The sequence below is a fragment of the Vicia villosa genome, linkage group LG1 (assembly GCF_029867415.1).
Source record: "Vicia villosa cultivar HV-30 ecotype Madison, WI linkage group LG1, Vvil1.0, whole genome shotgun sequence".
Taxonomy (NCBI): domain Eukaryota; kingdom Viridiplantae; phylum Streptophyta; class Magnoliopsida; order Fabales; family Fabaceae; genus Vicia; species Vicia villosa.
In genome coordinates, this window is record NC_081180.1 from 22,598,604 (window position 1) to 22,670,692 (window position 72,089).

Below are 72,089 nucleotides of genomic sequence, written 5' to 3' on the forward strand. Positions count from 1 at the left end.
CCGTAAGATGTTAGTCCTAAATTTGAATTTTGAAAGCTAGACATCTTTTCAACTTTTATTTGGTTGTGGTTCTAAGGTTGGGCTTGTTGTGGTGTGTTCGAATTTCAATATCCGTAAATTGTTAATCCGGAGCTTAAAATCCAAATATATTTTTTTACTTGTATTTGGTGTGTGGTTTGATGCGTCTGGATTCTAAAATCCATAATTTGAGAGTATTTATGAAATTTCGTCAAGGTGAGTAAGTAAATCATGAGGTGCGATGAACACTGTTCATTTTTTTTCTTTTATATATACAATAGTGCTCCCAAGATAATTGGGCCGATGCTATGGCCCAATAGCCCAATAATGCAAAGCAAAATTGTTTATCCATTGGGGCATTAGCAACCAATTAGAAGACATAAAAGCAAGTCAACAACAACTCAAAAGCTCCCTCCTCTCTACGGCATCCAGCATTTCAAATTTCAATCACAAATTTATAGAGCTGTTGAGGACCGTTTCAAAAAAAAGTTGATAACCAACAAAACAAGTTTTATAGTAATAATAAAAAAAAACACAAATCCTTTTTCAAGTCTTTACACATAAAACCAAATCAAATAAATAATAATCTTTAAAGATTTTATAAATGGAACGGCACGAAATTGAACCCAGCAAACATGCCCTGTTCTCTGAATTAATCAACTAATCACACACGGCATAAATAAATAAATAAATCATAACACGTTCTAAAATTACAGCTTCTTTTAAGCTGGATGACCCTTTCCATTTCTTAAACGCGTTTAAGCATTATTATTCATTTACCTTTCAGAAAAAATAAATCATTTCCAATCTCACTTTAATTAAAAATAAACAAATCAAATACAAAATTTATTAAATAAATAAATAAATAAATACTATATATATTTAGTTTATCTCTTATTTTTCAAATTTCGAATTTCAAGCAAACGAATCCCAAACAGACACAACAACGATGATCTCGCAACTACGGAGTCACTACTGTTTTTTCAGCATCGTCGTTTTAGCAACAATCCTACTTGCAACGACGTCGTTTACCGATGCTCAAACCTGCAACGGCATACTCGTTTCGTACTCCGCCGGAACCGGAGTACGCCTCCCACCGAACGTCACCGATCCTAAGAAACAACCGTACCGATTCGAATCGACGTTGACTGTGCTCAACAGCGGTCTCGATGAGCTCAAGTCATGGAAGGTCTTCGTCGGATTTCGGCACGACGAGTTTTTGGTTTCTGCTTCCGGCGCCGTCCTCGCTGACGGCACCACTCTCCCTGCCGCCGTCGGGAATGGTACTGTCTTCGCTGGATATCCAATGACCGATCTCAAGACTGCTGTTGAAACTGCTGGGGATTTGACTCAGATGGAGGCGCGGATCGATCTTATCGGTACCGTGTTTGGAGTGGCGCCGCCTAGTGTTCCTTTGCCGTCCTCCATCAACCTCGCCAATGATGGTTTCATCTGCGGTAAAGCCACCGGTCAAGGTAGTTTCCTTTTTTCTTGAAATTATTTATCTAGGTTAAATTTTGGATTACAATTTTTATGATCTAAGATTTGATTTTAGTTCTGACACTTGCGACTACGTTTAATTTTTTCACTTTTTTCACTTTTTAAAATTATTATCGGTGTCGCCATGTCAGTGTCGGGACCTTATTGAGGTCTCCATGTTTCATAGGTTATAAGTGCTTAATTGAGGTTTTTATCTTTTGTTAGGGAAGAATGGGACTAATGTGTGTTGTACAAGAGATCCAAAGTTCAAAACAAACATTACTACAGATGAGAAGTTTCTGCCTCGTCAAGATGGTGATCTTACTATTATGTATGATGTGATAAGATCTTATGATTCGAATTATTGGGCCGAGGTTACTATTTCGAACCATAATCCTCTTGGAAGGCTTGATAATTGGAATTTGAATTGGGATTGGATGAATGATGAGTTTATTTTTACGATGAAAGGTGCTTATCCGTCTGTTGTGGATGCTTCTGATTGTATTTTCGGTAAGCAGGGTACATTTTACAAGGATCTTGATTTTGCGACTGTTTTGAATTGTCAGAGGAGGCCTACGATTATTGATCTTCCTCCTACTAAGTTCAATGATACCGATCTTGGGAAGATTCCGTCTTGTTGTCGGAATGGTACCATATTGCCGCAGTCTATGGATCCTAGCAAGTCGATTTCGAGATTCCAAATGCAAGTGTATAAGATGCCGCCGGTGCTTAACCGATCAGAGCTTTCTCCGCCGCAGAACTGGAAGATTAGTGGTTCGCTTAATCCTGACTATAAATGCGGTCCTCCGATTCGTGTTAGCCCTACTGCGAATCCAGATCCGACAGGGTTGCCGTTGAACAAAACTGTAATGGCGAGTTGGCAGGTTGTGTGTAACATAACAACAGCCAAGGGGACGTCAAATAAATGCTGTGTCTCGTTTTCAGCTTATTACAATGAATCAGTTATTCCATGCAAAACGTGTGCATGTGGATGCGCCAAAAATGTGGGAAATACTTGTAGTACGACTGCACCTGCTATGTGGCTTCCGTCGGACGCACTACTTGTTCCTTTCGACAACCGAACTGCCAAGGCTAAGGCATGGGCGAGTCTGAAACATCTACCAGTGCCAGATCCAATGCCTTGCAGTGATAACTGTGGTGTGAGCATAAACTGGCATTTACTTACAGATTACAATAAAGGATGGAGTGCAAGGGTCACACTTTTCAATTGGGGTGATACTAATTTTGCAGACTGGTTTGCTGCTGTGCAAATGGACAAAGCTACTGCCGGTTTTGAGAAAATGTATTCGTTTAATGCAAGCGCCATAGAAATAAACGGCAGGAATAATACGATAATAATGCAAGGTTTGGAGGGGTTGAACTATCTTGTCGGAGAAACAGACGGAGCTGACCCTCGGAGAGATCCTAGGGTACCTGGCAAACAACAGTCAGTAATGTCGTTCACAAAGAAAACTACTCCTGGAATTAGCGTCGTTCACGGTGATGGGTTTCCCACGAAAGTGTTCTTCAATGGGGAGGAATGTTCTCTTCCTTCTGTGTTTCCAACCAGTAGTGCTTCCAGGAAGGAATTCTCCTTCGCTACTTTGATGCTTCTACCATTGTTGTTAGCCGTTTTTATGTGGTAATAGCGGTTTTGTTAAGTTTGATTTTGGTGATTCTGGGTTCGCCGTTGTCCTGGACAGGATTTGATTCACAGATTGAACAAGTCACAGAAACAAAATGAGTAATCTTAGTGCACTGAGTTGTGCCGTAACATCCATTCGTCTAGTTTTGGATTCTGTTGCAATCCTTATTCAACTTATATGATTCTTTCAAAAGTTGTTATGGTACAGAAGATTGTAGAACTGTGTTAGATGATAGAAATATATTACTTTGTCTATTGAAATTTTTGCATGGGTTTTTAATTCTCATTGTAATTTTTTTTTTCACTCTCATTTTTTTTATTAAAACTTTCTATTGCATCCTTTTATTCCAGAGTACAAATTTCACTTCAATGGAGATGGATCTTTGAAATTTCAGTTTGTTTTAAGATTGTAAAAAAAGTACTTATGGCGATTTCAGTAACTTCATTGCAAAAGCAATTGTGGAAGTAGATAGTAGTTCTAGTTCCAAGGATTTAAGTATTAATTTACTTAATTAGAATGAAAAATTTGCAAGAAAATACATAGTACAGAATAATTTTTTCTTCAAATTTTTTTATATGTTTTGCTTACAATTAAAAAATTAAGGCTCAAAGGTTTGCAACAACTCCAAACATTTATTTATTACAAGTTGGCCAACGAATGATTTTTTCTTGAAAATTATGAAATGCTAAAAATGTTTTGTTTAGTAGTAATATCCAAAAGCATACCCAATTGTCTATTGAGGAGTGCTAGCAACACTCTCTTTTCAACACTCTCTCTAACACTCACTTTATTATTGGTTAAAACATGTGTGGGTCCCTCACTTTGGAAATGGATCCCACATAAAGTGGTAGGACCCACACATGTTTCAACCAATAAGAAAGTGAGTGTTAGAGAGAGTGTTGAAAAGAGAGTGTTGCTAGCATTTCTCATTGTCTATTTTATATAAATAGCTATGTTAACCACAAAAAGCTAACTAAAGTGTCACTATTTAGTTCTCTTTTTGTCTTCTAGAAAGTGACACTATTTCATTCCTAACTGTTTGATTCCTTTTCATCAATAGGATTGTTCTTAATATTATGTTCAAATAGCATTTTTTTTCCATACAAATAATAGCATTTGCATCACAGCAGCATTTATAAAAATCTTTCATAGCACAAGCAGCTATAACATAAAATCCCAAATAAGTACTAAATCATGTTCATGTACAAAGAATCCATAACATAATCAAAGAGCAGAATGGTCACAGCTGAAACATTATAGCACAAAACTACCGACCGACACAAACATAAACATCCGGAAAAGAATAGTCAGAACAAATGTCTTGAAACGACCGAATAAAAATATTTACACACTTACGACAGTCATTTACTTTGAAGAACATAAAATTTAAAGAGGAACAAAAGGAATTTTTTTTCATGATTTGTTATTGAAGTTAGAAGTACTCCTATGAGTTTGCAATTCTTCCCTAACCCAAACATACCTCTTCAAGAACACCCTAAAATTAGAACATTGCTAGAAATGTTGCTATCAATAGCAGCAGTCAAAAATTGCACATGCCTTGTGCATTTTATGCAGTCGAGTTTTGTAGTCGATTCATCTTGATCGATAAAGAACGTCAAGACTAAAACCAATATAGTACACTACTCCCAGAAGTTTGAATATTTGACATCAACGAAATTCTTTTGTCTAGATAATTTAGACTCGGTTTGAAAATAGCTAAGTGCAGAATGATAACATGCATATGTAACAGCAACTATTTACACTTGCAATTGCAATCTGAAAGAACAGGCTTGAGAGTCACTTCTAGACAGGAATGTTGTCCAGAGAATATCCGTCGAAGTCAAACTCATTCTCGCCTTGTACAATGCCTTCCTGCTGAAGCAAACAAACAAAATATTGATTTGTTTATAGTGGAAATGTACAACAATACTATGAATGTTTCGGATCAAACGAAAGAAGGATGACCAACCTGTTTCAGAAGTACACTCATAAGATCCTCCTGTCCGTAATGATCGGGGAAGAGATTAGTCTGGGAGCTCGCGTCTGGAACCATTTCAGACTTAATAACCCTTGTTGAATTTTCAACAAGGGGATTGAAGTTTTGAACGCCATTTTGGAAATTACCTTGTTCCGAGCTTTCTCCTAGAGAAAAAGGAGATTTTCCAATCAAAGAGTTATCTCTGTTATGTCCATTTTGTGGCGTAGAAGAATAACCCTGACCCTGACGGACCAAAACTGATGGCGAGACATCGATGTTACCATGTAAAGGATTTGCATGCTGCGAGGAATCATATGTTAGACCAGGGTTTGTCATTCCCCAGTCCCGAGGCTTCTGATGGTTCAGTTCGTTAAAAATATCATAACTTGGAAATCCAGCTGATCCTTTGATACCCGAATTAACTTCGGGCTGAAATGTGCCTTTGGTTGTGATACTAGATATACCTGGAGTGCTTCCGAGAGGAAAACTAGTAACAGACATTTCAGTGCTTTGATTCATGGGAGAATTAAAAAACATAGAGCTCTGTGGAACAGAATTAAATGAAGGCCCTCTGCTGCTACTAGCTATGCCGTTTCTCCCTAAAAGACCGTCGGAAATTCCATTTGATACAGTAGACTGCCCCAAGAGGTTCGGTAGTCTGGGAATACGGGGACTGATATTTTCACTTAGCATCTGACCTCTAGGTTGGGATTGTTGTGGCATCTGCATCAATAAAGGATTTCCCTGTGGTGACGTGCCAGGGACTCGCATATTCAAGTTGCCAAGGGATTGAGCTGCAGACTGGTGCAAATTGGCAAGCTGCTTTGGCTCCATGTTAGTTGGAACTCCGTGAAGAAGATTTGTCGGTTTATTATTGCTCAAAAGTTGTTGCTGCCCTTCTCCAAATCTCAACCTCGGGTTTTCGAAACTGAAAAGGTTTCTTTGATCCATAAGAGGCATAGGTAAGCCTGATTTCACAGCTGACCTACCGAGTCCCGCAGCTTGAAGAGTCGCTAAACTTTGTGCTGGAAGCTGGCCCGCAGCTGCAAGAGTTTGCAGATCAAGACCATTCATCGATGAAATCGTCCCGAATGACGCCTCTTGCGGGCTGAGAAATGAGTTGTTCTGGTGCTGAGAAACTCCACTCAATCTTCGAAGATACAATCGATATTTCTGTAACAACAAAATAAAAAAATAAATGTTATCTCCATTCACTAATAATCATAGTATAAGTGTGTATGACCACAAGAAGACGTAGGGATATAAAATTTAACTTGAAACGTTTCTGAAGTACATGGTGGATAACAGTATGATACCTGCAGGTGGCTAGCGACATTTTCTCGGGTGAGCCCGGGAACATTCATCAATTCCAGAATTTTTTTAGGAACAGCCTCTGCATACATATATCAAATTTGAATCAGGTAAGACTCAAAAACACCACAATACTTCGAAGCTAAGATGTTCAAGCGGATATTGAGTGCAAAATACTAGTGTAGAAAAAAAAAATTATTGATTATAAACACTGGATAGTAAACCAAGATGACAATGGTATGGTTCGTGATTGAACATAAAATTAAAGGTACGACAGAAAATGAATGCATTCAGGATGAAGTTGTAATAAAAATGATTCGCAGAAATCGGTGAAATTATCAACTAGTATAGTTTTAAAACCGGTTAGCAGAAATCGACAGTATACGAAATTTAGATGTAGAATCCGAAGGATTATCCATCAAAAGTATTGAGAGGTATTGCCGAGTCTTAATCTGCAAAGATGGAAAATAATTTTTTTCTTAGAAGGAATGCAGGTGAAGGATACATACTGTCAATTCCTAGTTGATCGACAGCAGCCACAAACTGTTGATGAAGCTCGACAGACCAAACAACCCGAGGCTTCTTTAGTGTGGAGGAGTCATCTCTATCATCACCGTCCTCTTCATCATCCCTTCTCTTTCTCGAGCTTCTCCAATTACTTTCATTAGCAGAAGACGAATAATCAGCATCATCAGACGCCTTTGGATGCCGATCTCCTTCATCAGCACTACCCGACTGTTCTGAATCTTTCCAGTCATGCTTTTTCTTCCGAACCACATGTTGCCATATGTTCTTCAAAGCCTCCATACGAACCGGTTTAATCAGGTAATCACAAGCACCGTGTGTTACACCCTTCATAACAACATTTTTACCATCATCCGCAGACATCACTGTAATAATCATCATAAAAAACATTTTTGTCTCAAATCTCAATAACAATGCAGTCTACTAACAGATCTAAGTTGCGAAAAATAAACCGAAATACTCACTAATAACCGGAAGATCCATTTCCAATCCAATGTGTTCCAAGAGCTTAAATCCATCCATATCCGGCATATGGACATCACTGATAACAATGTCAAATCCATTCTTGTTCTCCCTGAGTAGTGAAAGTGCAGCTTCCGCTCGATTGCACTGCGTAACTGAAATGAACTCAACAAAATTATTACTCAAAATTCATAATCAATTAAATCAATTGAATCAAATGAATAATAACAATTAAGTTATGAGTCAAAAACAAATCTGAAAACCAGTACTTCAAAATCAAAACCAGGTTCAAAAAAAGGGGAAAAAAACCAAAAAAAAAACTAGCTTCTCCAGCTACAAGCTATTGATACAGTTCATGATATGAGTAAACAATTTCAAATCCATTAAATTGGAAGAGAAAAAAAAAAGTCTTGAAAATTCATGATTAGTGCTACTGTTCCATAAATCAGATTTTGTTTGATCAAAAAAAGTTCTACAGAAAAATCGATTCTTTGTATTTTGATTAAGGGTTTTTCAATTGAAGATAAAGTTGAATTTTTTTCACGGGGTTTTCAAATAATCAACTAATTAATCATTGAAAAAAAATGAAAATTCAGTTAAAATATCATTCAAATTCAATACCTTCATAATAACACGACCTCAGCATCTTCTCGAGGATTTTCAGACACGTGGGATCATCATCCACAACGAGAACTCGCAAACCCGCCGGGAACTGATCGGAACCTTCACCGGATTTCATAGAAACAGTTGTAGTAGTAACCGTAGAAATGGATCCTTTACCGTTAGTAAGATTCATACTAAGAGATCCAAAACAACAAACAAAACATGAAACACAAAAGAGAACACAAACGTTGGTGTTGGTTCACATAGTTAATTTCATTTCAATTTCAATTTTCAACTTTGAATTTGAAGGTAGAGTGAAAGTGAAACAAAAGTAACTGAAGTTCGCAACTCAAGAGAACGCAAGAATCGGAGAAGAAAGAAAGAAAGAGAAACTGAATTTTTGTGTCTGAAATTTTTTACATAAAATAATAAATATTGTTCTCCGACCTCAATGTTATGTCCCTCCTCGCTTTGTCACTGTTTCATGCTGAATTAATTTATTGACTATTTAATTAATTATTTATTGCTCGTCAAAAAAAGAAAATTTATTTAATTAATAATAATTAAAATTTTACTAATTAGTCTGATTCAGCAAGATTTTTTTTAATATAATATTTGTATTTTTTTTATAAATTCAAAAAAAATGTTATTTTTAAATATTTCCAAAAAAATCATTAAAATAACAAAAATAAAAAATATATCATTGGATAAAATCAAATTCATAGAATTTAACAAATTTAATATTATTTTGAATTACATCAGTTCAACTGTTAACTGTATATATGAAGTAAATTTGAAATCGTGGATTTGAATGGTGACTCAGTAGATCTGATATTTTTGTACAACTATCAATTGAGTTGATTTAACGGATTATGTATTTTAAGTTATTAATGTATATTAATGTAGTATGTTTGTGAAGCTTTGGATGTAATTATAATGTTTTATTAGAGTAATGATTGTTGAGTCATGTGTACTTTATTTTTTATTTTTGAAGGAGTGGTGTGTGGTTGTTAATTTGATAAATAGTTTAAGTTGGGAGTTCTGAAATGAAAGAGTGGATCCAGCTCATTCATTGGAGGAAGGGACCCCTCTTCTATCCTCATCTTAAATCTACGTCCCGACACAACTCAAATGTATATGAAAATGTTCATATTATAATATATCTTTAAAAAATGTCGAATTTGTAAAAAATATAAAGTAAGAAATAAATTGAATAAATACTATTTTTGTTTTAATATTCAAATAATACAGTGATGGTAAAATTAACAACAACAAAGAATTTGTAAAAAAAATATAAAGTAAGAAATAAATTGAATAAATACTATTTTTTGTTTTAATATTCAAATAATACAGTGATTGTAAAATTAACATTTGAGTGGTCTAGTGGTGTTTGCCGCTGGATTTGGTAGGGAGAACCACGATTCGATCTTCCGCAACTGCGATCGGGAGGGGGATGAAACCAATTGATGCCAGAACTCGCCCCCGAACCGGACTAAACCAAAAAAATTAACAACAACAAATAGGGATGTCGTGTAAATAGGGATGTCGCGTAAATATTACCATTGGAGTCTTCGCCCCGCCTAAAATAACATAATGTCCTTAATTTATGTATAGCTTTAAATTATTATGTAGGTTTATTTTTCATTTCATATAATTAAATTTATACACAAATTTAAAATATATATGTATTGTTAGTAAAAGAGTAGAATCTAAATGATTGTTTCAATTTTTATTATAGATTAAATATTGTTAAAACAATATATTTATCATAAAGGAATAATTTCTAAATTTTTTGTGGTTAGTTTTTGAAATTTTTAATATTAATTTGATTTAAAGTCATAAATTAAAAAAAATCATGTTTATGGATCTCCGCATAAACCTTGGAGATCCGTGGGGACCCACGGGGACGGAGATGGGGAAGAAAATCCCCGTAGCGCAGATGGAAATAAATTCGAGGGCGGAGATTGTGATGGGATGTATCCCCACCCCCGCCCCGCCCCATGGACATCCCTAACAACAAAACTTAGGTATAATTTTTTAGGTGTGGTTCTTACTATTTTCCAATAAAAATAAGATAAATATACTTGAATATCATTTAGTGACTGAAAATCGAAAAAATTTACATACGTGTCAGAAGAAATTATACATTTATCATATTTTCATTAAAAAATATGTGTAACTGTTAAGTTTGGTTTGGATTATTTTGTCAAACTGATTTATTTGAAATGTTAAAATGGAATATATATATATATATATATATATATATATATATATATATATATATATATATATATATATATATATATATATATATATATATATATATATATATATATATATATATATATATATATATATATATATATATATATATATATATATATATATACTTTGTCAAATAATATATTATAAATTAAATAATATTAGTTTCTTATTTTTAGATGAAGTGATAATGCTATTTTTATTTACAAAATTTTAAAATAATATATCATAAATTAAATTTTTTTTAAATAATATATCATAAATTAAATAATATTAATTTCTTATTTTTAGACGAAGTGATAATGATTACATACATTCATAAAAAGTTCATTCAAAATTCAAATTCATAATATGTTAGACCAAGTGATAATAATGTTTATTTTTTAAAATTTTTAGAAGAAGTTATAATTATAATAAAAAATGTTTTATAATAAAAATAATATAATATAAAAACAACTATTAATAATGTTTTGAAGATTGGGAGATAAAAAAGTTAAACTAAATAATTAAATATTATTAAAGTATAAAATAATAAATGAAAAAATTAATGTTATATTTAATATTAATATTAAAAATATAATAATTAAAGTTTATAAATACAATTGAATTTAATTGATTTAAAAAATAAAAAATTAAACATATCAAAGTGGCTTTCACCCAATACTATCCAAAAACAATTGTAAAAAACTTTCTTCTCCTTTTTGTTATTTTGGATTTTTAAACCAGATTATGTTTTGAATTAAGGTCTGTTTAGTAAAAATAGTGGTTGACTGATAAACTAGCTTATAGCTTATAGCTTATAGTTGATAAGCTAGCTTATAGCTTATAGTTGATAGCTGATCATTGATAGCTTATAGCTGATGGCTGATAACTGATAGCTTATAATTTATGGCTGATGGTTGAGACTGATAACTGATAAGCTAATTGAAGTGTTCGGTAAAATTAACGGTTCAAGAAACTTATAAATGTAAAATGACATAAAAAATATTTAATACATAATAATTTAATTTAAAATTAAAATAAATTATAAAAGATAAAAATGAGTTTATGCTAAAATAATAAGAATAAAAAAGGAAGAAAAAATGACAAGTTATAACTTATAAGCTAAAACGCTATCTGAAATAGCGTTTGAAAAATAAGTATAAACTAGTAAAATAAATTATAAGCTACGGATGAAAAAACCGTTACCAATCAAATCTAATTTATCATATGAGCTTATATCATTTATTTACATCATAAATAAAAAGAAATTATACCATGAAAGTTGAATCTAGACAAACAACCCACACTCATTTATATCAACTAATTATTAACAATTACTTCATCCACCCATCAACACCCTAGTTAAGATAATGGTATGATTGAATTAAAAACTAATAATAGCATTATATTCATTTAAACATTAAATCAAATAAAATATTTTTTATCTTATAAATAAACATAATTGAATACATTCCTTCTAAATGATTAACGAATTGGTAAATAATTTATTAATGAATGTCATTGAAGTACTAGTTCTTAAATTCATTTTAATTTTAAGATCTTTGTCGTTTTTTATCCTATTGATATCTTCCTAGGTGTAAATTGGCATGGAAATGGGATCGGGTGGGAAAGAGTTTTACTTTTCTCATATTTAAATTCAAATTTAATATTCGTTTCAAATTTAAATCGAACTAATAAACTTAAAACTCGTTTCAAAGGTATTATATTTTCATCTCTACGTTAGAATTAATTTTTTAAAAGTCTTCAAATTCATAATTTGTCTTAGACTCTAACAAATAAATATTATAAAAATAGATTAAAATGATTTTTAAAGATTTTAAAGAAATATTTCAAATAATAAAATAAAAACTAAAACAAAAATATAGTAAACAAACAATTAATATTTTTAATTAAGAAAACATTTCATATCATCAAGATTCAAGCTTTGTTTGGATTGATGGAACCGGATGGAGTGGAATGAGATGAAATAAAATGATATTTCATTGTTTGGATAATTTAAAAACGGATGGAGCGGAGCGGAATGGAGTGGTATGGATTCCATTCCATTCCATCACTTTCCACTATTTTTCTTCCCCTCCGATTTGGGCGGAATGAATAACTTACCTTGTTCCGTCCTAAAATTTCCAAACAATATAATGATATTTTTGCTCCGCTCCACTCTGCTCCATCTCACTCCGCTTCATTAATTAATTTTATGATATCCAAACATAACCTCAAGGTATTAATGTCCTCATTATTGGGCTCACCTCATCTTTTAAAATTTAAAAATTCAAACTCCATCAAAAATGAATTTTTCCGTCTAATTTTAAGTGAGTTTCGATGCATATTTGCTTGTATGCGTATATATATATATATATATATATATATATATATATATATATATATATATATATATATATATATATATATATATATATATATATATATATATATATATATATATATATATATATATATATATATATATATATATATATATATATATATATATAAAGGTAAAAAGTTTGGTGTAAAAAAGATAAATTAAATTTAGTTCATATGCGTTGTAAAATATTTAAATGCATGCATGTATAGAAAATAGGGACACTATCAATATATAAAAATTAATCTCATAAATTGATTTTACAATAAATAAAAAAAGTTAAATACATTTTTTTTACTGAATACTTTTTTTTTTGTGTAAACAAGAATTAGATATATGAGAGAACTAAGGGTTCTACAACCTTGATACACAAGAATAGAACAAGTCCGACAAAAAAACAATATTACAAACCAATTACAATTACGAAATAAAAGACAAAGGATCTTTGCTAAAATCGTAAAAATTACAATTGGGATATGCAATGTCGCCCAAGACCACCTCCATATCAAAATTTTGATAGATATTGATAATATAAAATAAATATAAAATCTTAATTTTTCATTTATTTTAATATTGATCTAAAAATGTGAATATTGATTAAAAAATAAAATAATTAAAATAATTTAAAAGAAACTTATTATATTAAAATTGATTCGATGGAGAGGTACAATGAAATTAATGTATTATCTCTTTCACATTTTGAATATCATTCTTATTGGCAAACTATGCGTCTTTTTTTATATTTTTAATAAAAGTTTATATATTAAAAAAAATGATACAAATGGAATCAAAAGGAGAATTAAGTTAGTCTCATCAAAAGGAAGAACATTTAAAGAAAGATATAATAATTTATTCTTTGTAACATCATTCATAATTTCAATATGGATGAAGTCAAAAAAATATGGTAGAACTTGTGTTGAAAGTTATATTTGCAGAAAATAAATAAATAAGCATCACATGAGTTGTCAGATAGATCCAAACACCTAAGCCTCCTATGTTTAAGTCTCAAGGGGATGAAACAAGGGTTGGAGAATGCTTTGACGACTATGATGCAATCCGTTTCAATCCAAAATTTGTGTCAACCACGATTTATAGTTCTCTCAATAGAATTTAAAATAGGAGAGAACTCGGCAAAAACATGGGACCTGTTATACCCCAAAATTTGCCCACATATTTTTCAAGAAAACTCCAATCTGAAAATTAAGAGTCTCATATAATCATGGATTTTTATTTCAACAAATATCCTGACATATGAAACACTTAGTTTTTAGAATTTTTTTTATACAGTAATTTGGCTTGCAGCTGAATTTATTCTTACGCAAACGCCAAATACTGTTTATTACTTCACACATGCTATTTATTTATTTACAGATAAATAGTACTGACACAATTGGTACAGAGTTAAATCTTTTTGCAGGCGCAGAATCAGGAAACTCAGACTGTACTGGTAACAAGTAGATTATTATTATCTTTTGTTTCCCACTAATTTTTGTACTATATTCCATTATTTTCAAAAATCTTTTCAAATCTCTTTTTCAAAAATCAAATCTCTCTTTTTTCCAACACTATCTCCACTTTCTTTCAAATCTTACTTCCACTCAAATTTTCCTGTTGTACGGAATCACATCATTCCCCAACGTCTCTTTCCTTCTTTCCATTCTATAAATACCTCTCATTTTCTTCCATAAAATCTCACATCAAATTCTAACTCATCTTTCAAATTCCTACCTCATATCTATTTTCTCTTCCTCCCTGACGAGAATGGCAAAATGGATAGAGACACTATTTCTTACAGTCATCACCATTGCTACGGTGATCATGACTTTCTTCTGCCTGCATAGTCCTGAAGAGTGTGGACCTGCAATGGTTGCACTCCCAATCATCTACATGTTATTGTTCATAGCATGGGTCATTAACCGTCATTCTTAAAATTTGCAGTATTTCTTATTTCTTAAATGTACCGTTTATTCGTCGTACTGTTCAATATAGTATGTGATATTTGTACTGTCAGTATTAAATGTTGTACTATTTGTCATAATATTGCTTAATTACTAAGATAATATTTTGTGTGTTTTCTGCCAGTCAAATATTCCTATTTCTGTGCATTAAATGATTTTCAGGGTTATTATCGGTAATTTTGCCCGCATACCGTAAATATTAGTTATTTATTATGTCTATGTTTTTAACAAGTCATGTAAATAAACTTTCATTTTTCACATAAAACAAAAAAAAAACAAAAACAACAAAAAAGAAAAATAACTTTGACTGTTGATTCTTCACTTTAACTGCTGCTTCAGTACCTGAACAGTCAGTTAACAGCCAAACTGCTGGCAGTACAATTCTCAGTGTTTTGTACCATCAATCAAATCAATCTTTCACAATTCAAAATTCCAAGATTTTTGTGCTAGAAGTCTTCTGAATATCACGCGATTAGCAGAGACTCAACACTGCATAAAAATCAGGTACGCTTAACTGTCTCCTATACAAACAGTCCCTAATCAGGGTTTTTCTTGTTTTTACAGGAGCAACAAGTTTTTGAGAGCTCAAATGGATTTCATACACATCCATATATCTCAAAGTACCATCATACAAATTTTCAAACTTCAATTCACTCAGACACACCGTCAGCAGCTCAAACAGTCAACAGACGACCCGTTTGACCAAAAAAAGTCAACAGACAGTCAAAAATGAAATTTTTTGTCAAAGTCCATATTTTGTCAAAGGATTCATCATTTGATCATTGGATGATCATAATTCATCAAGGAAAGATCAAAAATCAACAAAACCCTAAGATTCAAAATTAGGGTTTTTGCCTGAAAAGTCAACTCAACTTTGACTGATCATAACTCTCTCATCCTTCATCCAAAAAATTCAAACCAAAGCTTGTTTGGAAGGAAATTCAATTATCTTTCAAATGCCATTGATCCCATGGTCATTGGATTCACCATTTGAAAAATATGATCAAAGACATTACAGGTCATTTTCAAAGTCAACAAAAAGACACTTTTTTCAAAAGGACACACAAGGAGCTTCAAAAATCATTTTGACATGAGACCAAAGGCATTGGTTAGAGGACTCTTTGAGGTTTCCAAAAAGTGCAAGATCTCCTTCATATGACAAAAATTGAAGGATTTACACCTTGTTGAAGTTGGCTAAATTTTGAGAAAATACATGAAATCAACATTGCTCAAAAATGTATTTTTTCCAAATGGGGCCAAGTTTTCAGCATTCAAACATCATTTCCATGATGTTATGGGCCTCCCACGACCAAGACTAAGCCCATACCCTTTTTTTATCCATTTTTGCATGATTTTATCTTATTTTAAGATTAAAATTAAAAGGAAATGCATGGATAATGGTTAGCTTACAAATCAAGCATGACTCACCTCAAAGAATCTTCATCTTTCTGCAGAGAATTGAAGGGCAAGGCAGGTGCATTGAAGGCAAGATGACTTGGTCAAGAATTCAAGCTTTTTTAATATTAAAAAAACCAAAGTTTCAACAAAGGCAACTAAAGACACTTCTTAGCTTCAATTGTAAGCACTCAATGCTTATAAATAAGCTATCATAGTTCAGTAACAAAAAAGGGGCGAGTTCAGAAGCACACATAAGCTCATAACACTTGTAATCACTTGAAAAAAATTCAAAGAAAACTCAAATTCGAATTTGTAATTTCAGTCCATTTCAATACAAACTAAGCATTCATACACCTTCCTTGAACATCACTGAAACTATCTCAATCAATTACAAGCCTTGAAGCTCACTGAATCGAGCTACACAGGTCCAAATTTGTTCAAACTAAAATCAATTCGTATCTGGTTATTCACACATGCTTAACAAGATGTAGACATACTATTGAGTTTGGTTTGAGGTGTAGATCATTTCTGGAAACTTAATTGAAGTTTGGACACGTACAAACGAAATCACCATTTTAGGGTTCATAGCTTCAAAATTAGGGCTTTCCAAATTAGGCAAAATTAGAGGTTCTAAATAGCACCATTAGATTCGTATGGACAAAACGAGTTGAATGGTACCATCGCGCTAAATGTATGTGTGCGTTTGACCCTATTCGCTATTTTGCAGGTTTAGTAAGTAACCAATTACAGCGCTTTTGGTAAGAAAGCGCTATTAAAAGTCTTGTCTGAAGGTTGAAGACGAAGACGTGTCCCCCCCCTATTGGTTCTGACGCGCGCGCTTTTTTGAATATAACCCTTTGTTTCAGTGTTTTGCAGGCGTGTCATAAGTGATGTTCCCTCACCATCTGGACCATCTGATCTCATTTATGACTCATCCAACGCTCCAGATCACGCGTGCACATCATACTCCCTCATAAATTTCCACACAGGATCAGTATCCTTTTATTTTCTATTTTATTTTAATTTCTTTACAAAATTAATTAAAAATAGTTTTAAAAATCCAAAAAATACACAAAAAATATTTTTAGACTTCTAAAATAATATATTATTTTCTGAAATAAAAATATTTTATTTTCCTTCAAAATTTCAATATTTTGCATAATTAATTAGTATATATTCATATACTTGCTTTTTAATTATTCTAACCAACCAAAAAATCATAAAAAAAAATTGTTCTTTATATAAAATATTGTTTATATATTATAAACTAATTTTGTACATATTTTGAATAATTTTCTTTTTAAGTTTTAATTATTTGTATAATTATTTGCATAATTATGTTTTAATTAACTTAAATCAATTTCAAAAATTCCAAAAAAATTAGTTTTGTTTTAAAATTAATTGACAAATATTTTGTACGTATTTTAAACTTAATTTCTAGGTTTAAATCTATTTTCATCTTTTTCTTCATTTTAATTTAATTAATCACGCATTAATTATAATTAAAATCAATCATAAAAAATCCAAAAACATGCCTTTTATTTTTCTTGCAATTTAAATTCCTAGATAAATGTATAGGATGTCAAATTCATGTAAATAGGCTAGTTTACATTTCCTGCACAATCGATGTAATAGCGTAGATTTACTTTCCGCACTTTACATTTCCGCACTTTAATTTCCAGCAAATATAAACTGCGTGTATGTCAAAGATAAAATTGAACCGTTAGATCACTAACTTCAAAGATAAATATCTGAATACAAACACAATCACACTTGCACCTCTTAAGATAATCCCTTCTCATTCTTTTCAAAATCAAAGTCAAAATTCTACTGTTTTGAGTACAAAATCGAACCTTGCGTTTATATCCGGTGAAAGGATAGATTTTTAAAGGAAATAGGATAAAGACCTTACAACTCAGGGTAGACCTCCTAGTTTGCTTGCTCAAATCAAAACAAACAAAAATTCTCATACACTGTTGTTTTTCAAAACAAAACTTTCCAAAAAAGACAATACTTTGTATACATCCAAACACGGATTATTACAAAGTTAACGTTCTTTTCAAAACATCTTTCGAAAGATAAACAAGCATTTTGTATACATCCACACACGGATCATTACAAAATTCAATTTACAAAAGTATTTGAAACCACATATGAGCAATTTCAGAGCAATTGAAAAGTGATCGAAAAACAAGTGAGCTAAGCAAACTTAAGAGCCCATGGATAACCATGGATACAAAGGGTGCTAACACCTTCCCTTTGTAACCTACCCCCTTACCCAGAATTTCTTAAAGGTCTTTTTTCTGTTTCTTTTATAAACCTTTCCTTAATTGGATAAAATAAAAGGTCGGTGGCGACTCTGTGAATTTTCCAAAATGCGAAAGCATTAAGCGATAAAAAAGAGTCAGTTCACGTATCTCTACAGAACAGAGGTATGGCCCGGGATTAAAAAAATCGGAGGTCCACAGGACCCAATCAAAATATTATTAACAAAAGCTAAAAGAAAGACTCCTTTGCAATTCCTAAAGATACTTCCACATCCAACGACATTAGAAATTACGTTGAAAGCCTCATCGCAGTTGACTGTAGAGAAGCCAGACATTGAGATTGCAGTTGTGTTTGAAGTATTATTGCATGCCAATTTGACTTGAGCCAAAATCTTGTTGATAGAATTATTGCAGTTATGTTCCTGGTTATTGTGCTTTAAATTGTTTATGGATGTCCAAATCTGAATGGTTATGAAGATGACAACTACCTTCACAACCAAAGATGGTTGGTTAAAATTGCCGCCATTGCAAATACTAAGTCACTGGTGCATGGAAACATGAATCAACTGGATACTAGTCTTTCATATGAGCCAATTGCAGAGAAATCTAGCAGAGCTACACTAAAAGAATAGATGATTTGTGATTTCTTCTACAAAGTTGTAGAGGCAACAACTATAAGCCACATTAATGCCTATATATTTAGGCATAACATCAGTAGTAGTTTTTTCATGTATTATTCTCCAAACAACGGATGACTTACTAGGAGGAATGTCTCTACACCAAACAATAACAGTCTAATCCAGATTTGGAAACTTCTTAACCTTGAAATCGTAATAGTCCTTAAGGGAAAGCACTCCAGAATCATTGTGGTTCTATATGAGAAGGTCCCTGTGAGTATTTGAGGTTGCATGGGCATGAGGGATCAAAGAGGAAGGGAAAGGAAACCATTCACTCCAAAATTGAGGGAAGTCACAATGATCGTCTTTGATGAAGTCAGAAATATCTGATTTCAAATTAATACCTTTTAGAAGAAGAAACTCCATGGTAGTACAATGAATTAAGGGGTGGCCAAACCATCAGTCTGTCCAAAATTTGATGATCTTCCCTGAACCAAGACCAATATAAGCTTTTGCTAAGGTTGAAAATTTCAGTTTAGATACCAATCTAAAGTGTAGAAAAAATGTGATATTTTACTATGCCCATGGTTTTAAAGTTTTTTTAGGAGGATAACCCAACACTCCATTATATTTATCAGGTCCCACCCTAACTTGAGATTATTTGCTTCATTCAGCCTCATCATGGATCTTAATCCCAAGCCACCACTCTTAAAAGGTTGGCAAGTCTTCTTCCAACCCACCATGAACAACTTTCTTTTGGAAAATATCCCCAAACCAAATTAAGTTCTTATAAGCCTTTTCTATTCTTCTAAGCAGAGAAACATGCCAATAATATATGTTAATAATATAATAAATCAATATTTGAATGGTAGACTTGACTAGGGTTAATCTCCATGTCATATAGAGTAATGAACCTTTCCATGCTGAGAGTTTGTTAAGGATTTTATCAGTGATGGAGAGAAGATAAGAGGGTTTTACTCTCCCTTTAAAAATAGGGACTCCATGGTAGTTAAAAGGGATAGTCCCTTTGATGAAACAAGTAGAAGCTAGGATTCTATTAAGGTGACTAATGGAGATAGAACCAGAATAGATGAAAGATTTAGCAAGATTAAGCTTCTAACCTGAGGCTATAGTGTAATCATAAAAAGTCCTCTTTAAGGAATGAATTTTCGACATCTTACCAAAGTATAATATGAGAATGTCATATGCTAAGAAGATATGAGATGTGACATAATTATTGTCGGAGGACTTTATGAGGCCTAGGCCACCTTCAGAGGCCAAATTCAAAATGCTTCTACTTAGCATAACTTCTGCCAAACAGAATAAAATGGAAGACAATGGGTATCCTTATCTTACCCCTCTTTTACATTTGAAAACACCATGATAAACTCTGTTAAAAATAATAGAGGCAAGCAGAGGAAAGCAAAGTACTAATCTAATCACAAAATTGATGAGAAAACTCAAAATTAGGCAATACCTTGAGCAAGAAATTCCAACTTATTGTGTCAAATGCTTTAGAGATATCCACCTTAAAATTCACATTATCATACTTGCAATTTTTGTCCAAAACATTGATTGCTTCTGAACCTAAGCAGGTGCAATCTCTAATGTTTCAATCAACATATTTCCCTAATTTGAATGTCATCCTACTTAAAACAAATACTCTTTATCTTTAATACATAAGAATTGAGATTTTGCTTTTCTATTAAGGGTTAAGGTTTGTAAACCCATATAAGAAAATTTTCAATTTTTGGGCTCATGTGGAGTAAAAGGATCACTTTTTCTCACCTGGTAGTTTTTATTTGACCAAAGGTATCACTAAACATAGAAACAGGGCCTTTAGCAATTCCATGACTTCAAACATATATAAATTGAAATAGAGATGCATGAAAAACCAAATTAAAAAAAATGTTGATGGTGGGAGTCAAACCCATGATCAAACGCCACTTTTCACCACAGTTAAGATTTCAACCGTGGTTAAAAGTGACGCCTTCCTACGTTTCACCATATTTGTTATTAATGACCATAGTGAAAAGTCTTTTAAGAAAATAAAAAAATGCAAGCTCCTAAATATCATTTATTACTTCGATTATATACAAGGTAATAACAAGTTATGAAAGATATATTCTGTAGTTGTGTATATTGTTAAAAAAATGATCTTATTTTCATGTTTATATTCAAGAATAACCGCTAAGTTAAAATTTTGAAAGAAGTATATGCAAAATATTATTCTACTCATAAAATTAGAATTGGTTTCACATAACTAGACTTTAAATTTGAATGTGTCAAAGTATTTCACTTCATTTTATAAAATCGATTTGATTAATACAAAATAACCATAAAATAAAAAATTGATAAGAAAAACTTCACCAAGGTTGCCTCTGCTGAGATTCTAATACTCCTTGTATGTTTTTTCATCTGTTTAAGAAGTTTAAATGATGTCAGTTCCAAGAAGCTGACTTGATAGAGAATTGGCAAAATTTGATTGATCGATGCTCATTGCACGAGAAATGTGACCCATATTACAAGTCACTTGCAAAATTATGTTTCACCAATTTTCTAATGAGCTCACTTTGGTGAAATATGTCTTGCTTAAAAATTTCAGTACAAAATGTTAGCATTAACATCAAAATACAAAAAATAATTGAAAGTAGTAAATTACAATAGAGGAAAGAGAGATAAGCTTTGGCTTGCACTCCTATAGAACTTGTTTAATATCATTAGCTTGACGTCTCTTTTAATAATCACTTTGGCATACCTAATGTCATACCACCCTTTCCTTTAATTCTCTGGCCATTTGATTTTCTTGCATTTTTTTCAAAGAGGTTGTAGGGTACTTATTCATGTTGGTATTTGATTGTTAGGACATTATCATTAACACCTATTACCGCCCTTGCATGTTAGATGAAAGGCATGTCTAGTATTAGTGATAGCACTTTTTCTTATTCCATCTCTATTACTATGAGATCTTATTTGAACATGAGTGTATCCACCTGAATATGAACTACATCTATTTTTTTTATAAAGTTTTTTGAATGATCCATTAGAAAATTGAAAGACTACCTCTGTTTGCAGAAGTAACAAAGTTGAAGGATTTATTACTGCTACTACTGGCACAAAATTCGACTTGATCGTAAATCAAGCAAGGATTTTTTTCAAATTTTACATCAATCTAAGTTTCAAGCAACGTCACTCATCCTAATTCTTTAATTTTTTTTATTTGGACATAATAGTATGCATCATTAGGGTTCCCCTCATGCTTCTTTGTCTTCTTTATGTCCATCATTCTTACCATTTTTCAATCTCACCGCCATTCATGAAGTCAACATCTTCCTTTAATTTATTCATCTTATCTCCACATACTTCATCATTATCTTCACTGTTGTCCCTCATGCTTATGATAACTGCACAACTTCATTGGACTATTATAGGTATTTTCACTAAAAATGTATGTCTATTTACCAACCATCTATTTTTTAAGTTGTCCCATTTGTAATCCCAAATTTTTTTGTCATTAGTATTATTTTGGTACGCTGTGGATGCTTGCAAAAATTTATTCAAGGTTTCCTAAAGTTTTGAAGTTATGACATGCTAAATATGTTGGTATGGATGGTACAAGGACTGTCTCTAAAAATTTGAGTAGTTTACCATTTGGAAGTTGTTGTTGTACATATTTTGGTATTGCCATTGTATTTGTCCATACTAATTATTGACATTTTTGAGCTCCTACTCTAATGGGAAATAATAATTTTGATGATTACTAAGACATAATCCATAATATGTTACTTGTTTTTTAATTATCTTCTTGAATACTTTTGATTTGTTGAGTAAGGCAGACATTTTTCTGTTATAGTACCTCCATATTTTTGGTGAGAAGCTTTTTTTGAGTTAGAATTGTATCTTGTGGTTATAGCTTAAACATCCCTCCTTTATTTGTGCGATGTTTTTATAACAATCCTCTTTTTTATTATCCTGGGTCATAGATTCAATGATTCTAACAACATTTGCAGCATTATTAGACATGATTGATATGCATGTTGTTGCATCAAGAAGGAGTTTGTTTTGTTGTTGCATAATGTTCTTGAAAATATAAATTTATATAATTTCATCAAATTCATTATTTGAGTGGGCACTTCCCCCATCATATAACTGAACAGGTACCATGCTTCATAGAGGTTTTCAGCTGCTTTTATATGAGAACATTCGAATGGTGGTTTGACATCATTGACCTTACTATGTGGATATAATCTAGAGATGGATTTATCCTTTAATGTATTTTAATTTTTCATTACTATTGCTGGTTAGTTCAAATACCAATTTTTGATCTTTCATATCAATTGGTATGGGAATAGTCTATTGATACAAAAGTACATGCAATTCCATAAAATTTACCAAGTGACTAATTGAATCCTCGTGATTCATTTCAGTGAATGGATTTTGGTAGAGGAACTTTAATACACCCATGGTTGGAACATATAACTTATTAGAAGTTGGATGCATTCAATCCATTGAACTTAAAAACAATGCACCCAATGGATATACAACATAATTTGGATAATGACAAAGAATTATCGTTCTCCAAGAATAACAGCGACGATGATGAATCAGATTTGTCAAAATCTGAATTTATTATAAACAATGTATTTTAATATTACGTATAAACAACGTAATTTAATTTTTTTAAAAAATTATTTTCCTTCTGTTTTTAACAGAAACTGAGAGGTATGTGGTGTTGGGATGGGACCTATTTTATTGTATTATTTACCTTGGTTTTGAGTCATAACTGAGGGAAAATATAAGCGTGTTTATTGATTTTCTTCACTATCCTTAAAAAAATCTCTGTTGTCCATTAAATGAGTATCAACGCTCAAGAAGCTGTCATTAGTGATTTGCGTGAAACCTAAAAGACATCCGTTATAAAAGTAATCTGAATATCAAAAATTGATAATGAAACATTTGTCATGAAAACTTTGAAACTTAAAGAAGTTTGGAAAAATTCTCTATGATATATTGTAAGATCAAAAAATCATTTGAGTTCAAGGTTTGTGTTCTTATTTATGTACTTTTTTTATATAAAAAACAAATGCAAGCAATATTCAACATTTGATCTTTCCCAAGATTCAGTGATTCGAAGATCTAACATCTGATCTTCACTCACAGTGATGACGATGAATCAAATTCAAATTTTGTTATATATTTTTACTTTAATATTTTGTGTATACAATGTAATACTCTTTGTACACAATGTAGTTTGTAAATAAATTAATTTATTAATGTTATGTGTAAACAATGTAATTTATATTTTTTTAAATTTCTTTCCTCTCGGTTATGATCATAAACCGAGAGGTATCTGACGCTAGTTTTGAAAATATAAAAAAGCTATTGTGGAGATCGAACTGACGACCATTTCAACTATCTCCTCATTTATTCTAAAATCGAGGGGTTAAGTGGCAAGTTATCATGACGTCTTTCATTATATCGCCTATGTAACTGAGGTTAAATCAACTTCGCGTTCGAGGTTAATGTGTTTTTTTGTAGTGTTGTCTATGCATTTTGATGTGAGTCAGTCTTCTTTGGATGTTGTGGTTCATTAGTGATGGTACAAGTGGATTCGCCTGTTTAACAGAATCATTAGATGTTGTTTAATTAGAAACATCTGAGGTACACAACTCTCTTAATTTTATTATGAGTATGAAAAGCTTTTTATTTATGGATTTACTTAGATTTTTCCTATTCATTTTATCAATTTTAGCATCAAAGAGAATTTCATCGCCAGGAGTTTTACCTTACAACGATGCGAGTCATCAATAATGGCGCCCTTTGATTTATGACTTGTTACAGTATAAAAGTATTTATTATGATTATTGTATCCACGAAGATTTGTTGTATATTTCAATCGTTTAGCAATCTATATAGTTATAATTAAAGTTTGTGAAATGATTTTTTTTTAGGAAGGTAATATAAAAGTATATAAAAACTCACAATTCCAAAGCATGCTTGGGATCATATTTCATCCGTTAATAATCTAAAGTAGCTCTTGAATGGTTATACAATGTAAGGTTTTCTTAGTATAACTCCACCTATCACTTGACCTAAGTTTTCATTCCCGACAAAGGATGTGGGATCTATTGTATCTATCAACTTCTGTTTCCTCCTTTATATAATTAATCTACTTTTAATATAATAAAGTACAATATATATGAAATCCTATAATTATCCTTATAATCACCAATTTGAGGGTGATAATCGGGGACATAACGGTAATTGCATCTCCTTTATTATTTTAATTAATAAATAAATATTATAATTATTTAGTAACAATAATTACACCCCTTAACCAATTAAATTACACAAATCCTAATTATTACTAATTGTTACATTGGAACACGCTTTGTAACCAAATTCACACGGTTTTGTTTTTCCATGCATCTAAAAATACACCAGTTTTAACTTTTTACGTGCTGCACACAAAATTTACATCACTGCATTCTCTTTCCTTCCTCATGGGTACTTCTTTTATTTATTTTTCTTTAATTTTTAATTAAATGGTGAAATGTCATTTCTTACTTGATTTGAAAAATTCAATATAAAAATAATTAAGATTATTTTTATTAATTATTATTGTTAATTAAGAGTCGTTAGTTTTAATTATTAAGATTTAGTTTTTTTAATAAATAAAGTGAAAGGTTTAAATTTTCCCACTTTATTTTTCTAAACTCTTAACTTTTCATTTTTCTACATTACTCTTACTTTATTTTTTTTGAAAAAGAAAAAAAATATATGAGAAATAGAAAGTGGAAAAGTTTAATTACAGAGCATTCTATTGAGATAGAGATATATTTTGTTTATTTTTTATTTTTATTAAATATTTTGTTATATTATATGAGTATAGAATGAGTATTATCTTCTAAATATTGCTTTAAAAATTTAGGGTGTTATTATATATATTAATTTTTAATATATAAGACCATCAAATTATCTACTATCTATATAAGAAAATCAATAGCCGATTTAAGGTCATTTTTCATACCCTAATTATCTCATTAATCTCTAAACAATTCTTAGGGTGTGTTTGGTTCGGGGTAGATGGAGGGGAGGGGAGGGAATATTTATAATTAAATGTGTTTGGTTCAAATTTTATGAGGGAAGGGGAGGGGAGGGGAGGGGAGGGGAGCAAAATCCCTCCAAAACACACTTTTTGCGTCCCCCAAATCGGGGGTTTTGGAGGGGAGGGGAGGGAATCTGAACATTGATATTTTAAAACATATTATAATTACTATAATATCCTCCGTTTTATTTTAATATTTCAAAATTATTCATTTTCTTTTGTATTATTACTCTCTTTTGTGTGATTTTTCTCGATTGCTTCTATCAACTTATTATAATTATTCTCCATCTTCAAATTATTTTAAATTTTTTGTCCTTAATATAAATCATAATCATTGTACTTTTTTTTATTTTTTTATAACACTTTTATGTTTATTTATATTTTTTTTCTAATTTTGTTATGTATCCTATCATATTTTCTTTTATATCAAATTTTAAATCTTTCATTTTAATTTATTTATTTTATTAAAACATTCAAACGATTTATATTTAATAATAAATTATTTTATGTATTTGATGTGTTAAATAATTCATTACGATTTAAAAGTTGTTATTAACATATAGTTCAATTTATTTTTGAACATTTTATTCGAATTGAGTGAACTCAATTTTTTAACATTATGTAATAAATTATAACTTTTTAGTCACTATTAGAAATTTTACTAACAAAAAAATATGTATAAATTTTTCACATTTGATAATAAGGATAAAAATGTAAATTATTAATAAAATCTCTCCCCTCCCCTCCTGAACCAAACATATTTTTAACTAAATCTCTCTCTTCCCCTCCCCTCCCCTTGTTTGAACCAAACACCTATCTGATTAAAAAAATCCCCTCCCCTCCCTCCCCTCCATTAAAATCCCTCCCCTTCCCTCCTCCACATTTGAACCATACAGACCCTTAGGGTCTATATCAATAATGACATTAATCCACAGAATCTTTTTACGGCTATATAATTAACATTCTTAATTATTTGTTTTTTTTTTCAAAAATTACAATTCTCTTTTGGTATTGAATGAGAATATGAAAAAAAGACGATAATTGAATGAGAATATGAAAATATTAATTGAATGATAATAAAGAAAAATATTTATTCAATGATAATAAGAAATCGGAAGGCAATAATTTTTTATAAATGAATATTTTACATGAACAATAACAATAGGTGAATACACAAAAATCACAAGATCATTTTGGTCCTATAAAAATGGATTTAATAAATTAAGTATGATTTTTTATAAATTTATCTTAAAAAAATATCATAAATTAAAAGAAAATAATTATATTTAATATTATGACTTAATACAAGAAAAAAAATACTTAACTCCTTCTAATAAGAATTTCTGATGATTAATTTTGATTTCAAACTAATAGATAAAAAATATTTATTTAATATTTGATCTAAATTATCTTAAAATAATTGGAATATTCTTGCATTACCAAAATATAATAAGGTATAATCCATATTTTTTTTAATTTTCTTATATATGTAATTCATATAAATACTTATTAATAAAACGTTAAATTAATTAATTCAATTTTATTTTGATTTTCAAATTTGTTTTTGATTTAGAGTGTCAATTTTATAGGCAACAATAATTTGCTTCTATAAGAATTGTTTCAATCAATTAAGTATGATTTCTTTTATAAATTTTTTAAGCAAAAATATCATATACCTGATAAAAAATGATATATATTATTATTACATGATACAAATAAAAATAAAATTGACATGAAAAAATGTTAGCATTTATTTATGATAAGATGTTAACATTTATTCTAAAAGTTGATACATATATTTGTTTTTATTAAAAAACATGAGAAAATTATGATTGATGAATAAACAAATTTTTTTTATGAAAGACACAAATTTATTTCTTTTTTATATTTAAAACAAAAGGCCAAGATATCAACTATTATATATTTATTTACTATTTATAAAAATATTATATATAAGTAGTGTACATCCTCATATTTAATTCTTTAAAAAAAACTTTTAATGTATTTAATTGAAAAAAAATGGGTATATGAATTTCACGGGAGAGTTTAAAATTGGGATTGCAATTTTCTCACGTAAAATTTCAAAAGGAAGGATAAGATTTCACGGGAGATTTTGACTACGATTCTCTCATATAAAAATTTCACCAAAAATAGAGTGTCTTCATGGTTCGGAGGACCATCTTAAATTCCAATAAATTAAATATATGATTCACTAAAGTTCAATGGAGAGTTAAAAAAGATTAGGATTTGATTTAATTCATAAATTAAATATGATTTTTCAATTTATTTATTTCAATCTAAATTAAAAATTAACTACACACAAATAATTATAAAATGCATTAAATTATTACGTGCCAAATATTTACGTTCCAATTAAATTATTACCATTTTTATTATGTGACTCTTTACGTGCCAAATATTTATGTTTCAAATAATTCAATCATGCTTTGTTTCTTTTTCCAATTTAATTATTTTGATTCTCAATGTTAATTGTAGCTAACAAGTCTTAAATGCATTATTACTTTAAATAACAGTTTTTCTCGGTTAAAGAAATTAACATATTGGAAACAGAAAATTAACCTTTTGAATTCCCACTCTATTCATTCATCAAATTTTTGTTTCGATTTATAGTAGATCTATGATTCACACCAACCTCTGCGTTTGGTTTACTTGCCTTTTATTTATTAATGTATTTTTTTCAGTGACAAAGAGTAGAAAATTTGACTACATCAAGGACATTAACAAAAAAAGTGGAGATGGTTCGATGGGAGAACAGTCTCATTTTTCATTAAATTTTCATAATAATCAACATTAAGAGTTTATTAATAACAATTATACATTAATCAACCTAATAAAAATATTATGTTGAGTTAACATCCCCAAATTATTAATCATAGAAATAATAATATTTTTAAAATTAATATATAATAATAATAATAATATCTCTAAAAGTTATTTATGGCTAAAAAAATTCACACGATTAATTTTTTTTTTGTTTTCCAATCCAAATTTATTTAATAAAATATTAAATAGTTTTATTTTATTTTATCGCAGGACCCAATAGAGGTAGATTTTAGTTGTAGTAGGTTTTAGTTGTAGGTGGTAATAATTAATAGTCTTTTTTAATTAGAAGTTTGAAGAAAATGTCATTGGGAATATGTAGTTTTAGGTGATAATAATTAGTCTTCTTTTTTAACATTTGCAATTATGAATATTTTTTAAGAAATAATTGATCTACTATTATAATAACTACTATCATAATAAGAAAATCGATGTCTACCAAAATTAATTTCATGTCCAAGTTTAAACAAATATTTTAATCCGATTTTCATTCCTTCAATTGTCTTTTTTCATCATCAACTCATATTAGCATGCCTTATGTCTTTAATATTTGACAATATCTAAAAACAATCATTATTTCTTTTGCATGCTACAAGTTTTCCAATCAATTCCAATATCTAAAAGTAATCATTACGGTTAATTAATCATAAAAAAGTGAAATTTATATAACTCTCTACCTTCCATACAATATCAACAAATATATAGTACCTTGACATAATTCAAATTCAAATAGAGGAATCAATATAAAATAATTGTAAATAAACATACAAAAAAGATTTTGTATAGAATTAAAAATTAAAAATTAAATGCATATAACACCTTTCAATACGCATTATTGTATCTTTCCCATTGAAAATAGTTGACATTACTTCTAATTTATATTCATTTCTTTAATATCTATAAAAAAAATATTTGACATTAATTCTAATTTATATTCATTTCATTAAATATATCAAATATAAAGAAAGAGTTGGTATATAAATATTTTTCTGTCAAGATTATAAATAAAATTATACGTTATTTTTTATTTAATAAATGTTCTATTTTTGTTATTCGATATGCAATTTGAATTAAATATTTTTGCTGTTTTTATTTCATTACATTAGTATTTTTGATTCGGTATGAGTAGCTAACACAAATATCAGAATTTAACGACATATATGTGATAAGTAACATTAATATTAATAATATACATCTTTTGTACAAATTTTTCTTTGGTAAATTAAATTAAATATATATTTAAAGTTAAATAATGAGATTTAAATGTGTTGCATTGAATTATAATATGTCATTTCTGTTATAAATAAATATTATTGTGGATGTCCATATGTATTCTAATCTTTCATCTTCATATTCTCTATTAAGTGGTATAGTAAAGTTATGATTTTTCACCTTCCTAATGTCCTATAAATAAGGACCACTTTGCAATGTAAAGGGAACTAATTTGAAGAAGATAATAGAATACCACTTTCTCTCTTACTTTTCTCTTCTCTACCTCTCTTTGATCTCTATCGTTTTAGTTAGTTTTATAACACGTTATCAGCACGAAGCTCTCAGGTATGTTTTTCTTTATTTGATTTAGTTTCAAGCTATTGTATGTTATTTGATTAGGATAATATCAATTATAATTTCCATACATCCTAGAAGGATTGCAGGAAGAATACTAAAATATCCCAAAAGGATTTCATAAAGATTTTTTGATTTATCGATCTAAAATTTTATAACTTGTAATATGCTCATTAAAAGATTGTCATTCTAGAAGAATGACACACATAATTTTAATGCATCCTAGAAGGATGATTATATTTTTTAGATCATTGTTTATAACAGATTATTTATATTGTTTCTGAAGAACTTATCAAACATCCCTGAAGGATAGCAAGACAAATTATTAATATAGTTCTTGAAGAACTTATCAAGCATCCCTGAAGGATAGCAAAACAAATTATTTATATAGTTCCTGAAGAACTTATCAATCATCCCTGAAGGATAGTAAAACAAATTAATTATATGATGATATAATTTTAGTAATATGATTTTGTATGACTAAATATGTTTAATTTTTTAAGGAATAATTTTTTGATAATTATATGATAATATGTTCATATGCATATGTATGATTAAAGTGTTTAATCATGAGATACTATTATATTGGTTTTGAATTATATGGGAGGTATTGAATATCTCTGTATTACACAAATGAATTTGGACATAAAATGTATAATAGAAAAGCTATCGGATTTTTCCTCGGGCTTGTACTACACTTATATCAGTACAATTTAAGCACATGTCATTGTAAACCAGTAGTTTACAAATTACACTTAAATGTGTTGTTGGTAAAACTGGTTGGGTCATTTCGGATATAATATGATGCGAATAATTTGTATTGAAGAACCCGAAGTTTCTTCAATCCAATCAATATTTGTGTGTTTCTAAGGGAAAATAAAAATTTGAGAAATTGCGTTTTTATGACATTAATTGTTGCATCGACTAAACTATCATGCATATGTCTCTACTCACAACCAGAAGTTTGTGAAACTATTTTCTCAACTAATTAGACAAAATCTGGTTTTCTGGATTTTTTAGAAATTCCTGTATAAGTATCACATATATATATTATTAAAATTGATATTGAATATCATGTAATATATGTTCATAAAAAGAAAATGGACCCGAAGATCCATTCTTTAGACGTCTAAAGTTAATTATATGGTTGATACTTATGAGATCATCAATTCTAAATTATATATTTGAAACACCCAAAGTATGATATTAAGATATTTATTCGCATTAAGCCAACAGTATACTATATCTTAGTCCTCCCTAATTTATTCTTATACTTCTCATCTAAGTGAATATTTGGATGTGTTGTGTATCTTCCAATTGCTCCAATATAATACATTAAGATGAGTCACGAAAGAATATTGGAAAAATATAATTAATATGACTCTCAATTTTGAGGATATATTTTGAGAAAATAATCAAATACTTGATTGCAGCCCAGTAGGCTGATTATCACTTGATAAATTAATTTTCCCAATATTAGGGGGAGGGAATAAGCAGCTGAAATCATGAACAAGAAGTTCAAATGAACAACTAAAATTATGAACAAGAAGTTCAAATGAACAATTTAAAATAAATTGTTGTCTTGATCCTCGTACAAATCAATATGAACCAAAAGTTCAAAATATTATTCATTTGCAAAGTTTATGAAATAAATTATCAGCTGATAATACTCCACTCAAAGTGGATTCTCCTATTGGATAATATAATATTGCAAATGAGTTGTTGCTGCGCCTGAAGCGTGGTATGAAAGTCGGTTCCAATGTTAAAAGTCCTTTACTAAGAAAAGAAACTAAAGATGACCCAAGTGAGGATATGAAAATGCTAAGAGCACTTTGACCTAATTTAATTTTCAGTTCCAGAAGAACAAATCAAGTACTTGAAATATGAAATAAAGAGATCTCGATAAATTATGTCATGGATGAAATGGAATGGAACTGAAATTGAGATAACCAAATAAAGTCAATATTGACAATATCTTTGTATACAATATAGCGCTAAAAGTGATCAACGGTGACGAGGATCATGAGTCAAAGTCTATTAAAAATTGTAGACTAAGTGAGAATTGGCCAAAATAAATATACTCAATTGAAGAAGAATTAAACTCACTTTACAAGTGACTCACTTTTGGACCTGTAGTCCGACCACCTCAAGGTGTGAAACTAATTGGATATAAATGAGTTTTTGTGCAAAAGAAAAATAAGAATGATATAAAGTTTTATTTATTGCTCAATGCTTTTCACAAAGACCTAAGATTGATTTTGATAAAACATATTCACTTGTAGTGGATTCAATCGATTTTTGATAATTAATTAGCCTTGTAACACATGAAGGGCTTAATTTGAACATGATGGATGTAATTACATCTTATTTATATGGTTCACTTAATAGTGACATTTACATGAAACTCCCTGAAGGGTTCAATACACCAGAGGCACATAATTGTTGATCTCGAGAAAACTACTACATCAAATTGAACAAGTCTCTCTATAGACTAAAAGAATTCGGAGGCATGTGGTATAATCACCTCAGTGAATATTTACTAAATGATGAATATACAAATAACTCAATTTGTACTTGTATTTTCATAAAATGATGTGGAAAAGAATTTGTAATAAAATTTATCTATGTAGGTGACGTACATATTATTGGAACTCCTGAAGAGCTTCCAAAAGCTATAAATTTCTTAAATAAAGAGTTTGAGATGAAGGATCTAGAAAAGACAAAATATGTCTAGGTTTGCAAATTGAGCATTTGGACAAAAAGAATATTTGTACATCAAGAAGGCTATATAGAAAAATGTTGAAATGATTATATATGGACAAATGTCACATATTGCCTACTCAAATATGCTTGTTAGATCATTAGATGTGGAGAAAGATCTTTTAAGGCCTCGAGAAAAGGATAAAAAATTGCTTGGTCCTGAAGTACCATATCTTAGTGCAATTGGAGTACTAATGCACGTTGCTAAATATACACATCATGATATATCATTTGCGGTCAATCTATTAGCAAGATAGAATTATTCACCTACACGAAGAAATTGGAAAGCGATCAAACATATACTTCGTTATCTTAGAGATGCAGGTTACTTGTCAGATTCAGACAATGGTAGATCAGAAAGAGGCTATTTATTTACATGTGATGGTACAATCATTTCATGGAGATCTATAAAACAAATCATGGCAAACTTCATAAAATCCTGCATAACTATTAGCACTACATGAAGTCACTTCGAAGAAGACATTTTAAGCAGCAACTACAAAGAATATCCTCACACATATAAATGTATGCATGAGGGGGAGAAAAACATATGTTTTGCACTCTTTTTCCCTTCACCATGGTTTTGTCCCACTGGGTTTTCCTGGTAAGGTTTTTAACGAGGCAATTCATATTCAAAGGATATTGTACTCTTTTTCCTTCACTAGAATTTTTCCCACTGGGTTTTTTTTAGTAAGGTTTTAACGAGGCATATCCTCAATGGACATCCAAGGGGGAGTGTTATAAATAAATATTATTGTGGATGTCCATATGTATTCTAATCTTTCATCTTCATATTCTCTATTAAGTGGTATAGTAAAGTTATGATTTTTCACCTTCCTAATGTCCTATAAATAAGGACCACTTTGCAATGTAAAGGGAACTAATTTGAAGAAGATAATAGAATACCACTTTCTCTCTTACTTTTCTCTTCTCTACCTCTCTTTGATCTCTATCGTTTTAGTTAGTTTTATAACAATTTCATTATTTTTTGTTTCTTGACTTATATAGATGTTATAATTTTTTTTGCAATTTTTTATTTTGATAATTTGAATTTGCAATTTGAATCATGCTCATAAAAAGGCGGGTAGACATACTAGGGGTGGGAGCCCATAAAAATTGTTGATAATGTGCGTCTGCAGAAAAAAAAGCTGGTAGACATACTAGGGGTGGGAGCCCATAAAAATTGTTGATAATGATAGTACATAATAACTACATTATCTCAATTTTTATTTATTTTTTACTTTTTATCAAGAACTATATTTTTTCAGAGTTAAAATTGTAATCAACAATAATAATTAATTATCTCTAATATTATTTTAATTTTTATCCAACATAAATATCATCATTGAAAACAACTACAAATTGATAAATTAAATTAATATTGATATGATAATCATCATTGAAGAAATTATTTCGCTTAATTAATATATATTTTAATATAATTCTTTAACCATAACTATATTATATTTATTTAATATTTATACCGACTTTACGTGACCCGTGCGGGCGCACGGGTCCTTTACTAGTTAAGTATTAAAATCATATATTCTATAATAGTTGTAAGCCTAACTATATTCCTTGAAATTAGAAATTACAAATATAGTTATTCTAGATTTGTTAAGTCGAAAATGTATTACTAACTTTTTTTTAAAAATTAAAAGATCAATTTAGGAGTTTAACATTAGAAAAACATTTAGAATGAAAATAACAATATCGATATGTCAATTTATTTTTTTCATATAATCAACGAACCAAAAATTTATAGTAGAAACATAATAACTACATCTAATCCTAACACAAGAAAATTTAGCTATTCTTGATGATGGTAGCTTAACATATAGTGAAGAAAAGATGAACTATGCATCAAGATCCCAAATATTAGGACGATGAACTCTACCTTATTCTCTAATGTGCTCAATTATTTCTTGTGCTTTGTTGTCTTTCTAAACAATGATATCCTTATGTTTTTTTTATCAAGGCTTCTATTTATAGAATTTAAGTTATGGAATCTCTTCAAGCAAAATGTTTTTCACCTTGCAAGTTAAGATTTCTTCTTCTCAAATTCTTTGCCAAATCAGTCACGTGACTTGAAAAATCATCATGATTCGCTAGACGAGCTATCATAATGTTTCCCGATTCATCTAGATAGGTGCAGAATAAAAACTCTCCACAAAAGACCTCAAAGTAGAAACTTATTGTCTCTTATGGGTTCTCAACTCTCTATAGATGAAGGTAAATTAATTTGTCTTCTTTACAAAGTGGTCTTTTGACCAAAATAGGGATAAGAGATGGTCGTCTTTGATAATTGCATTTTCATCCGACTGGCACCTATCCTCAGCAATGACCATCTCCATCAACATTTCGACCTATAAGATATTTTTGAAAGGATCAAGTAGTATTACTTTTAAAGTCACATCCACAAATTCCTCAAAGAATTTCTTAAATTGTTTTAAAGAGATCCAACTATTATAATCAATGGAATCCACCGACCTTAATAGATTGAAGACATGAAAGAAGAGCAAAACAATGAAGAGAGTGTTCATGTAAGTGCTCATCAACTCAAAGGCTCTTAATTACACACAAAAAATGCAATTGATAGGAACAAGTTCTAAATACTACTTTGCATTAAAAAAGTTCTAAATACTTGAACTAATTGTAGAAACAAAGAGATAGTGCTAACAACTCTAAAACTAACTTCTTCATTCATTTTATTGATGATAATTACATTCACCCATCACATATTTATAGCATTAGCATAAACCAATTACTCATTATCTAAATCCTTCTAAGGAGAAGTGACTCACCGTCTTTAATTATAACAGGCTTACAGAACTTGAGCTTAACTCATTACAAAAATGTTGTCCAAAAAATATTTTTCATAATAAACTTTGTACAATTTTAAACGTGTGTGCGCTTGGAATTAATTAAAAGAAATTAGTCGAGCCCATTCTTTACATCAAAGATAGAACAATTTTATTTTATTTTTATTGATTTTTTAAGTACAATCATTATGTAATACTACCTCCGTTTTTTATTATAAGTCGTTTTAGAGTTTTCACACATTAAGAAGAAGAATAATTGTTATATGAAAATTAAAAAAATTATGAAAGTTTTTATAAAATTGTAATGACATGTGGAAGATAAATTTACAAAATTGAAAAGAGAGAATAATAAATATTTAAGAATATAATAAAAAAAATATTATTAATTTATTCATTGAAATTGTAAAGCGATTTATATTTAAGTATATATATTTTTCCAAAACAACTTATAATAAAAAAAACCGGAGTATAAATATTTTTTAAAACTAAAATATCAACATTATTTTATCATATTATATATTAATATTTTAGTAAACCCTGCCTTATTGATATGATAAATCAATTTTATTAAACGAAAAATATAGAATATTCTCACAAAGCTCCACGTTGGTTGTCCGAGTCAATATCCACATACATGTAAATTGTAATGTGAATTAATGGCAAAATGATGTAATACATATCTTTTCTTTTGCATAGTCTTCTAGATCCCTTTATAATTTACCATATATTAAGGAAAGTAAGTAATATATTTGATGTGTCTATATCTCTAATATGAATACCTATTTTAAATTTACATTTTGTTGGTAGATGCATTTAATTTAATTTTTTTCTTATATGATTTAATAATACTCTTTTTGATTGTTTTTATAGAAAGGCATATATATGAAAATAAAAAGAATTGGAAAAAGTATTAATTATAAATATTTTTATAAATAATAAAAAAATTATTTAATAGTTTAAAATGAGGCTTATACATAAATACATTGTTTTGAAAAGACTAATATAGAAAAATATATAGAAAAATATATTAGTGCTTCAAATCAAATCCTTTTGAATCAAAATTTCAACTACCGCTAATTATCTAGGCCGTTTTAATTTTTTGAGCCCCTGTGTAGGTTTGTCATAGTACAACCATGACAACATAATTAGAGGTCCTATTTAACTTTATTTTAATAATGGCGCAGATTTATGAGGTCATATTTAATTACAATTAAACCATAAAAACTATAAGGCCCTATGCGGTAGGCCGCCTTACACATCCTCAAAAACGGCTATGCTAATTACAAATACCATAATAGATATATTTACCAGTTAAAAGATATATATTTATTTTTCACAAAATTTTGTGTAAACAACGTCTCCTTATATTTTTATATAAATATTTTTTAAAGTTTTGTTTGTATAAAAATTAATTTTTGATAAAAAAAATTAAAATAACTGTACAACGTACAACTTGTTTAATTGTTTTTTTTTGATAATGTAAACATAAAATAATTAATAAAGTAATACTATAATCGACAAAAATACAAAAATAAAAAACTCGATAATTAAAGAGGAATATAGGAAGGAGGGTAGATCAACTATACATTGTTTAATACCCTCAATTCCAAAATATAAGAGAAAAAACAAAAATCACATCGGTTAAGAAAAATAAAAACACAATAATTTGGATGATGATTTTTTATATTTTTGGCTAAATTACAGTTTTGGTCCTCCTATTTTCTCAGATTCACGAATTTAGTCCCCCTATTTTAAATTTAAACAATTTTGGTCCCCCTATTTTATATTTAAATAGTTTTGGTCCCTCTCATATTTTTTCAAAGAAAATCGATGACATTTTTTATTTTTGAACTTATATTTTTATCTATGAGATTCAATAATAAGTTTCTATACGATGATTTGTCACGTTTTACAAATAATTTGTCATTTAAAAAGTGAAAATATCGTTAATTTTAAGTGAAAAAGTATGAAAGAGGGACCAAAATTGTTTAAATCTAAAATAGGGGACCAAAACTGTTTAAATTTAAAATAAGGGGACCAATTTCGTGAATCTGAGAAAATAGGGGGACCAAAACTGTAATTAAGATTATTTTGGCTTTTTTTTTTAATAATTGTCTTGGGGAAATGTAAAAACAATCCTAATTGGTGGTTGGTCATAAAAAAATGAGAGAGAAATTTAATTAAATGTAATTTGCATTTAATTCCACCTTGAAAGATGAAAGTTAATTTTTTTCTCTTATAGTTTGGGACAACAAAAATATATTTTTTTCTCTTATATTTTAGAACGGAGGGAGTATATTCTTTCCGTTTTTATTATAAGTCATTTTTTTAAAAAAATTGTACCACAATATAAGTTGCTTTAAAATTCTAATGAATAATTAATGATATTTTTTTATTATATCTTTAAATATTTTTTATTTTTTATTTTTTTTATAAAATAATCATTATTTTTTTTTTAATATGTGTGAAAAATCTAAAACAACTTATAATAAAAAACGGAGATAGTATTAAATAGTATAATATTTTTTAAAAAAATTATATTTTTTCCTAAATTTCTTAAAATTATGATTAAATATATGTTACTCTATATTTTTTTTTTAATACTATCTCTTTGTAATGTTAAGATTATGTATTTTTTACCGCCGAATGGATCAAATGACATAAAAAATTTATTTTTGTTTATGTGACATATCTACATGAATTTTTTTTATTTTTATTTATTATTTAAAATTCACAATGAATTTTTTTCATTTTTATTCATTATTTAAAATTTAGTTGGATTTTCTATTTCACAAAAAAGAAATTTAAAAAGAAAATCTACGTGGATTTAAAAAAAAAAAAAAACTTAAAAGAAAAATTCATTCCGTTAATAATTTTAAAGATTAAATATATGTTATTTTTTACAATGTTAACGAAGTTCGGTTTATCCCATGTAATATATATATATATATATATATATATATATATATATATATATATATATATATATATATATATATATATATATATATATATATATATATATATATATATATATATATATATATATATTACATGGGATAAACCGAACTTCGTTAACATTGTAAAAAATAACATATATTTAATCTTTAAAATTATTAACGGAATGAATTTTTTTTCTCATAATATCAGCTCCATTTGTGAAAAAGAGTTTTAAAAAGTTCAATTAAAATATTTTTCTATTATTCATGAGTATGATAATATTAAAAATAAGATAACATTAACATGTATCCTTAGGTTTCAAGTTAAAAGTTAAATGTAAAATATTATTTTTTCGAAATTGTACGCCGTTTTTATTAAAAATAAAATTATATTTTCAATACAAAATTTTTATTTATAAATTTTTTAACATGTGTCTCAAGGATACAAATTAAAAATACTCTTAAAAATGTTAATTGAATAAATATTAATCAAATAAAGTCAAACAAAAATATTTATTGAGCAAGTTAAAAATACTTTCAAAAGCATAAAAGAACACATGGTCATTTAGGGTCTGTTTGGTAAAAATAGTGGTTGATTGATACGTTAGTTGATAGCATATAATCTATGATTGATGGCTGATAGTATTTAATCTAATTGTAGCATATAATCTGTGGTTGAGACTGATAGTTGATAATTTAATTCTAGTGTTTGATAAAATTAACGGTTTAACTAACTTATAAATGTAAAATAACATAAAAGCTATTTATGTTAGTTGAAAGCATATAATATGTGGTTGAGACTGATAGTTGATAATCTAATTGTAGTGTTTGATAAAATTAACTGTTTAACTTACTTATAAATCTAAAATGACATAAAAGCTATTTATGTGTTAGATGAAATTATTTTATGTGTTAGATGAATCATCAAAATCAGATAATGGTTTGACTTGCGTTGAAGATTTATAGTTCAACTAATGTGTGATGTTGTTTACTGTTATAGTATAGTATGGTATATGAATGAACATGTTTTTATTTGGTAAAATTTACTCAATACTATTGTTATTTAGAATTATATTTACTAAGTACAAATAACAATATTTATAAGGATGAAAAGGTAATTTGATTTTAAAATCTTTCCCTTCCCTTTGTGAACCAAAAATATATGTTGTTAAAAATCTCTCCCCTTCTTTGAACCAAACACATACTCCCTCCGTTTTTTATTATAAGTCGTTTTGGGAAAAAAATTTGTATTTAAATATAAGTCGCTTTACAATTCCAATGAATAATTAATGCTATTTTTCCTATTATATCCTTAAATATTTATTATTCTCTCCTTTCAATTATATAAATGTATCTTCCCCATGACATTAATGAAGGATAATTTTGTAAAAACATTCATAATTTCTCATTTTCATACAACAATTATTATTTTTCTTAATCTGTGTGAAAAGTCTAAAACGACTTATAATAAAAAACGGAGGGAGTATTTAATTAAATTTCCTCCCCACCCCTCCCCTCCATTCCTCTCCCCTCTATTAAATTCCCTCCCATTCCCTCCGTTGAACCAAACGGACCCTAAAAGGCATGTTAAAGGGTGAAGGTTAGCATGATGAAATTAACTTTTTATTCTATATAGTGAACTATTAAAACACATATTATAATAGGTTAACATGTTTTTTTTAAATAATTTATTGGCTTAAATGCAGTTTTGTTTTCCCAAAATTTTTAATTGTTTGATTTTGGTCCTCTAAGTTTTAGTTGCTTAATTTTGGTCTCCCAAGTTTTCTAATTGCTTGATTTTGATCCCCCAAATTTCAATTGCATGATTTGAGCCCCTCAAGTTTGTCCCTTTTTGCATTTGATAGTTCCTTAATGACATATAGACTAAACTTTTTTTTCTCTTTTCTTTTTTTTTCTCTCTCTACAATTCTATTTTTCTTCTCTTTTTAATAGTTACGTTTTGAATGTAATATTTTAAAAATCTTAAATATTTCATTCAACTTATGTCTAATGACAAATTGTTTTGACAAAAAAATGACACTAGCTAATTAAAATAATACTCTTTGGCCAATAACTCCCTCATATTTAAGCATAAAGTCCCAAAGTCTAGAATCCTATTAGTCATATAGAATTTTAATCTTTTTTATAAGGGATATTGGATGCTTGTCCCTATTTCTAAAATAATTTTATTAAAAGGTTCACACATGTTATTGGCTAAAAGAGTCTGTTATTTAAATTAGCTAGTGGTATATCTATTTTGTTATCAAAATAATTTGGCATTAAATATATGTTGAATAAAATAATTAAGATTTTCAAGATATTTGGTAGGGAGAACCACGGTTCGATCCCCGCAACTACGATCGGGAGGGGGCTGGAACCACTTGATGCCAGAACTGACCCCCGAACCGGACTAAACCGGTGGCGATAAACAAAAAAAATATAGAAGAAAAATACAATCGTAGAGAAGAAAATTAGAAGGAAAAAAAGAAAAATATTTAAAAAAGTGAAGTTTAGTCTACATGTCACTAAGAGACTATTAAATATAAAATGGGACAAATTTGAGTTACCCAAAATCAAGCAATTAAAACTTGGAAGGTCAAAATCAAGCAATTGAAAAACTTGAGGGACCAAAATCAAACAATTGAAACTCGAGGGGTCAAAATTAAACAATTAGAAAACTTAGAAGGTCAAAACTGCATTTAAGCCTAATTTATTCAATTTTCTAATAGATTCTTTAATTACATTTGTATTTTCTATATTTTTACAAACATTAAAAAATTATAAAATTATATTAGCTAAAATAAATGTAGTGATATATTTGCAAGGGCCCACAAGAGGCAATGAAATCATATCGCCCATAAAGAGCGACATGATTTTATCGCCTGCAACACGCTCCACTCGCTCAGGATAGGAGAAGTGAGAAGTGCATGTCTTGATAAGAGATAATGCAGAAGAGAAATCAAGGGAATAACTCACATTTTCTTAGGAGATACAGATTCAACGGTTCACTAACATTACTAGGGTAGGTAATTGTTATTTCTGCGAAATCTTAAATTCAGACCCATAGGCCTCTATAAATATATCATCCACAGGGTTGAGGAGGACAATTGAATTATTCACAAAAGAATACCCCCAAATACATAGTTTTTCACCATCGCAAGCTTTCTCTAGCCTCACAAAAAATACCCCCAAAATAGGACTTCTCACTCTGTGAGCTTTCCCTAACATCCAAACACTTTAAAGCCTTTATCCACTCCTACCAACATAGGGGTGCCACGCATCTCTACATTTTTTAGAAAGTACAGTGGCGCTCTCTGCGGGACTCCGGTAAAACTGACCCGGACCACACCTTCCATCATTACCACCATGTCCAAGAAAGATCCAAATTTCATGGTTAACACCATTATCAGAGGTTTCACTGGTGGGGAGAATTTCAACTCCTCCTTGAGAAAATACGCCAGATAGGTGTTGGCTGCAAGCATAATATCCCATGGTATCTCCAAAGCCCCACGAAAAGGGTCAGGGCCCAAAATTATTTTCTCAAGTAGTGATGCCATTGGTGTTTATCCTCGTGATAATGACTCCATGGTTATCACGGTGCAATATGATAACTGCAATGTAAAACAGGTCTTGATAGATCCTTGAAGTTTAATAGACATCATATTCTATAACACCTTCCAAAAGATCTCACTCGATCTTGGAAGCATAACGACCTGTGTATTTCGTAAGCTAAATGTTTAAAGGCACCGAGATTCGTTACCAAAAGGTTGAGAAGTAAGCTTTGGTCATAGTCGTCACGGCGAGGAAGCTCCAGCCCTATTAGCACGGCCATAACGTATTCATAAAAACCAACTACCACGTTCAACATGTTCTGAAGAAGTCAGATGTAGCATGAATAATGGTGTCTTTGAAGGTAGAACTGTAAAAGTGTGACATCTAATATGTTCTAAGAGAAAATATCAAATCCTAAATTCTAACAAAATTTGACACAACTTAATTCGCCAATAGACAAAGAGACGTCTTCGCTATCAATAGAAGGCGTCTCAAATATCAATGAGAGTGGGGCAATATCAATGAGAGTGGAGCCAAGATAGTACTATGTTAAGTAGCCAAATTAAAAATAAATACTACGCTTAAATTTTGAGTTCCCTTTGTCCATCCCCAAACCAGTATGTTTAAATTCACTAGCCAAATTGAAAACAAATACTAAATTTAAATTTGAATCACCTTTCTGTTCAAGCTAATTCATTGAATTGGACTCTCAAATTTCGTTGACTTACGTGTTGGATGTATACTTTAAGAATCGATTTTTGATCTTCCATATTTTTAGAGAGACCAATTTTTGTGCAGATATCCTGGTTAATATCGATTTGATGGGCAAAAACTTCACTTGGTTTAATCATGTTCAAAACGATATCATTTCGACATTTCTAATTACTTGTTAGACATGTCGAGTACTCCTAGACTTAAATTTCATTCCTGAGAGGTTTTGGCTTGGTCCCATTTTATGTCTCTTGTAATCATTGAATTGAATTGACCCATAAATACTTATTAGGATAGGATGCACCTTGACATGGACACTATGGAAACGTAACCAATTAGAAAAAGCAGTGTCAGATTTGCAATTGCTCCTTGCAAATTACTCCAATTAATTCAACAATAATAAATAGGAGTACTTAAAAACATCATAGTATATATATTCATAATTTATAGAGAGCAAAACGGAGTGCAAACAAAGTGGGTATTCCGTTTCAAGAACTTTTTAATTTCTGAAAGCTGTACAAAGACTGAACCTCTACTTTTGTATTGTATCCCTATCCTATTCCTATCCTTTCCACACTCATCAATTCATCACTCTCTTTTTCTCAATGTGCACTCTGACTCACTCTCACCCTCTCTTTTTCATTTTTATATATTCATCATTATTCATCAACCCTATTCCCCAACATGACACGTGTCCCATACTTCCACTTCCAAAGGATAACATCTCCATGGTTCATATTCTTCTTTCATTTTCAACTCACGTAGTTCAAATATAAAAAAAAAAAAAAAAAAACTCTCTAGTAATAATGATAATAATAATAATAATAATAGTATTTGAAAAAATAGGTTTGTTTTTTTATAGTGCAAGAAAAGCAGTGAAGCATAACCAAAAAGCAACGTATATTCGGTTTGGAACCTTTTCTTCCTTACGATGAATAAAAAACAAATAAACAAGAGCACACATGAAGTGATGAAACACTTTTCGTTGTGAAAAGGTGGGAAGTGCTTTGGTTTGTTATAATAAGGAAATATATGTTACCTTGGAACTGTGACATTGGCCACTTACTACAACCTTGTTTCTTCTCTTAGCTCTTTGCTTTCTTTCACTTTGGCTTCTCCCAACAGATATGAATCTTTAAAGCTCATGATTCAATATTTTATGAATTATTATTCTTTGTTTCTTTCGTTTTGTTTTGTTTATTATTGTTTCCTGGTTTTATTTGACCTTTTTATGGGTCAGAGAATAGCGAAAACAAATTATATGCTTTTAAGGAAAATGGAATATGTATGTCACTCTTGAGAGAGAGAGAGAATTTTTGTAAGGAATTTTTTATATATATATATATATATATATATATATATATATATATATATATATATATATATATATATATATATATATATATATATATATATATATATATATATATATATATATATATTACTTTTAGTTATTAATAATCAATACCGTCTTTGAGGGTGTGCAAGGGCCTCACATTTTTTCATGTTTAAGTTATAGTAAAAAGGGTCTCCAATTATATATTCTTTTGTTAATTTACGCTTAAATAGGACCCGTTAAAAAAAGAATTAACGATTCAACCGAAGATTACTTCAACTTCTTACATAGGCCTCTCAAAAATTTGAGACGGCTTCTTAATAATTTATGCATATATGAGTTTTATTTTTGTGTGAACACAATGGAATGGATTGTCTAATTGATGTTGTGAACTATAAATATTCAAGTGCTTTTTCTTTTCGCATGATCATCTTTCGAACAAAAATTGTAACAGCAAAGATACTCTATTGTAATAATAACATAGGGTGCAAATAAAAAGCAAGTGAGTTGGATTTTAAATGATTATACTTGGAGGCAAGCCTTCTAACTTTCCGATCGAATTATGGACTAAGTCACTCTCTTTAAGATGTTTTGTGTTACTGTTCAAAATTATACAAAGCATTCAAATTACCGCGATGTTTCTAGAATAAAATAGCTCAATTCTATACTGTGCAATTACTACTTACACAATAGATAATTGATCTAAAATTATATTCTCCGATGGTACAAAAATCATTCGAATATGGTATAAATAACACTCGTAGTGTCTAGTATATCGATCTGTCGTAATAATTTCTTAAACCAAGAGAAATTCTAATAATTCTCCAAAGAGAATTCAATAATGGTCATTTAACCACTCAAAATGATTTCTCAAATAAAGAGAAATTCAAATAATTCTCTAAAGAGAATCCAAATATTATACTTGATAGTTTCTCAACTCAAACGAGGAGAAATTAATATGATTCATTCAAGATAAATTAAGAAAGTACTCAGAAAATTCAACAAGTAAAAAGAAAGGGGGAGAAATTGGCGTTTCGACAATTAAAAAAACGCGGAGTTATGAAAGTGAGGAAGAAAAACTCAAAAAAAAATTATCACCATTTTTGCCCCTTGTCATATAGGCGAGTTGGGCTTACCTCCCTGTAATTTTTTTGTTGTTGTAAAACTAACCTTGTCATATTAAGATTCTATCAATTTAAATATATATATATATATATATATTTTTTAATTCCAGTTAATTGACGTGGCTTTATTATTTTTATTTTGAATTATTTTAAATGTCATGATGGTTTTTAATTTTTTAGTTTATGATATATTATTTTGAATTATTTTTAATTTCTTACATATTATAATAAACTGAAATTAATTTTAAATATATTGTAAATATTTGAATAAATAATCTAAAATTAATTTTTACTATATAATAATAAATTGAAATTAGTTTATAAATATAATATATATTTAAATAAATAAATTGAAATTAATTTTTGATATATTATACTAATTATTTGACTGTATATCAATTTCAATTTAAAATACTGAGAACATTTGATATATTTTTTATACGCTTCTTGGATGAAACATTAAAAAAATTTCATATAAATTTCAAAATAAATAATATTGTTAAAATATAAAATAATTTAAACAAAAAATATGATGAAAATAAATATAAATATGGCCTAATGGTAAGTAGGGATGGCAAGCAGACCCGCACCCGCGGGCCCACCCGAACCCGAGTCAGCGGATGAAAATCCGAGTTGCACTACGCCAAAATTAAGCTGTAGCAGCGCAGCTACTAAAGCGCTTTTATCAAAAAGCGCTCTCGTAGGGTTCGCTAAAAACAAAATTAATAAACAAAGGGAAAATGATGAAAAAAAACGCTCTGGTAGAGGGGGGTATGAGAGCGCTTTTAAAAAGCGCTCTGGTAGGGGGGGTGTATGAGAGCGCTTTTAAAAAGCGCTTTGGTAAGGGGGGGGGGGGTATGAGAGCGCTTTTGAAAAGCGCTTTGGTAAGGGGGGTTATGAGAGCGCTTTTCAAAGCGCTGCTATAGGGGGGTTTAATGAGAGCGCTTTTTGCTAAAAAGCGCTGGTATAGACCAGGCTATGAGAGCGCTTTTTCAGAAGCGCTTTAGTAGCCTTTATTACTAAAAATTAAAAACAAAAACACGTTTCTCACTAATTACTGTTTCTCACTTTCTCTCTTTCGTTTTCTGTTCTGCAACCGAAAAACCCTCCGTATCATCCTCCATCGCCCTTCCGTCCACAACCATCTCCTTCTCTCCCTCTCGCCAAAAACGCCGTTCACCATTGAAACCATCTCTAACGAAAATCCCTTCAGCGAATTCGAAAAACCCTAATCTGACCTACAGCTGCGATTTTCTTCTTCTGCAAAACAAAATCTCTTTCATCTGGGTATTAGAGGTATGAATTTACTTTGGCACTCTCTCTCTGCTTATTGTTGTAAGCTTCCACTCTCTCTCTGCTTATTGTTACTCAGATTCAATTTTATTCACTCTGCTATAATTTCAGTTGTATGACATGATTAGAATTTAGAAACTGTTATGAATTGAGTATTAGAATTTCTGTTCTTGGAACTTTGAACCATTATTAGAATTTAGAAACTGTTATGAATTGAGTTTATTTGATAATTTAGAATTTTAGTTATTGGAAGTTAGAACTGTTATGAATTGATGTTGGATTGAAGGCTAGTGTTGTTGGTAGAATTGGGGATGATGTTCTTGTTTTGAAGGTTTTGGGGAGTCGTGAGGAAGTTAAGGTTAGGGTAGAGGATGTTGCTGAATCGGGTTCTTGTATTACATGGGAAACATAAAGGTGCCTTTGGGAGTCATGGTACAATAGTAATACATATATTAATACAGGGCAATAAAAGTTATAGCAATGTAGATACTATACATAATTTAAGCATGTTAATAATTGCCGGTTTGCAATAGTAGGGAGACATGATAAAAAGTATGAAAAGAAACCAAGTATCTATTATGTTTTCTCATGTATCTATTATGTATCTATTATAGTCTTGTATCATATTATGCATTGAAACTTTTTTCATCATGAAACCATGTATCCCTGCAATTGTTAATAAGTCTCAATTGCAAATGTTTTTGAGACATTATACATGAAACTGTTGTGAAATCGTTTGAATGTGTTGTCCATCAGCTACAATTTTGTTGATAACCTGGTTTATTTGAGAATTTGGCATGGATGAAAAAAATGTATAAATAAAAGAGAAATACAAATTTTTTTATTATGTATGCATGTATGTTAAGTGGTGGCTGTTATTTTACAAGTATGATGCAACTATTTTGATTAGGAGTTGTTATAGTAGTCTGAATTTTATATAAAAGTATAAGTTTTGAAGTTATTTTACAATTTGCAGAAATTTCAGGGGGCTATAATTATTGGATCTGTTTTTCAAGCTTTTCTCGGATATACTGGACTTATTTCACTCTTAATAAGGTATAATTTTATGATGTTCTATGCTTGTTTGTTTTTCTTACTCGTTTTTATTAGAACATGCTTCAATGCTTCATTGTTTCACCAAACATGATTTACTATCCTGTGGACTTAGGGAATATGCATGTCACTCTTAGTATTGAAATAATTCAATTTTAATACTGGAGCTAACTCTTATTAGCATTGTGATAAGAGAGGACATATCAAATTAAACATTGAGACTATAACTATAGTAAGTTCATGCAAATGTATTTTTAATGGGGTTCCCATGTGATAGGTTTGTAAAAAAATTCCCCTGCTTGCCTCCTCCAGACAGTGTTTGGCAATTTTGCTCTAAATATATTTACATTAGCTGGATAAGAAATGTATTTTGAAGTACTTTATAAATACTTTAGAAGGAAATCCTATATATTATTTGGCTGTTCAATAACTAAGTAGGAATTTGAAGTATCAATTTGAAGATTAAACATTATAAATAAAAGTAGTATACAAATTGAACAAAGTAGGAGACAGGATTCTGGTAACATAGAACAAGCTGAATCGCCTTTTATAAGATTAGTATTATAAATAAAAGTAGTATACAAATTGTATAGTTGTGATTGCAAGGAGGGTACACTACAAACATAAGAGTAACCACTTGATTTCTAACAAAAACTATAGTCATGTTATCTACTTTCAAAGAAGAAATGAAAGAGGCTCAAGAGCTTTGCTCATTATTTCGACATGTGATATATTCTTGATGTCAATTTCGTTAATCGTTAAGTGATGAACTTACTAACTTTGTGAATTGAATTCGCCATAGGGGTTACTTGTGAAGAGTGAAAATTTGACCGATTTTGTTTAGCTTAATTAAGACATGGATAAGACATGGATGAATTCAAACCGATTGTCGAAACAGTACGAGAAAGGGGTATGGGAATTCGTTGAGTTTGCGGTTAAGCACTCCGAAGACCCGCTTCGAATGCCGTGTCCTTGCTTGGGTTGCTGTTATGGGGGTAAGGTTGACGGGGAACAGTGGGGATCCCATTTACTACGGTTTGGAATTGATAGAAGTTATACATGTTGGACAATGCATGGTGAGAAAAGTAACGGGAATGCTGAGTCGAGGTGTAATAGGAAGTATGCTTCAAACGACGATTGCACAGACACATACGATTGCGATCGAGTCGAAGAGATTGCAGAAGCGCTTGAAGAAGATCTTGCGGATTGTCCCAAAATGTTTGAGAGGTTGGTAAGCGATGCAGAGAAACCGTTGTATGATGGTTGTTCAAAATTCACAAGATTGTCTGCGGTGTTAAAGTTGTACAACTTAAAGGCGGACAATGGATGGTCGGATAAAAGTTTCACAGAGTTATTAGCCCTTATGAAAGATATGCTACCAGAGGATAATGTTCTTCCCAATCGAACGTATGAAGCCAAAAAGATGTTGTCCTCTATTGGCATGAGCTATGATAAGATACATGCATGTCCAAACGATTGTGTTTTGTTTCGAAACGAGTATGCAGCGTTGAATGAGTGTCCTAAATGTGGTGCCCCTCGATATAAGAAAAAGTTGTCTCCTGCTAAAGTCTTATGGTATTTTCCTATAATTCCGAGATTTAGACGCATGTATCGTAGTGAGACCGATTCAAGACACTTGACTTGGTATGCAGATGAAAGAATTATTGATGGAAAGTTGCGACATCCGGCAGACTCACCACAATGGATGAAAGTTGATACTGATTATCCTGAATTTGGAAAAGAAGCAAGAAACCTTCGGTTGTCATTGTCTACTGATGGAATGAACCCGCATGGTATTCAAAGTATCTCGCATAGCACATGGCCTGTGATTCTTATGATCTATAACCTACCTCCGTGGCTATGTATGAAGCGTAAGTACATGATGTTATCTATGCTAATTTCTGGGCCTAAACAACCAGGGAATGACATAGACGTATACTTGGCACCGTTAATCGAAGATTTAAAGTTTTTGTGGGACAACGGTGTGGAGGTTTACGATGGGTATAGGAAGGAAAGTTTCAACTTGCGGTTAAGCACTCCAGAAGGCTACTCTTCAGATATTAGAAGACTTGTGTCCATGAAAGACCTCAAGTTAAAGAGTTTGAAGACGCATGATTGTCATGTTATAATGGAACATTTTTTACCAATAGGTATACGTTCTATTCTGCCAGAAAAAGTAAGAAACGCAATAACTAAGCTGTGTTTCTTCTTCAGGTCAATTTGCAGTAAGGTTGTCGATCCCGCGATCTTACCAACATTGCAAAAAGAGATAGTTGTTACTTTATGTGATCTTGAAATGTATTTTCCTCCCTCGTTTTTTGACATAATGGTTCATCTAGTCGTTCATCTTGTGAAAGAGACACAATTATGCGGACCAGCTTATATGAGATGGATGTACCCTGCTGAACGTTATATGAAAATATTAAAAGGGTACGTGAAAAACAGAAGTCGACCGGAGGGTTGTATTGCCGAATGATACGTTGTTGAAGAAGCGGTTGAGTTTTGTACTGAATATCTGTCAAATGTTCAATCAATTGGACTCCCCAAATCTCATATTGTCGAAAAAAAAGAAGGAAAAAGGCTAATTGGAAATAAAGTTGTGACAGTATCAATGGTCGAACGGGATCAAGCGCACTTGTATGTTCTGCACAATGAGATTGAGGTTGAGCCGTATGTTGAAATGCACAAAGTTGTTCTCCAAGATTTAAATCCAAATAGAAATGAGAACTGGATAGTACGAGAGCACAATCGAAATTTCATACCGTGGTTTAGGGATCATATTTATTCAAAGTATCGTTCAGATCCTGCTTCAGTAATAGAAAGGTTGAGATGTTTAGCCTATGGTCCAACTGTAATTGTGCTTTCTTATAGCGCATACGCTATTAATGGATACACATTTTATACCAAAGAACAGGATGATAAAAGTACTATGCAAAATAGTGGTGTTACCTTGGTAGCTGAAGCAATGCACATATCAAGTGCGAATGACTTAAATCCGAAATTTGCAAATTTGTCATATTTTGGGGTTATCGAGCGCATTTTGGTGTTTGATTACGCGAAGTTTCAGATTCCTGCATTTGGTTGCAAGTGGGTTGAAAATAATAGTGGCATACGAATGGATAAGTCAGGATTTTTGCAAGTGGATCTCAATAGGGTAGGGTACAAAGATGAGCCTTTCATTCTAGCCTCTCAAGCTAAACAAGTGTTCTATGTCAATGATCCGACAAGTACGAAATGGTCTATAGTGCTTTTATCTAACAAAATAGTTGATGAAAACATTGAAGATCAAGGTGATATTGGTGTTGGCATTGAATCTTGTACAAGAAACGATCAAAATGAGAATGAATCTTGTACTAGAAATGATCATAATGAGGGTATTTGGATCAATCCAACCGTCCGCGTTGTTAAGAGACGCGTAGAACACAATCCTACCAAGAAAAGAAAGAGACGTTAGTGATAAAGGTAATAGTATACATATTCCGACTAATTTGTTTTATTCAATTTGTACCGATTGTTTTAATCAATAGTATAGTACTTATTCAATTTTGGTGCATATTCTCGTTTTGTACATAACTTTTGAACCATGTATCCGTTTGTCGACTTCTTTACATGTAACTATACTATTTTGACGATTCCGGAGCTGCTCATGCACTTATCTTTACATTTCGGGACTGTTTTTTTATCGGTTTTGCTTCTGCCCGTAATCAAAAGTCGGGCTTAGGGTCTGAATTTCGGAAAACCGACTTTATTTTTGAGTCCGTGGGGACGGTTTACCATAGCCATGTAAATTTCGTTCAATTCCGACAACTTTCTTTTTTGACGCTTATTTTGATTTGTACCGATTTCGTTTCCGATACACTTGTACATGCATGGTTTGACTTCCATTTTACTTGTATAGATTGTTAGCTTATTAATAGTGTACTAATGTGCTTTAGTTTGTTTGATACAGGTTAAATGGCTCCGGATAGAGATGCTCCACCTGAAAACTCACAAGAAAACTCACAAGAAAGAGATGCTCAAGAAAGAGATGCCACGGATACAAATGCTCCACCTGATACTGAAGCAAAAGAAGTTGCACGAGGCATCACTATTATGAAGGGAATCGTTCGACATAGAGACCAAGGATTAGTATACCGTTTGGATTGGAATTCTAATAAACAAGCAATTGGTCCTAATTCTGCAAAGTTGACAAGCTATATTGGTACACTTGTTCGTATGCATATTCCGGTCTCCACAGCTAAATGGAATCTGAAAAGCGAAGAGTTGGATGCGAAAAAAAAAGCGATTTGGGACGAGCTTCAGGTATATATCATATATGGTTAATTGTTGTTATTATCTTGACGATAAATTGTTTAAATTACTTATACTAACACACTATGCGTATGTTTTTTTGCAGAGGACTTTTGAGATACCAGATGATCGTAAACGCTACATACTTAGTTTGGCCGGCAAAAGATATAGAGGGTGGAAAGCCTTTTTGACAAACACCTATCTTAAGGATAAAGATGGAAACTTTCTTGAAGAGGCACTGGGACGGCCAAAAAAGTATGAGATCTTCATTGGTGAAAAAGATTGGGTTGAGTTTGTAAATCAAAGAGATGAAGATTTTCGGAAAAGGAGTGCCACGAATAGTGCGAGAGCATCCAAACCCGCGTATCCATACAAAAAAGGGCGTATGGGATATGCACGCTTAAAGGATAAACTTGTAAGTAAATAGAAATGCATTTTAATTAATTGTCTAAATGTGTTTTATTTGACGATTTTATCATTTGTGTCAATGCATAGTTAGAGGAGTCTAAAAGTGAGGAAACCTCACTTCCTGTACATGTGTTGTGGAGGGAAGCTCGTGTGGGCAAGAGTCAAGCTGTCGATCCCGAAGTTCAGAGAGTTTTTACTGAATGTGTAAGTATAATACTGTGTCTTTAATTATATCAAATGTTTTTTAATATATAAATGATTTTTTAATGTAAATGAATTACAGGAGACCTTGTCGCAATCGGCATCCACCGGTGAGGGGAGCGTACTTAGTAGAGCACTAGATGCTCCTGAGTATCCCGGTCGGGTGAGGGGTAAGGGTCATGGTGTGACTCCAACCTCTTTTTACAAGAGTCCTAGGAGAAGAAATCCTTCAAATGAAGAAGCGTTGCAAAAGTTGGCGGAATTGCAAGCACAAGTCTCTGAATTGCAAAGAGATAAAGAAGTGTATATGAGAGAAAAGTGCAACACTTCATCGGTGAAAGAAACTAGTGATAAGGCTAGTATCAACTATCAAAGGAAATTTCCCGAGGTAATTATAATTTTTTTTCCTTTTAAATTGTTCTATTTTATTAATGATAATGACTTTATATTTACTATTGGTTTAGGGCATTTCATCTTGCCAACTATACTTATCGGAACCGAATTATCGACTAGTTGGCAAGGGAAAAGTGCACAACACTTTGGGAGATTTACTTCACCATAGACCGCTCCCGGATGGACACCTGAAAGTATCAGTGGATGTTGTAGTAGATCATGATGCGATGCTACCGGTACCTGACATGGTCTCAGAGACGACATTGCTGCGAGATGCAATAGGATCATTTGTTGCATGGCCCTCGGAGCTCATTACCATTAGTGATGAGGTATATTGAAAACGATTATGAATCATTTAGTTTTCGAATATCAATTCTAAACCGTTTATTAATTATTTTTTACATTTTAATTTTAGACTGCTCCTATAAAACCCACAGTTAAGGGTAAAGGGATTTTACAGGAGGAGGAGTTCGTTGCATCACTAAAAGAGGTACATTTAAAGTGTTCATAATTAATCTGAATCTAAATCTGCATGATTTTATATTTTACCTAATACTTATATGATTTTTAGGCATCCGCTCGGGAGTCACAACAAGTGACGCAGCAAGTTCGTACCGTACCACCCACTGGTCCTCCGAAGCCAGCGGGAAAAAAAGGCGGTGCTTTTGTGCCTCGATACCGGTCGACGCTCGCAACAATGGTTGATATGTCCGATTTGAAGGATGGTGCTTTACGTGAAATCGTTATGGATGAAAGTGTCTTCGATATTGAATTCAAGTCACTTATTACAATTGATGACTTGGAGGAGATTTTTAGGCATGATCAACTAGGCGTCACTAACATGCACTCATACATCCGGTAATATTCACTCATCCGATATATTATTTAATTAGTCCCACAATATAATTTATTTACACATTTCAATGAAAATAATCTAATGTTTATTATGTTTTTATTTAAGGTTGTTGTATGACAGAGTGTTGCGCGGGAATCCATTGTCTAACAGATTCCGTTTCGTGTCTTCCGCCCATTGCAGCGGAATGGCAATTGCTTCGGAACCGGAATCAGTTAGACAGCACTTAGTCGATAGATTCATGTCCACCGGCAATACAGAAAGTCTGCATCTTTTGGCGTATAATACCCGACCAGTAGGGTTAGTTTCTCATTCTTTGTTCATCTAATCTCTGTTTCTTTTGTGTATAGCAAAATTTTCATATAACCTATTGTTTTAATTTATAGAGCACACTGGTTGCTGCTTGCTATCAACCCTATAAGGGAAGTCGTGTATTATCTGAATTCGGTAAATGGTGAATGGACCAATTATCCGGCCATGAAGGACATCGTTGATTTGTAAGTGGGATCGTTTTAAATATATATTCGTGTATATTTATATATTTACTTATTTGTGGGATTGATCTAAACATATGCTTTTATATATTTGTTAATTAGATCAATACAAGTGTTCCGAAGTCAACGGGATGCACAGGTATCCCGAACTAAATCTAACAACATTACTTGGATCCAAGTGCAGGTACATTATTTTTCACAATGTTGCTTATAATATATTTATGCTACTTGATAAAACAAGACAACTATAGAATCTTATTTGTTTTTCTATGTAGTGTCCGCAACAGCGAAACAGTTACGATTGCGGATACTTTGTTTTGAGGTATATGAAAGAAATCCTTCAGGCGAATCAATTAGAGATTCCGCTCACGGTATGAATTTATAACTTAAGATAATTTCATATAATTTATTACATTTAACTAAATATATCATTCATATTATGTTTTTGTTTTGTAGTACCTTGACGAATTCCGTGCTGCTGCGTACCCGAAGCTTAAGTTGGAAGAAATCAAAGAAGATTTGTGTCAATTTTATATTAAGCGCTTTTTCATGTAGGATTTGTGTCGATTTGAACTATAATATTATTGATGTTGTAATGATGTATATATATATATATATATATATAATTTTGGATATTATAATGGTATTATATTAGTATATATATATATATATTGTCTTACTGATGGCTGAAATAATATCGTCGAAAATAAATTACAGGTCGAAAATATTACAGGTTGAAAACATATTACAGGTCGAAAATATTACAGGTCGACTGGGAGGATTAAATTATAGGCTGCACATTAAAATACCTCATTTAGCAACGAAAGCGCTTTTAAAAAGCGCTCTTAAAGGCCCACCTACTAAAGCGCTTCTTTGTAAAAGCGCTGCCAAAGATTAATAAAAAAGCAAAAAAAAAAAAAAAAAGCAACATTCGAAAGCGCTTTTGTAAAAGCGCTCTTATAGGTGGGGCTATCAGAGCGCTTTTTCCAGAAAAAGCGCTCTTAAAGCCCACCCTATAAGAGCGCTTTTCCAAAAGCGCTTTAGTATGTTGCGTTTTTTTTTTATTTTTTACTCTCACAGGGGGGCCTATCACAGCGCTTTTCTGGAAAAAGCGCACTTAAAGGGGGGCCTACAAGAGCGCTTTTTCCAGAAAAGCGCTCTTATAGGGGGGGCCTACCAGAGCGCTTTCTTAAGCGCTTTTGTTACCTTTGCCAGCGCTGCCTTTCACAGCGCTTTTAAGCGCTTTTAAAGCCCAGAAAAAGTGCTTTTAAAGCCCTTCCGTGTTGTAGTGTTGACTGGGTTTGGGTTCGGGTGCCACCCGATATTTCGGGTGCGGGTTTGGGTAATGTAAATATATATATTTATATATATTTATATATATATATATATATATATATATTTATATATATTTATATATATATATATATATATATAAAATATAGGTTTAAATAAGTTTTTGGTCCCTTTAAATATTGCAGTTTCGTTTTTAGTCCCTCTCTGCCTTTAGGCAACGATTGTTACAAAAAAACCGTTGCCAAAACTAACTAAAACCGTTGCCAAAATCAATGAGGGACTAAAAATGAAACTGCAATATTTATAGGGACCAAAAACTTATTTAACCCTATAATATATTGTGGAAAGTTGTAGAAAAATTGTAGCAAAAATGTATTTTTTTTTTATGTATTTTGCTTCGGGTTCGGGTTTGGGTGAAAAAACTCAAACCCAATGGATGTGGGCGTGGGTGTTATTTTGCCACCTGAATAGTATTTGAGTTTGAGTTCGGGTTCAGGTGCCGGTTTCGGATGCGGATTTGGATAGTGTGAAACCCGCATCCGACCTGACTCATTGTCATCCCTAATGGTAAATGCAAAAAATATGATAAAAATATAAAATATGATGCAAACAATTATGTAATATATAAAGTTACGTAGTAAAACATATCACATTTAATAATTTGACCTAATTAGTACTCATGCATTGGGACATTGAGGTGATGGGTTCAACACCCATCTTCACACAAATTTTGAAATTTCACATCTTTTGAATTTTCAAAACTTAAAATAATAATAAAAAAATACCAATATTGCATTTAAAATAATTTAAAATAAATAATAAAGCCACGTCAGCTTAGCTGAAATTAAAAAATATAAAAAAAAATGTCACATAAGCATATTGACAGAATCTAGGGAGGTAAACCAAAAGTCGCCTATATGGCAAGGGGCAAAAATAGTAATAACCAAAAAAAAAATTGGTGTATTTTAGAAGGAAACATGTGTACTCCTTATATATTGAAGTAAGCTACCCAAAGAAGGTATTCTAAGCAATGTGGACTTAGAATTTTTTCCAATTAACACCCAACCATAAAAAAAAAATTCTAACAATGCGGGACTTCCGAAATTTTTTAAATTTATCATATTGGAACATGTTCCAACAATCTCCCACTTAAATTTAAAAAAGTAATTTTAGAAGTAACGTCAAACGTTTCTAAGATTGTGCAAATACAAAGGTGTCTACGACTTGAACCTTTGCGTAGCAAGTAGGATTCTGATTCAACAAAAGTGACACAGTTGTCTTGAACTCTATCTCAAACATCAAACTCACACACAACCTTTTCTTAAGGTGTATTCTAATAGCCCGTGCTTTAATGACCCTGAACGCGTATCATAGTTTAGTGAGGGCTCTAGGAATTCTACCTCGAAATACCATAAGAACCAGCCTTAGTTCCACAATCACATAGGTGAGTCTATCAAGATTACTCATGTAGCCTAGGTACTCCTGTCATACCCTACATTTTTCCTACCCTTCTCAATCCATCTGACTTATGTTAAAATCATCTGCATCAATTCATTCAATTAGGTCATGCATTTAACATACCACGCATCGCATTTTTCACAACATTATCCTTAAGTCAAGGTTCAATAATTTTGGTTTTAATCGATTCGAAGTGAGTTTTTGAGACAAACATTATCTGGTAATTATTCTGGTTCATTTCCATACTTACTCTTAGTGTGGACCATCTCTTTATTTGAGATTCATGGTTGTCGGAAATATCACTTAATTCAGAAAATTGTTGGAATTTGAAGAAAAGGGCATAATAGAAATAAAAGAGAATATTTCATTTAAATTCATGGAAATTGAATTTTGTTTGAGAATCAAGTCAAGAGGATATATTACATGGAAAGAGCAGGAAAAAATGCCCAATTTTGGTTCGGTTGACTTTCGGTTAACTTTTGACTATAGACTCGATATCGACTCCTTAGTATTCCTAGACATATTATATAACGATTTGACATTATATTCATCATTGTTCTCGAGAAAATTTAAAATGACATAATTATGTTACATGAGACAATTTTAACAAAGTGCAAAAGTTTCATGGACTTCTCTTCAATCACCATTGCTGCCCCGACTTTAAATCTCCACTTGAATAGTCGTCTCGCTGCAAGGAAGAGTGAAGTCAAGTTAGTCTCCATGAATCATGAGCATAAGCTATCAAAAGTTTAAAAGAAAACATGAGAAAAATGACATATTTCGACTTGGTAAAAATTTGCCATAGTAACGTTTGTTTTTGCAACATTCTCCAATTTTTGCAAGCTAAAAAAAATCAAAATTTAATCATTAAGGAAAAGTGCTTATTTCAATAAAAGCAAATTCCCAAAAAGAAGCATTCAAAAACATGGTTTAATTCATGAAAATCCAAAGAAAAGTGTGGAATTCAAATGTAAGTTCAATACAAATTCAAGGCAAATTCAAGTTGTAATCAAGTGACCATTCACACATTTAGACTTGGTAATTATGCTAAACTCCAACATGTCTTGCCTCTAATTTCCTTCAACTACCTATTTATTCTCAAACTCACGCAAATATTCATTTATCCTTAACCTCCCTAACTAACTTCAATTTTCTTAAAAATCCAAACTAACACAAAATTAAACAAATTTTCTACCAATTTTTCATCAAACCTCCATCATTGATAACACTTGATTCAAGGATCTAAAATGGTGATCAGTAACTAATTCCAAAATCAAATCCCAACCGTTGATAAAGTGATTACTTGGATCATAATCCAATGATCCACACTTCATCCAAAAAACTATATAAACTACCAATTTTTTCCAATTTTATGGGGCTTTACCATTCTTACCAATTTTACTATTTTTCATTTCTCAATCATGCTTCAAAAATTAATAACATTTCTTTAGTTTCTAATCTTCAACTATGTCCCTATTGTATTTTTTTTTTATCAATTGAGACTTTAGGACCCAATACACTTTATATTACCAATACATTTAATTGAGACTATTTTGAGAATAATTTAGAACTCTAGAGTTATATGTGTTCATCTCTAATTTTTAATAACTAAAATATTTTTAGTTGATTTTTGACTTGAATTAATTTTCATAATTAGTTCTACTAGTTAGAATTTAATTTTAGATTTAATTAAAACTTTTAACATGACAACATTGAGTGTAAATTCTCCATTGAAATCTAACCTTTGGACCATTTGTTGCATGTTAACACTAGGATAGAAATTCCCGTTTTTTTCTTATTTCTTGTGTACATAAAAAAATAAATCTCATTTTCTTAAAAAAAAAAAATCCAAAATACTTAAAAAAAATCAAAAATTATCAAATTAAAGGAGGAAAGGTCCAAATCTCTATTGTTTAAGGGAACCACTTGAGATAGTTCTCCTAACAAAATACCAATAAATACAAACTCTTTGCCTCGTGGCTTTTCTCTTTTCAGGGTAAGTTATTTCCATTCTACCGCATCGAAGGCCATGCATAATACTAGAGTGCGGACGTTAATGCCGCCCATTAATAAACACAAACAAACAAAAACTGTTGGGAAGAACTACGAAACTCCGATTTCTCTATTGCACGTTAGAGATACGAAGGAACTGAATTCGAACAATCTTGGCGATTTCAATTATTTATACCCTTTTATTTTCCCTTTTTAATTTATTGCATTCATTTCCCTTAGCAAGTAAGCATTAGACAACACACCATTTAATTAGAAATAACAAGAGTTGATCCCGTAGAGAATTACGGACGCGAGGGATGCTAATACCTTCCCTTTGTGTAATAGACTTCCGTACCCTTCTCTTGGTTGCGAGACCATCCTTTCCCTATTTGAGGTTTACTGGATATTTCCTTTCTATTATTGGTATGAATAAAGTTCAGTGGCGACTCTATTGTTATTTTTCGCGGTAGTAACAGTTGGCGACTCTGTTGGGGACTCACTCCTATAAGTAAGTCAGTCTTAGCTCTTGTTTGTTTTCCTTTTGTTGGATGTTGACTCTTTAAGCTTTACTTGCTTCATTCTTTTACATGCATTACTTTGTATCTTTATTGTTCATATTATTATACTGGATATATTTGTTGTGCTGGAATTTTATATTTGTTGGGTGAGATATTCTGAGGCAAAAGGCCCACTACCCAAAATAGTGACACATAGGATTATAGTGGATACCCATGTTGACTCCCGCAACATTTGATGCGTACGACCTTGACATGGGGTACCACAGCCGGATGAGGTTCTCATTTGGAATATTGTTTTCTTGAATATTTATACATCAAACACAATGTCTCCATTGGGAACTAACGACTCTGGTGACCATTAGAAACAACCTGTTTGAGTATTATAATATAAAACATACTTGTGAGAGGGGAGGGACATGAAACTTGACCTTCATTCTACCTAAATTTCTTATATTCAAAAAGGCGTTGAACCTCTAATCCTGTGATATTTTTCCCGTACAAGGTTTTACGATAGTTTATCCAGAAGATTGTACAGTGGTTACTCAGATTCTGCGGACCTATGATCCCGTGCTATTGCATACATGACATCATATCATTATGCATAATGCATATCGTTTCCAGGGAACCCTAAAGTTTATTTTTCATAAGTACTTGACACCAAATCAGAGGTGGTGGATGTCATGTGACATCCTAAGTACAAATCAGGCATATTGGATGTTGTGTGTCATCTCAGGTATGAAAAGTGAAACTTAATTGTTCACTATGGTAACTCGTGTTACAAGGAAGGTTAATTGTTATTTCAAAAAAGTTTAAAAAAGTCTTTAGACTTTCTTGGAAATGAAACATGCATCCATATCATCGTGCATTTCATGGTTCCATCTTATAAACTTATTGGGGTCCTCTTTCTATCTAGATTTCATAACTAGCTAACTGATTTCCCGACATCGCTATGCAACACATGGCAACCAAAGACTTGCCATGGAGTAGTTACAGGCAGATATGACAAAAATAAAGTCTGATATGGGTTAAATCATGGAAACTATTCAAGCTATCGCCCGTGGACAAGAAGAGTTGAGGTAGGTTGTTCAAAGACCAGTTGCAGGTGTTAACCTTACTCCAGGGGAAGGGCTCTTGAACCAGAATGTCAAAAATATTGTTGAGATTCCTAATAAGGAGAATTTACGCCATGAGAATGATTCTGAGTTTGAAGCTTTCAGGTTCCCGATCGAGGAAATTGAGAGAAAGTTCAACCTCTTAGAAGCAAGGTTGAAAGTTTTAGAAGGACGTAACTCCTTTTGGTCTAAATGTTGTTGATATGTGCTATTGATTTGTGCTTAGTGCTTGATATCAAGATCCCTGCTAAATTCAAAGTCCTCATCTTTGAGAAGTATAAGGGTACCACTTGTCCAATGACTCACACCAAGGAATTTTACCACAAGATTGATCCTTATGTGGAAACTGACAAGCCTGTAATGCACTTCTTTTAAGATAGCCTCAGTGGGGGATCCCTTGAATAGTATATGCTGTCATACCCAAATTTTTAGCCCCCTAAGATTTCACATCATTTTACATCTCATATACATGTATACATCATCAACTCAAGGCAAATACCAAGAACATGTGGCTTGATCACCAAGTCTTCAAATTAGGGTTTTGTGCATCAAGAAATTCAGACAAAGGATCAATCAATGATTGAAATGATCCTCAATACATTATAAAGTTAAATAAGTCTCATTCATCCACAAAAAATCTCAAATATCTCATTACTTCAAGGTAATCAAGCCTCAAGTTCATCAGAAATACCAAATTAGGGTTTGGATTCATCAGGGTTTACAGTTGAAATTTTCATCTGAAGAGGATCCAAAACTTCAAATCATGATTTAAGGGACTCAAATACACCTTTAAAGTCTATTCAAATGATCCAAATTGACCAAAAGATTCAAATCAATAAAAGTTGAAAATTAGGGTTTCCTGATAAAATTTAATCTGATACACAAGGGCAAAATTAGATTTTTTTCAACAAAATCAAGAATCATGAGCTATTATTTCATAAAATGTGATTTGTAATCACATTGGGTCAAGAAATCAAGATTACTTGCAAAAGTGGTAACCATGAGAAAGTTGAAAATTTCATTAAGTCCTTAAAAATCATGTTTAAGTGCCTAACTTTCTAAGGTCATAACTTGTGACTCAAGCAACCAAATTTTGTGATCCATTGCTCAAATTGACGATCTTACATCAAACTACAGCTTTTCTCTTGAAAATAAGTTTTAAAGATGCATGGATTAAAATATATGAATTGTTGAAATTCATGATTTCAAGTTCTAAACACTTGGAATTTTTTTGATTAGTTATGGCAGCTAGAAACACCAAACTTCAAGGACATTTTTTATGATGATCCAAGTTGAAGCAATGCAAACCTCAAACATGAAAGTTGAAGTATGTCATCTCAGCTTTCCAAATTAATCAAGAACATCCACAGATTCATCTTCTTCCATCTTGAAGGCTTCATATCTTTGGATTAGGGCAAGAGCCTTTGTCTCATTAACTTGAGCATTTCCTTCCTGAGTCATTTTGAGAGAATCAAATATGGACTTAGCAGTCTCTTTATCAGTGATGTTCTCATACTCAACATGAGAAATGGAAGATAACAAAATAGACCTAGCTTTGAAATGATTCTTGTTAGCTTTCTTTTGGTCATCTGTCATTGCACTTCTTGCAGTTTTGACACCATTTGCATCTAGTGGATATCAGTAGCCATAAACTACGAGATCCCAAAGATCAAAATCAAATGCCATGAAATACGTTTCAATTCTATCCTTCCAATAGTCAAACTTTTCTCCATCAAACATATGAGGTTTAGCACTATAGCGCTCTCTATCGTTATTATCAATAGTAACATTGTTGGTAGGAGTTTCTGCAGGAGCAGCCATTGTTTTTCACACAATCTGGATCGGTACTAAACACTCTTAAGTTCTTGATAGAGATTAAAACTCTTTATCACCACTCAGAACCGAAGCCCTGATGCCAACAGAAGGCGTGAAAAACACTAGCAAGAGGGGGTTTGAATAGGGTTTTTAACAAACAAAACTTGATCAAAAAATATCTCCCTTCTTTAAAACACAAAATCTTTACTCTTGATAATAACTATAGATTGCAAGAAGGAAAGAACAAGGTATGTTTATACTAGTTCACTTCAGAAATTCCCAAGCTAGTCTATTCCACCCGCCAAGGTGATTTCGCTTCTCTCAATCGAGGTCTTAATCCACTATAACCAAACTGATTACAATTGCACGGGCAACCGCCGGTGACTAACACTGCATAAGCAACCGCAAGTGACTAACTACAATTTACAAGCTACCCGCAAGTGACTAACCCTGCACAAGCATCTGCCTATGACTAACCTTGCGCAAGCAACCGCCTGTGATTAACAATCTTTAAGACTCTCTAGTCCTAAACTTCCCAAGACTACTGACCAACAGGTCTCTTGAGGAAAAATCAAACAACAGTTTGATTTAGAGTTTGTTTACAATATAAGCACTTTGACACAAGCTGAATGAAAACGATATATTTCAAAACAAGACTAAGAGTATAAAGCTATGAACAGTCTTCTCAGAATGGATATGATCGTGAATTAGCATCTTTCTCTTTAGTCTTTAAGCCATTTATTTAGCCAATATAATAATATATTTGTTGGAGGGCAATCGTGGAACTTCTAGAAAATTGGCGGCTTGAACGTAGTGTGAGACAAAATAGTACGCAACGTCCGTCCTTTCTTGGTAGTGGAACGAAACATTTGTCTGTACCTTGTACCTTGTACTACATAACATTATCTTCTATTCTTCTTGAACTTCAGAGGCTCACAGCATGAGTTGGAATAAAAGAAAATAAGCTTTGGATCTTGAGAGCTTCAAGTCTTCAGAACCACGTCTTCAGAGTCTTCAACACTTGGTCTTCATAACCATTTTTCTTCAAAAACTCGAGTCTTCAGAACTTCGAGTCTTCAGAGTCTTCAGAACCATATCTTCAGAGTCTTTAGCACTTGGACTTCAGAATAGTTTCTTCAGACTTCGTATCAGAGTAATGACTTCAGATGCTTCTGAAGCTTTGCTACTGTTCATCAGAACTTGTGTAGCGCGGAAACATAACTTGGTAGCTTCTGATGTTTTGGTCACGCCTTTTCATAAGAATCAGAACATGTTTGTTAAGTACTCAACAAAACAAACGTTAGTATAACAAAATTGTTCATACAAACATACTCATTGTTATCATCAAAACTCATGGACATATTACAAAACCAAATATTATTCTTACACATACATCCTTAATTTGTACAATTTTTCCATTCTTCATATTCACTCTGACATTTTCCATTCCTTCACCATTCAAATACCCATCATCAGCACATATGATCTTGGTCTTTCTACCAAAGTCAAAATCAACCAGCTATTGCTTGTTTTCAGTTAGGTGATTTGAGCAGTATGTGTCCACATACCACCAGTCTACCTTTCTCTCATCAAACTTCTCCCTTCCTTTCTGAACATTATTATGTTTCTTTTCTTCTAAAGAAGAACGGTTCGGGGGTCAGTTCTGGTATCAAGTGATTCCAGCCCCCTCCCGATCGTAGTTGCGGGGGATCGAACCGTAATCCTCCCTACCAAATTCAGCGCCAATGACCACTGATATATCAATTTACATTAAGACCAAATACTGAATATATATATTATTAAATGAACTTAAAAATTGAAAATAGGCTTATATTAATAGTGTGATAAGGTAACATGATCCCAATTAAAACAAAAAAAGAGATGTTCCACGTTAAAGCAGTCCACATCACCAATGGAAGGACATTGAATCAGGAACCCAAAATGCCACGTGGTATACTATGAACGCGTGGGACCCACACATATTAATTAAGCTGCAGAAGAGGTAGTAGTAAGTGGGCCAACGCGGAATATGTGGGGCCCACGAAAATTGATCCATCATTGGTGAAAAAAAAACAAAAGGGTCCCACTTATAACGTACGTGCGCGTCTTATACACGTCCTTTTCCAGCAAGGCAACGCCCACATCACTATCACAAAGTGCTAGCCAGAGTGAGACACACAACACTAAGTTTTGGCTTATCTCTTTATTAAATTTGATTATTAAATTTTTGTTCTTGCATTTTTCTATATTAAAAATTGTAATAACAAGATATATTGAAAATAGTTTATTAATTTAGAATATTTTTTATGATGATAGATGATTTTTAGTTTAATGAGTGTGTTTTTTAATTTGTTTTTCAATCATAAAAGTATGAAGAGTGTTTCAAATATATGAATTTGATATACGTGGTGATATATCTCAATCTTGTTTACACATATCTATTACCTTATTAAAAATTGTTAGTGTACTCCCTTGAACTTAAAAAAATGAATATGTCATGAGTGGAATTTAGATCATCGTGTCTTAGTTCAACATGCATGAATTTTAATGGTGAGATTTTTTATCTAATCCATTTATGTTGAATTCGAATAATAAATTATATAAATTTTGATGAGTCATACAATTAAAAAAAACTGTATCAAATAAAAAAATCATCATAATGTATTTTTATGAGTGATAATCCTTAATTGTGTAAGAGGCTCTAAGAGAATTTTATGGTAGTTGTGATTTTATAACAATCTCACGCAAGAACGATGAAAAACTTTGTATGTTGTATGTTGTATTTTTTTTTTAGTGAATTGAATTTCCCTCTCAATTTTAGGGTTGAAATTTTTATAAGAATCTCTTAGGTCTAGATCTTAGGCTCCAAAAAAGCAGTTACGGTCAAATGGGGGAGTGAATCAATCAAAGGGTGATTGTTACGTATAATGGGCGCATGTTACGATAAACGAGTGTGCATTGCAACAAATGGGCGACTAGTGGCCCTGATTTGGGCAATGGGTTCCTTCCACTTGTCTTTGGTGGGTTTGCATCCCCTCTTGTATATTCCTTGCAAATACACTAGTACACAGTTCCTCAAACATGGGGTCCTATAAAGGGTGAAGTGATTTAGTTTCACACCCTTATGCCAAACTTTGAGTGAAGTCCCTCAGGAGAGACTTTTAGTTCAGTCCCTCAAGCGAGACTTTTAGTTGATTCCCCTAAGGAGAGACTTTTAGTCGAGTCTCTTGGGAAAGACTTTTAGTTGAGTCCCTCAGACGAGAATTTTAGTTGAGTCTCGCAAGATAAACTTGTAGTTGAGTCCCTCAGACGAGAATTTTAGTTGATTGCATCATTCCTTTGTGACCAAGGATCTTCGCATGGAAGTTTAGTATTCATATTGACATTAAGAGTGGTAAGGATCTTCCAATGAATTCTATAATTTATATTGCCTTTGAGGACGACACGAATCTCCCAATGAAGTCATGCATTTATATTGCCTCTAAGGGCAAAAAAGATCTTCCAATATATTCCAACATTTATATTGCCTATAAGGGCGGAAAGGATCTTCCAACGAATTCCAACATTTATATTGCCTCTAACGGTGACAACGACATTCCAATTAAGTCCAACATTTATATTGCCTCAGAGAGCGACAAGGATCTTCCAATGAAGTCCAACATTTATATTTCTTGTAAAGGAGACAAGGATCTTCAATAAAGTCCAACATTTTATATTGCCTTTAAGGGTGGAAATGATCTTCCAATGAAGTCCTGGATTTGTATTGTCTCTAAGGGCAGAAAGGATCTTAAATGAAATTTAGAATTTATATTGCATATAAAGGAGGCAAGGATCTTCCAATGACATCCAACATTTATATGAACTAAGAAATGAGTTAACTTAATGTGAATACGATAATAATCCCCTTTTAAGAGAATCCGTACATTTGGTGGCTAAGCGCCTTTTATCGTAAAAACAAATAACATAAAATGGCTAACAGTAATGATATCTCAAGTTAACTAAGTTCCATGTCTTTGGGATGAGTTGTTCTTTCAGCTCTTCGAGCTTATAGGCTCCATGAGGTAATTTGTGACATATGCGATTAGGACCCTGCTAGTTAGGCTATAATTTCCTCTAATGGTCTGGCAAGACAATTCGTCTGAGAATTCCTGCATTTCCCTTGGAACCACCTTTGAGTTGTTTCTTCTGGATTCTCTTTGTTTGGTGGAGAATTCCCTATTGTGGGTGACATTTCGTCAATTAGATTGACTGCATAGCTAAGTTTTATCTTGTTCTCCTCTTCATCAAAATGGGAAGGCCTCCATGTGCGAGTGTGGATTTTGATAAGCATCATGGTGTCAATGTCGCATACCATTGAAGATGGAATCTCTTTGAGCCTTCAATCACAACTCATCAATTGTTACAAATCTGCAAAAGATTTTGCATAAAAATAGGAACAATATCATGCGTTTCCTAGAAAGTCTCAACATCTTCCATGCTAGAAACGCTCCAAAATATTCTCCTTAACGTTAGGACTTCAATCATTTGTTTCCTAAAATGTCTCCACAATTTTAGCTGCTCGAAACACTCTAGGATATTCTCCACAAAGATAGGACTAGCTGCTAAAAGCACTCCAAAATATTCTCCACAATCTTCTCCATGAAAATGGTGCTTCAAATATTAGATTCCTAAATATTCTCCATATTTAGTAACTAATCAAATATCTTGAAATCAGAGATAACAAATAAATACTTTTATCCTTAACTTAAGCGCCACATAAGATTGCATAATATTCTGCATTCTGCTAATTGTTGAGTCTAATCCAATTAACAGTTAAGTTCAGGCGCGATGTAGAATGGCTTGTGTCATACCCCAAAATTTGCTCATACTATTTCTCTTGTTCAGATTCAAATCAAGGTACAAAGCTCAAAGACACCCTCTCCTAAACAAGGCTCAAAGATTTAGGGTTTTGTTGTTCTGAAGGGAAATCAATGAACCAAAGGCTCCAAAGAATCCCATATGGTCTATGATACCCCACATTATCTCCATGACAAATTTCAGGTCTCAATTCAAAAGATTGATCACTCAATTGCTCGGAAAGTCAACAGTCGACTGGTTTGACCTAAAAGTCAATTGTGGCCAAAGTACAGTCAAAACTCCTGATTTTTTGTCAACATCTTTATTTTTAAGTATCATTCACCGTTTGATCAATAATTGATCATGGTTCATCAAGGAAAGATCAGAAATCAACAATTCCAAAAGTTTCTAAATTAGGGTTTTCATAGGAGAAAGTCAACTAAACTTTGACCAGCCATAACTTTCACATGGAACATCAGAAATTTCCCATCCAAAGCTCATTTTGAAGGAAATTGAATTCTATACAACTTTGTCTCTCACATGCCAAGGTCAAAAGTGTTTCATTTAAGAAATATGAGCTAATACATTACAGGTCCTTCTGGAAGATCGCAAAAAAGCTGTTTTTTTCCAGGAGCCATATCATCAAGATAAAATCTTCAAATGAAAAGTATGTTCCAAAGTGGCTTGAAGAAGAAATATTGGGCTTTCCAAAAAGTCCTAGAACATCTCCATATGATAAAAATTGAGAGAGTTATGGCTTACACAAGTTGGGCGATTTTGAGGAAATGCACAAAAGGCAAAGTGGAGAATTTTGAGTTTTTAACTAAATGGGCCTATAACTTCAAACTATCCACGTGATTTAAAGCCCATAAGGAGTCTATTGGCCTTTTTTTTTTTTGTGATATTATTTTATTTATATGGGATTTTATTCATTAAAATCAAATATAATCATGAAATAATTATATAAGAGATATACCAAACTTTTTCCTCGATTTAATCAGATCATATCTTATCCAATGGCCATGATCAAAAGCAAAATATGCATGGAATAGAATGGTGTCTAATTTTAGAAAGATTTAGTATAAATCTTTTTTTCAAATTTCCACATCAACTAATTGATTCAATTTCAAGACAAGTTCTTAACCTAATTTGCACCTCTATAAATACATGGCACATTCCAAAACATAAGGGGACGAAAATTGGGAGAAAGGCTAGGGTTTCCAAAGAGCAAAGAACTCAAGAATAGTGCATAATCGTGTCTTCATTCTCCAGCAAGTTTCAGAGCCAAATCATGATCCTAATCCACTAAAAGGGTAATAGAGATTTCCTGAGATGTACTAGAACAGATTAGGGCCTTAGTTCGCAAGCTTTGGTAGCCGGAACGACAACCACCATTGCTAGGGCATAAGCTAAGGAGTTCTTCGTTTTCGCATGTCCAGGAAGTTTCCGTGGAAATAAAATACATATTCATGACCAGGAGGTGATTATGAGAACATCTGGGCATTTAGTTTGAGCGCTAATGTCAGTTTTTGCAGGTTTTGAAATTCCCCAGGAACGGCTGCGAAATCCGCAGGTAAAAATCCTAGGTAATTCCGCGAATGAATCCGCAGGTGGCTGCGAAGATGATGATGAACAGTTCCTGGGGCAAGTGGCTCGTACGCGTGGCTTTTCTGGGCTCTTCCATTGGCCAGTCAGTATCAGCACTCTCTTTCATCACGCGTGGCATGAACTGGTTGGACGGTCAACCATTCTACTTCCTCTCTCCTCTTCCAATCCACGCGTGCAGCCCCACTATTGGGCAGTCAACATTCCAAGGGTCCACGCGTGTACTTTGGTTTGAATTTCTGGAAATCAAATAGTTTTTATATTTATTATTTTCAGTGCATATGTGTATCAACATGTGCAGGTGGGTGAGTTGGCTGGGTATTTTGGTTGTTATCTCTAGGGTCGCAGGTTCGACCCCTCATCCCTGCATGTTATTTTTAATTAAATTCTATCATAAAATCATATGCCTATCGTCCAGAAGAGAACACCGTGCGCTCTCAATGCTCAGCCCTCAGATCGATCACCCTCCAGATCCAAGAGCCCAGGAGCGCTACTCCACGGTGGACCTTCAAGATCCAGCCACACCCGATCTGAGCTAAGTGCTCTTCCAATTTATTTTATTTTTATTTATTTTATTACATGAATTCTTTTATTTATTTTTCTTTCTTTCTTTTATCAAATTTATTTTATCTTAGCCTTTTTATTTCCATATAATAATCTTATAACCAATAATTTTATTTTATTTTTTTAATCGAAAATTCGATTTGTTTTATAACAATAAAAATAATTGTTTCTAACAATAAAAGCTATTATTTTTGTATATACTTTTAAATTTTGTTAACTTCGATACATTTATAAACCCCGTAGCCTTAGGTTTACTGGTAGGTGTTGCCCATTAACCCTGTTTAACTTTGGGCTCATTCAGGGCCTTTTGCCATGCCTTTTTGTTTGCTTAAATTATTATTATTTTTATTGTTTGATCTGCCACATTATAATCATTGAGAATTTTAATGCACTAACAATTTCTCTTCTTTGTGCCCAATTTTCAGGGTTAACCAAGATCTTTCAGCCATGCGCCTCACCCGACCAAAAAGCTAAGTCCCCGATTCAATTTTTTATATTTATTTTTGCCTTTAATTTAATTTAATTATTTTGCCTTTTAATTTCAATTAATTTGCTTTTGCCTTTCTGATCAATGAACTAGCCATACACTCACCCCTTCGTGTTTATTTTTCCTTTTCCAATTTTCAAGGTTAGCCAATCGTCAAAGCTCAATAGTCGGTAACCCTAAAACTTATCTATTTTTCTTTAACTATTACTTGTTCAGACCTATTGCACTATTGATCCGTTGGTTTCTTTTTTCCCTTCCCCATATTATTGCGTGATTAGTAATTTAGGGAGTGTAACCTTGAACTGAATTAGAGCCATTTAATTACAAGATAATTTATTTCGAATTGAATCACGTGATTGTTGCACCCACGCACCTTTTATGGTACCCCTCTTGTTGCCTGTTGCCTGTTGCCTTGTGTTTTTTTGCAGAATAGCCATGTCCCTCGAATACGAGGATACCTCAGCCATGTTGCCTCGACTAATGCAAAGATCATAAGTTCCTAATGATGCTGCCTTCGATACACTAAATATGATCTCGTCCCTCGGAAGTTGCCTACGAAGTGCTGATGTATCCTCTGGCTGCCTAAACGAAAGGCTATTCTGATCCTTCCCTTAGACTACCTGCCCCCTCTATGGCATGGGGCAGTCTTATGGCGAACGATAATTCGACGACTCATAAACATCCAAACAAAAGACTTCCTGCCCTCTTATGGCATGGATAGACCCTTTCACCCTGAAAGGCTAAAGAACATTTTTCATCTAACCAGGTAATTGCTCCGAATTGCCTTGCTCTGGCTAAAGTCTTTTTTACACTTTTTTCATAAACCTTCAATAAGGCTACGCTCATTTACGAGCTAAAGTCCGTATTCTCTTCTTCTACATTTCTTTCAAAAGAGCAAAGCAATTAAGAGCCCATGGATAACCATGGATGCAAAGGGTGCCTTACACCTTCCCTTTGCATAAATTACCCCCGAACCCTGTTTTCTTTAAAAAGGTTTTTCCTGTTCTTTTAGCCTTTCTATTTTATTTGGATAAAATAAAAGTCGGTGGCGACTCTTGCTATCTGCAACATTTCAAATAAAGTCAGTTCACCGTATTACAGCTTGCATAGGACATCTTCTTTGACATCTTGTCCATATGTTGAAAAATTTCAACTCAACATGTTCTTTTGTCAAATAGAACTTCCACCTGCTTTCTCTTACAAGTTACAAATCCTACCTAACTAATTGCTACTATATTAGTTTTTCCAAACATAATGCCATTTCAAATTCTAGAGAAACAACATTTAGTATTTATCCTTGTTGTATTATACATTGTTTACATGATTTGAGGACATTCTCACCCCTGTTTATTATTGTGTGGTTGTTATGTTGTTGTTGCAAATACTTAGGTAGAGCAACCATAATGTCGTGCGTGTTAGAGGATGGTTGAGATGGCTATCTTTGCTTCTTTATTTCTACATTTAGTTAGGTAATGTGAATAATGCTCTGATAGTGTAACAATGGGACAAGATTTGTTATGTCTATCTTAGTGAGATATTTACAATTGTATCATAAATTATTTCAAAGTTAATTCCTTTTGAGAACATGAGATGTTTTAATTGCTTAAATGTTTAAATTCCTCTGCGTTGTTTCTTAAATTTCGAAAAGGATTTTGATTGAGAAGTATGTGTGACACCCTAATGGTGATGTTTTTGCACGTATATTCAATGTTCTCTTTTAAATTAAGAATCGAGGTTTTAGGGAGTTACACAACTCGCCTGAAGATAGCGGAAACT

General features: G+C 31.6%; 2 protein-coding genes and 1 long non-coding RNA gene across 4 annotated transcripts; 2 read left to right on the forward strand and 1 right to left on the reverse strand.

The window, feature by feature from the left end:
- Positions 1–901: 901 nt before the first annotated feature.
- LOC131631114 (COBRA-like protein 7) lies at positions 902–3,403 on the forward strand. The gene is made up of 2 exons (XM_058901893.1): positions 902–1,493; positions 1,723–3,403. The coding sequence occupies exons 1-2, from the start codon at positions 968–970 to the stop codon at positions 3,141–3,143; spliced, it is 1,947 nt and encodes a 648-aa protein (XP_058757876.1). The 5' UTR covers positions 902–967; the 3' UTR covers positions 3,144–3,403.
- A 941-nt stretch (positions 3,404–4,344) lies between these two features.
- LOC131631096 (two-component response regulator ARR2-like) lies at positions 4,345–8,458 on the reverse strand. Of its 2 annotated transcripts, none has more exons than XM_058901886.1 (6): positions 8,041–8,458; positions 7,422–7,574; positions 6,942–7,322; positions 6,438–6,514; positions 5,113–6,294; positions 4,345–5,015 (listed from the first exon to the last, which is right to left on the reverse strand). In XM_058901886.1, exons 1-6 carry the CDS (start codon positions 8,213–8,215, stop codon positions 4,947–4,949), a joined length of 2,037 nt encoding a protein of 678 aa, XP_058757869.1. In that variant the 5' UTR covers positions 8,216–8,458; the 3' UTR covers positions 4,345–4,946. The 2 variants fall into 2 exon arrangements, with proteins under 2 accessions (XP_058757869.1, XP_058757863.1); XM_058901880.1 differs by having other exon boundaries at positions 4,345–5,018.
- Positions 8,459–52,698: 44,240 nt separating this feature from the next.
- On the forward strand, positions 52,699–53,582 carry LOC131602550 (uncharacterized). The gene is made up of 3 exons (XR_009284112.1): positions 52,699–52,896; positions 52,976–53,281; positions 53,358–53,582. It is a non-coding gene; the product is annotated as an uncharacterized LOC131602550 (long non-coding RNA).
- The last annotated feature ends 18,507 nt before the right edge of the window (positions 53,583–72,089 follow it).

What these genes read in the sequence shown, in the direction of transcription:
- LOC131631114 (XM_058901893.1), top strand. Translation starts at nt 968, where the DNA reads ATGATCTCGCAACTACGGAGTCACTACTGTTTTTTCAGCATCGTCGTT. An exon ending in CGGTAAAGCCACCGGTCAAG is followed by an intron (nt 1,494 to 1,722) that starts GTAGTTTCCTTT and finishes ATCTTTTGTTAG; the next exon opens with GGAAGAATGGGACTAATGTG.
- LOC131631096 (XM_058901880.1), bottom strand. Translation starts at nt 8,215, where the DNA reads ATGAATCTTACTAACGGTAAAGGATCCATTTCTACGGTTACTACTACA. An exon ending in GAGGTCGTGTTATTATGAAG is followed by an intron (nt 7,575 to 8,040) that starts GTATTGAATTTG and finishes AGTTCATTTCAG; the next exon opens with TTACGCAGTGCAATCGAGCG. An exon ending in ATGTCGCTAGCCACCTGCAG is followed by an intron (nt 6,295 to 6,437) that starts GTATCATACTGT and finishes TTGTTGTTACAG; the next exon opens with AAATATCGATTGTATCTTCG.